General features: G+C 37.0%; 2 protein-coding genes across 2 annotated transcripts; one reads left to right on the top strand and one right to left on the bottom strand.

Annotated features, from left to right (window-relative positions):
- Positions 1-13,528: 13,528 nt before the first annotated feature.
- On the top strand, positions 13,529-14,112 carry LOC109172154 (vegetative cell wall protein gp1-like). The gene is made up of 2 exons (XM_019321304.1): positions 13,529-13,845; positions 13,968-14,112. The coding sequence occupies exons 1-2, from the start codon at positions 13,529-13,531 to the stop codon at positions 14,110-14,112; spliced, it is 462 nt and encodes a 153-aa protein (XP_019176849.1).
- Positions 14,113-21,582: 7,470 nt separating this feature from the next.
- On the bottom strand, positions 21,583-23,815 carry LOC109172235 (transcription factor TCP12-like). The gene is made up of 2 exons (XM_019321384.1): positions 22,724-23,815; positions 21,583-21,753 (listed from the first exon to the last, which is right to left on the bottom strand). Exons 1-2 carry the CDS (start codon positions 23,568-23,570, stop codon positions 21,719-21,721), a joined length of 882 nt encoding a protein of 293 aa, XP_019176929.1. The 5' UTR covers positions 23,571-23,815; the 3' UTR covers positions 21,583-21,718.
- Positions 23,816-65,157: the final 41,342 nt, after the last annotated feature.

Here is a 65,157-nt window from a genome sequence, read left to right on the forward strand (position 1 = left end):
TTTGAGAAGTCTTACCTCCAATGAATCTGATCACCGAAATGATAGGAGATTTCAATGTGATAAATAGCACTTACTCCAAACTCAAGGAGGAGAACTCTCGGCTCATGCTTAGCTATAATGAACTAAAGCAAGTTCGTATTGAGAAAAATGTGCTAGTCATTGCTAAGGAGCAGCTTGAGAAAGATGTTCTCGCTCTAAAGGAGCTGTGCACAGCAAAAGAGAAGAGAGAGCAAGAATTGCTTGAAGTTTTGGATAAATTCAATAATTCATCCAACCTAATGGATAGAATGATGAATGAATCCAGACTGCCCGGGGAAAGAACTGGAATTGGTTTTAATCCCAGCTCCTCTTCACAAGTCGAATTGAACAAACCCACGAATGCATATTCACACGAAAGCTTCGAGGCCGCATTTGTTCAAGGACCCACCCAGATGTCTGAGCCTATGATGGTAGTTAACAATGTCGAAACACCACAATCAACAAGCCAACCGAAAGGTATGGCACAACGAATTGTGGAATCTGGAAAGAAGAAATCTAGTAATGGCAATCCTAGACAAATCTATGTCAAAAGGAATGGACCAAATGGCAATAAACAGAATTACGCCATAAAAGGGTCAGCCTAACTGGAACACTCAATCCAATAAAAAGACGAATGTTAACCAGAGGCAATATCGTCCGAAATTCACACGAAAGAATCCTGCACAAGGAATCTCAAGAAGTGGACAAATCAGACAACCCGAAAGATCCTTCAAAAGATCTGGGTATGGCAATGGATGGACTGGGCCATCAGAAGAAGATTGGTTTGATTACCAGAACCTCTCCAAGAGCAGTATTTGAAATGATTCATCTGCGTAAACAAACCAATCATCTCAAGCATTATGAAAATCCTCCTCAGGAAGATCAACGTAAGAAATATAATGCTAAAGTCTTTGCCAGCATCCATTATGATTATCGCACTTCAAATGGATATAAAGGACCGAGGATGAGTCGTGGATACTCTAGGTTAATATGGGTTCCAAAGTTAACTGCTAAACCCCAAGGACCCGAAACTAAATGGGTACCTAAAAACACATAATCTTTGATGCAGGAAAAACAGGTCATATGTATATTGACAGTGGATGCTCAAGACATATGACTGGTGACAAAACAATGTTGAGCAACTTTAAGGAATTTGATGACCCAAAGTTATCTTTGGAGGTGAAAATAGCGGCAAAACTCGTGGAAAAGGGGACATCATCAACAAGGGAATAACAATTCAAGATGTCTCTTATGTTGAAGGACTGAAGTTCAATCTTCTAAGCACAAGTCAATTTTGTGACAAAGGATACAAAGTAGAATTTCTCAAAGACGAATGCAAAATCGTGAACACGAAAGATAACAAGACAGCTTTAACGGGCCAACGAAAGAAGAATATGTATGTATTATCTTTAAATTCTTCTAATGCTAACGTTTGCCTTGTAGCCAAAAGTAAAGCAGATCTCAATCAAGAATGGCACAACAAACTAAGTCATCTGAACTTGAAGACGATAAGCAAGCTTGCCAAGAGAAATCTCGTAAGAGGGCTACCCGAAGTATCTTACAAGAAAGATAAAATATGTGAGCATGTCAAAAAGGAAAACAATTCAAGTCTTCCTTCAAGTCAAAAGATGTAGATAAAAAGTCTCGATCTCTAAGCCTCCTACATATGGACCTCTTTGGACCAGTTGATCCAGCAAGTTTGAGTGGAAGAAAGTATACTCTTGTTATAGTAGATGACTACACAAGATATACATGGGTGCTTTTCTTGAAAAAGAAGAATGAAACAGAAACAGCTCTTCCAAATCTTTTGAGACACCTTCAAACAGAAAAGGAGCTCAAAATAATACGAATAAGATCAGATCAGGGAACGGAATTTGTCAACAAAGTCATAAAGGAATTTTGTGCGCAAAATGGAATTTTCCACCAACTTTCGGCAGCACGAACTCCTCAGCAAAACGGAGTAGCCGAAAGAAGAAACAGAACCTTGAAAGAAGCTGCACGAACGATGATCTCTCACTCAGGACTACCTAAGAGATTTTGGGCTGAAGCCATAAACACGGCATGCTATACACAAAATAGATCCTTGATCAACAAATCTCACAACAAGACACCATATGAGTTATGGAAAGGTAAAACACCTAGTATCGGCTATTTTCATGTCTTTGGTTGTAGGTGCTTCATACATAACAACGGAAAGAATCATTCTAAGAGCGTTTGACGAAAGAGCTGATGAAGGGTTATTCATGGGATACTCCTCTGTAAGCAAAGCATTCAGAGTTCTAAACAAACGAACAATGGTAATTGAGGAATCCATTCATGTCAAGTTGATGAACAATCTGAGATGAACCCATTAGGATCAAATCAAAATCCTCAGCAACCTGTTGATGAAAATACCTCAGATGAAGAAGACATACTCTCGTCCTACACGAAATATCAACTAAAGGTTCATGAACCAGAACCTGTGTCTCAAGAAAAGGTTGGAATTCAACAGAATGATCCTTCATCTATCACAACATCTGAACCAATGATTTACATTGATCTACCTTATATTCCTGAAATGGACGCTCAAAATCAACAAGATGCTTTTGAACCAGACCTTCGATGGTTAAAAGATCATCCATCAGATCAGGTTATTGGAAATATTCAAGAAGGTGTAAGAACAAGAGCCTCTTTGCACGAAAGTATGATGGCATGTTTTCTGTCACAAATGGAACCAAAAACCATAGAAGAAGCTCTAAAAGACCCAGATTGGGTAATGACTATGCAAGAAGAACTCCATCAATTTGAACGAAATAAAGTGTGGGAACTTGTCCCGAGACCATCTCATCAGAATGTCATTGGAACTAAATGGGTGTTTAGAAACAAAATGAGTGAAGATGGGCTCATTGTTAGGAACAAAGCTCGTCTTGTTGCTAAGGGGTATTGCCAAGAAGAAGGTATTGATTTTGATGAAACCTTCGCTCCTGTAGCTAGATTGGAAGCCATTCACATATTTCTAGCTTTTGCAGCATATAAGAACTTCAAAGTCTATCAAATGGATGTCAAGAGCGCTTTCCTAAATGGACTTCTTGAAGAAGAGGTGTATGTTGAACAACCACCTGGCTTTGTAATCAATAATGAGCTTGAAAAGGTATATCATCTCAAAAAGGCTCTTTATGGCTTAAAGCAAGCTCCACGAGCCTGGTATGATACTCTCTCATACTTTCTTATCAATTGTGGCTTCGCGAAAGGAGTGGTTGATAAAACACTCTTTCGTATAAAAGACAATGATCATATTCTTTTGGTACAAATCTACGTTGATGACATTATCTTCGGAAGCACGAATCCAACTTTGTGTGAAAAGTTCTCCAATCTTATGAAAGGCAAATTTGAGATGAGTATGATGGGTGAACTGAACTACTTTCTGGGTTTGCAAGTCAAACAATGCCTAGATGGAATATTCATAAATCAAGCCAAATATACCAAGGATTTAATCCGAAAATTTGGCATTGATGGAAAAAGTTCAGTTAAAATTCCAATGAGCACATCCCTCAGAATGGACATTGATAATGAATGAAAGGATGTTGATCAAACAAACTTTCGAGGTATTATTGGTTCTCTCCTATACCTGACAGCAAGCAGACCTGACATTTCGTTTGCTGTTGGTGTATGTGCACGATTTCAAGCTAAGCCGAAAGAAAGTCACCTAAGCGCAACCAAAAAGATATTAAGATATCTTAAGGGAACGCAAAGTGTCGGTCTCTGGTATCCAAAAGATGGATCATTTGATTTAGTGGGATACTCAGACGCTGATTTCGCTGGATGTCGGATTGATCGAAAAAGTACCTCAGGAACCTGTCAGTTCCTAGGAGGACGAATTGTGTCTTGGTTTAGTAAAAAGCAAAACTCTATTGCCACAAGTACGGCTGAAGCCGAATACATAGCAGCTAGAAGCTGCTGTGCTAAAATTCTATGGATGAGACACCAATTGAGAGATTATGACATAAATGCACGAGAAGTGAGCATAAAATGCGATAACACGAGTGCTATCGCCATTACGAATAATCCCGTGCTGCACTCTCGGACCAAGCATATTGACATCAAGTATCACTTCATTCGTGATCATGTCGAGAAAAAGGACATATCTCTTGAGTATGTTAATACTGATGATCAACTTGCAGATATACTCACGAAACCCTTAAGTGAAGCAAGATTCTCTTCTTTAAGGCATGAACTCGGAATGATTGAAATGACATAAAGCTAAGAGAATCAGATCTGTAAAGATTCTTGCTCTCGAAAATCAAAAGATTTGATTCATCCTCACACGCAAGGATCTTTATAAATGAAGTACATTATGAGAATAAATTTCTCATCTAACAAAGATTCTAGTGTTTGTTTTTGCATGTGCAGGAATGAGTACGGGAAGCGAAAGAACCATTACGAAGGCACGAGAAGGAAAGAGTGAAGTTCTCAGTGAGCCACTAGTAACTGAGCAACAGCTTAATCAGTTCCTTGAACACGCTCAACACATACGAAACCTTCTCCGTGACACGTCCGATAATGAGTCACGAGAATCCTTCCACTCTGTTGGCAACCCCATTGGATATATCAAAGAAAACAGTGTGCTGGAACTAAGCGATAGTTTTGACTACTCACCCTCAGGCACCCCCACCAAGATAGCATCTCCTCTCAAGTCCACCGCAAGCAGCAAGAAAAAGAAAGCTTGAATAATCTTGTTAGGCCACGGTGACAAATTGTGATGTTATCTTGTTCATGATCTTTTTAGTTTATGACTCTATCATGCAAATATGATGTCAGTATCTAAAAGATTTTGTTAAGATTCGCACGTTATCTTTTGCCTATATATTATTCTTCTATTTTATGAGCTTTACTCATTCACGAGATCTTAGAGAAGGATAAAGATTGCAGGAATGGATAAGGGGAAGGAAAAGAGCAACGAAGTGGAAAAAAGGGCCAAACGTCTAAAACATCATATGCTAGAAGCCAACAAGCTTCCGAATGATACCATCTTAAGGCTTGAAGAAGATGTGGAAAGAGTCATCGTAACCTACTCCATGCCCAACACAGCACCAAAGGACAAGGAAACTCATGACAAATTGGTCAGCGAGTCCAGGGCTAAGAAGGCTTACTGCATGGAACAAGCCACTCGGCTTGCTAAAGAGAGAATTCTGATGATGAAAAATTCTAATGAGCAAACGTCTTATGAAGTTCCTCAACCTAGTGAACAATCTTCTGAAGATGTCACTATGGTTCACTCTCGGTCCTTAAATCAGTCACCCGAACCCACTCTCTCACTTGAGGAGTTGGATGAATACGCAAAGGTGGCAAATCTGACTGATGTGACCGAAGAGATGACTCGTCTGGAACTTCACGTGCCTTATCGTTTTCTCTAAGCCTTTGTATGATGTACTCTCGTGACCTGGAATCCTCGTGATCTAATAAAAATGCTATCCTTTCATACTTAGAATGAATGCTTATCTTATCTATGCCTAACTTTATATGTTACTTGTCCATATTACAGGAAAGCTCATCACTCATACGTTTTCCAATCAAAAGTGCCATAATTTTATGTGTTACATTTTTTTTTTAAAAAAAGAGGGATCTTTGAAGTTGGAGTTTCATAAAGAAACAATTTAACAGTCAAAGTCTTGCTTGGAATTAATGACTCCTTGACTACAGTTATGAGCATTAATTGTAACGTTGAAATTAATGTGTAACAGACACATGAGCTATGTGGATTTCTTGCTATAAAAAGGAGGTGAATTCTTCACATTACACTCATCCTTCTTTTCTTTACCATGGCTCCAAAGAAACCCTTCACCAGAGGTGATTCCCATAAGCTGAAAGAAAGTGCCAGACGTCTCAGGGAGGAACAGGGTGACCTCTACCCTGGTAACAGTCCACAAGCACCGGTGGAAATTCCTTCTGACTCCGACTCGTCTCTTAAGTATGATGATATGGCGGGTTTCATTGTTGAAAGTGAAGAGAAGACTTCGAAAGATCTTACCAAGATTCCAGATCCAGACTATATGGCCTTTCTTGCACAAGAAGACTTAATGGAGAAATATGATCAGGAGGAAGAACCTGAATCCTCTTCTGGCTCAAACTACCCACGAATCGGGAAATGGTTCAAGCAAATGCTGGGAGATTTGAAAAAGGGCAAAGGTGAACCATCTGGAGTCAAGAAGAACGAGAGGAAGAAAATTTGATCTTTTGTCTGTTGTATCTTATCCTATGTACTTTCTTCTCTCGGGTCTATGATGAATAAAACCTAACTAGCTCTGGTTTCCTTTGATCGAGACGTTATATGTCTAATATATCATCTATCTAATAATCTCGAATCAAGGACAAAATTCTTGAAAAAGAATATATTCCCTAAACAGTGTCTTGGTTAAGACAGTTGGATACACCTTTTGAGAGGTTCGGTCTATCTATTTAATGGACTCTCTCAATCTACTATGAACTCACTCATCTCTTTCTTCAACTCATGGATAAAGGGAAAGAAAAGACACTCTCATCCAAGAGCTTATCTGAGACTGGAAAAATGTCTCACCGCAATCTCGGGAACTCGGTTGAGAAAGGTTCATCATCTGAGAAAGAACCTGAAATTTCAGAGTTCTACACTCTTATTGAACTTACCCCTCTTCTAAAGCACGAAGAGAAGTATCGTGCACTGTACTCTTTTGCTAAGGCCAAGGTAATGGCTGAACTAAATGACATGGAGAGACGAGGTCTCTCTAGAGAAACCTTGGGAACAGATCATGAGACTCTCATTGCTGAAATCCTTGCTCATGAGATCCGAAAGAGGGAATACCTTGAGTACGAACGAAAGAAGAAGGGTTGCAATGTGTAGAAGGGAAGTCTGCTTTCAAATGCACGAGAGATTGTAATTGTTTATGTTGCGTATTGTTCTGTGTAATAATTCTCTCGGGAGAGGCATTTCTGTTGTTGTAAAAAAAGGACATGTTTGACTTTATTTGTCTCACAAGTCCGATGTTTTGAAAATTTTATCTTCTTTCGGGTTTGGAATCATGACTAAACATGCTTAATGCTTTTAGCTTTTATTTCCAACCGTTCAGATGAATCCTAGTGGGATCATGTGGCCGAAAAAAGTGGTCCACTCCCCCACTCTGTCTGATACATGATGTGACGTGCATTTAATGCACCAATAGGCACTCGAGTGTTTTTCTCTCACCTCATTAAATGAGGGAATGATCGTTTTTTGATCTGCACACGATCTTATCACTCCCCCATGATGATCAGTTACCTTTTGGAGAAGAAAAACCGGGAGTGTTTTGAATTTTAAACCTTTCACCTCTAAAATGGATCATCCATACCCGGATACCCGGAGTTCTATAAAACCCTCTTAAACCTTTTGATCCATTTACCCTACCTTTCTCTCCTTCATTCTCTCTAACCCTCTGTCTCTCTCGAATCCTCAACTATGGCAGAACATCCACAAGCATCACCATCTAATCCCAAACCAGAAACTCCTTCCAACTTGGAAGTCCCAAGCTTTCCCACTGAGGACCTGAGATTCATTGAATCGAGAGTACCCTTCATCGTAGGGGGAAATATGTGGGACGCACATGGATTCCTTGAGTACATCCTAGATAGAAAATTTGGTGAAAACATCATACATCTCCTCACAGAAACAGGACTATATAGCTTCATCACACACCTCTATACTGTTTGGCACCCGATTGATGTAACCCAGTTTTATATGAATGTTTCAATATCTTCTGATTATTTGACTATCACTTCCAGAGTCAATAATCATCATGTGGTCCTTACCTCGGAGGACATTCGATCAACATACGGGTTTCCACACAGAGATGAGTCTTACAAGACAGATATTATCTATTATCATCTCGACCCGGAGGATTTCTACGAATCCATCAAGAACAATCATGCACCATCCAAGGCAGAAATCACTTGGCCGTTGAAGAAGAAATGGTTCCGGCTGGATTATGAGTTCACTGTTGATATCTTCAATAAACTTGTCGATCACAAGACCTCAGGCACTGATGATGTGACGAAGGAGAAGTTGAAAATGCTGCATGCTTTCTTGAATGGTTTTAAAGTCGATTGGTCGAAGATCATATTCAACAATATTGTTCACACCATCACCTTTCATCGAAAAAGTCCAGGAGACATTGCGAAGAATTTAGGATATGGTTTTGTGATAAGCCATCTTCTGGCAACGAAAGGAGTCGTTCTGCGCCCAGGAATTCGGCCTGGACTGAAAGCATGTCACATGAAACAAAAACCGTCAGGGTATGACAAGCAAAAGACGTTGGAGTTGAGAATCCCTATTGAGCAAGTCAAAGCCAAGAGGAAATCAAGAACACCTAGGGTTTCAGAAGATGATCAACCCAAGCCGAAACGACAAAAACGAGAAAAGCACTCCTCTCGGAGTAAGGCGAAAAAGGCAGAAGAAACTTCAACTGTTCCAATCCCTTCAAAATCTCCACAAGAGAAGAAAGATCCTATTCCATCCTCCCCTCTACCAGAAGCAATCGTTGTCAAAGACTCATCCGAAGACGAAGATAATTTGATTCTCTCCAGAATTATCAAAAGGAGTCACTTTCGGTCTCCCGTCAAGGCGAAATCTTTCCCGAAGGAATCTTCTACACCGAAAGAAGAAGACACGAAAGGTGCATCCCCACAGGGGGAAATAATCATAAATGAAGCACTTTCTGAGGGGGAAGCTCAACCGAAAGATGTTCTTCCTGAAGAAATTCCTGATGATCAAGAACCCAAGTCTGTTCTCGGTTCTACTCAAGACCACCATCCACAAGAACCTACTTTGGCAGATCAACTTCTTCGAGAGCTGACACAAGAACCTGCTAATGTAGACATGGAGGCCAGTCGCTTAAGTCTTCCACAAGAACCTGGGTCACCAGAAAAGACGAAAGAGGCGACTGATGCTCTAATATCTGTGCCTTGTTTGCCACAAGAACCTACCAATACAGAGCAGGTAGTTCTGACACAAGAACCTCTGTTGGTAGATGAGGCAGCCGTTGTGCAAGTAGCTTCTCCGAATATATCAAAACCTTCAGCTCCAGCTCCTGAAGTAAAGGTTTCTCGCCGTTCACTAGATCAGTCGCTTAGAGAATCCATTGAAAGGGATTACACACGAGTTCTGCAGTGGCAAAAGTGGCGCACTGCTCCTCTACGGACCTTTCTTGAAACTTTTGAAGCAATGCAGGATGAAGAAGACTTTGCACTTGCATGGATTGGCACTGAGGATGTTTCAAAAGCTCTTCGGATTGAAGAAATCAATCGCGTTCTCTCTTACAAAATGACAAATCGCACTCTCGGGAGAGATAAAGCTCCAGTCTGCATCGAGCTCAATAAGCCACCCTTGGATCCAGTTTATGAAGAAGAAATGAAGCAACTTCGATATGTCATGTTGCTATCAAAGATCAAGACCTCCTTAGAGAAGGAACACCAAAATGATCCAAATTGTAATGTCAGTGGCACAAAAGATGAGCTTGGACGAGAGATTGAAGAAGACGAGAGTAATGAAGATGAAGATGATAATGATGATGATGTTGACGATGCCGATGATGAGAATGATGATGATGATGATGATGATGATGACAATGATGATCAGTTGGGCAATGAAGGTGCTCAAGAAACCAACCCCGAAGATAGTCATACAATCTTGATCAGTCCTGATTATGACACCTACCCTCAAAGATCTCCCTTAAGAAAACTACCATCTGACAGTGATGACTCGGAAGAAGCTTCAACTTCTCATCCCGAAGATCTATCTCGCGCTATTGTTCCGCATATCCAACCCATAGACGAGACTCCAATCAAGCACGGAAACGAAAGTATGCGTGAAGGCAAACTGGAAGCTTCACCAATTCTTCTTAGCTCTGCTAGTGGTGGAAAACGGGAAGCACTACCTCAAGATGATCACATGGACACATCACCAACAAACATTGAGGAAGAATCCCCTGCAGAGTCCCCACGGACTATCATGAACCTCATGAGAGGAACTGTTCATTCAGCCGAGACCATCCATAGGCAATATCTTGCTTTACGAGAAAAGGACACGAAAGTTATGGATGATCTATGCAAGAAGGTCGATTTTCTGATAGCAGCACAATCTAAACCTCGATCTCCACCTCCAGCACAGCCTCAACCGCAGCAACAAAGCCAATCAGATCACAAGCTCCTTGAGCGAATGACAAAGAAACTTTATGATCTCGAAGCTTCTCTGAACAAAGTTGCCCGACAACAGCACGAAATCAAACACTCTCATTTTGGACTCAAAGAGCGTATGGATTTGGCCTGTACAAAGATTGACACATATCAGGACAATTCGTACCAACTGGACGAATATGCACTTCAAATTCTCGGGTATGCTCAGGATATCCTGCTTGCAATCAACAAGGTCTCCTCCATTCCTTCTACCACCTGTGCTGATGATGCCAAAAAGGGGGAAAAGAGAAATGATGACAGAGATAAGGATGATGACCAGCCGAGAGATAGCACGAAAGCTCAAGCTCGTGAAGCACGACACTCTCCCTCTCGGACACCAAGAGACTATGACCAAAGGAATACGAATCCATCTCATCCACCTTCCAAATCTCGTGGTTACCACTCTTCAAAGTCAAGATATCATGGTCGATACCAATCCTCCAAACAAATCAAGCCTCGACAATCATTTGGTTCTGAAGCCAAATACATCTTCACAGGACTGTCAAAGAGAGAACAGACGAATTTAAGGCAGAAACTTATGAGGGACAACAAAGTAACTATGGATAGCATAGGAAACTTTGTGGACTTTGTCCCATATGAAGAAGGCAGTGGCAAACGATTCGAGGGTTGCAATAATCCCATTTGGTTGAAAACAAAAGACAATTATACAAGACAAAATCACATGAGCACTCAAAATGAGAGAATCAAAAGAGCAAACAAAGAACTGTGGAGGAAGCACGATGAAGAAAGAAAGAGAAGAGAAGATGAAGCAATGGAAAGAGAAAGGATCAGGAACCTCATTGAAGACCTTTCTAATGTAACCAAAAACTCCCCACAAAATGTCATGCATAATGCAGCTTTCAAAGTGCACAAGGAATCAGGAAAAAGCTACCAAGAAGGCATGAATTCGTTTGAATTGATCTCGTGGTGGAAGTATGGTATTGTTGAAGGAAGCAACATTCGGGAAGCCTACAACAACTACACTGGTCTGAACATCAAAGGAGAACATGAAGAGCTTGTCAGGACTAATCCTATTAAAGTTTTCAGAGCAAAAATCAATGAGAAAATTGACTTCAATAGGATGCTAAAGCAACAAAAGGAAAGGAATGACCAAGAACTCAAGGAAGCTGAACAACAGAAATCAAAGCTTTTAGAAATGTAAGTTAACTTTCGTTATGTTTCTCTTTATAAAGTTTTTGTAATGATTACATCTTATTATATGAAACTCTCATTGTCACACATCTCGTGTCACTTATTTGAGTCACCTGTCCTTGTCTCGCTTATTATCGCTTTAATCTAGAAAAAGACCTGTAAACTCTCAAGTATGGCTGTTTTTATAATAAAAAAATTCTTTTTGGAACTTTTATCAGCCTTATAAGAAGAGTATAGGTTTTGGCATCATCAAAAAGGGGGAAATTGTTAGGAACATTGTATTAGGATTTTGATGATACCAATGTAATGTAGAAAAGTAAACCCCTAACCATTAGCTTTTTTAATCGCTGCTTTCGTCCTAGACGAAAGTTGCCATAACTCCTCTGTAATTCGTGTTAAGCTAGACAAACACACGAAAATGAGTTATGACTAGATGTTAGGGTCTCCAAGGCGAAAGAAGACACGAGACATGAAGAACAGCAACGAAAGTCAAACAGGAGTTGTCAACAAGCACGAAAGGACAGTGTTGGTGAAAGACAATCTTTATCAAGCATTACTTCTCTTCAACAACGAGAAGAATGTTTCACCAATCTGATTTGACAACATCCTAGGACAATAAGGACTTCATCTTATGGGACACACTTTTCAAGAAGCATTAAATGAAGATGTACCATCTCTTGGAGCTAAAGGACAAAACCCCAGTGCTTTCCATACCCTCAACGGCTACATGGTACAACCTCATTAATGGAGCATTTAATGCATGAAGCTCCCCGGTCCTTGTCCACTGGTTAAAAGGTTCAAAAATTTCATCTTCCTCCAACGGATGGATTTTCATCACCTATATAAACTCACCTTCATCAACTAAGAAGGTGCTGGTCTCATTATCACTCAACCTACTCACTTACAAAAGCTCTTAAAAAGTCTACAATTTACTAAAAGCTTTTGTGAACCAGCTTTGAGGTGCTAAGTTACTTGAAGAATCTTTGTCTTACACCTCAAGGAAGTCTTGACATTTGTTCGAAGCAATCATATCTCAGAGTCAAGACCTCATTGTTGGATAATTCAAGAAATCATTTTCTACCAACCTCAACTCAGGAGAAGAAGTTGATAGAGGCGGAGTAAACTCGAGGAGTTGAAAAACCTACGAAGGCTGTCCGGCTTAGTGATCAAGGAAGTCTTTGTGTATTTGTACTAAGAGTGATAGTGCAATCCTTCCAACAGTTGTGGAAGAAGAGTGGAGTAGGCAACATTGGCTGAACCACTATAAAATCTCGTGTCCTCTCTATCTCTTTACTTACGCTTTTCTTTTTGCTCTCATATCTTTCCATTATTATCGTTCCCGAAAGTTTGTCTAATTACGCAAACTCGTGCAAAATATATAAATCAAATCTATCTTATCCGCTGTGCCAAGACACCGAAAGGTGACGTTTAGGGCCTCTAACGAAAAGAGTCTATTCACCCCCCCTCTAGACTCTCATCTCATTCTATCGGGACCAACAGATATAATTAATATAACTAAAACTATATATGAACCAAGAATTAAGCTTTCTTTCTCAAAAAAAAAAAAAAAAAAAAAACTATATGAACCAATAACATTTTGTGTTAACATCAAATTTAGAAATTAGTTCAATTTTCAAGCTTTAATTTGGATATTATGGCTAATGTCTAATCCTATGTGAATGTAAGTCAGTTATATTGAGAAACGTATGTTGAGAATAGAGAAGATTAGAAAATATGTTAATAAATGTAAGAACAAATTGCACTTTTGGTCCTGTGAGTATTAGGGTATTGACAATTTGAGTACGTGACTTTCAAAACTCCCAATTTAAACCTTTAACTATGCAATTTTTGGCACTTTTGGTCCTCCGGGCCAAATTGCCAGCCAATTTTGGCCGGAAAAACATCAATTGGTTCGAATTGTTTTTTGACGAGGGTAAAATTGTCATTTCACTCCCTTCTTCTTCTTCTTCATTCTCCCTTTCTTCTTCGTTCTTCTTCTTCTTCGCTCAGCATAGGAGTCATCCGATAGCAGTCCAATCTAGATAGCAGGCCAAGCACTGTGCATCCTGATCCTTATGGTCATTCGATTCGGCCCCCACCTAGTGGTTTCCCTCCATTTGAGATGCTTCCTCATCCTGAGATTATGGAGCAGAAGCTTGCCACACAACATGCAGAGATGCAAAAACTTGCAAAAGAAAACCATAGGCTTGCTACCACCCCTGCACCGAGTTTCACCGCCGCTCCATCGCCGTATTCCGCAGCGGAGCCACCGACCCCAGTTCCCGCTCCTCTCGTTGCGACTCCATCGCCATCGCCTTCCTCCGCCGCAGAAGCTGAGTCGTCCCCTGTTTCCGTCGCTTCTCCGGTGTCCAGTGCCGCCGCCGCTCCCTCGCCTTCAATCGCCATGCCTCCGCCGTCTCCGTCGTCCACTACCGCCACTGCTATCCTTAACTTCGTTTGGTCTATAATGGTCGACATTATCGTAATCCACATTCAAACCTCCTATGCTAACTTATTAACATACTACCGTAATCCATATCACATCAATAATCAATAATCAATAATTAACAAACTCGGTGCAGGGGATTGAGTAAGAATGTGACTTTGAAGCATTTTCCAGAATCGCCACATTCAAACCTCCACGCCAATGGACACGCGCCGCCTCTCGCCGCCGGAAATCCCCCGGATCCTGTCCGTGTTTTTGGTGAGTGGAGATTGAGTAGCTGATGCCCAGTGCAAGGATGAAGAAGAAGAAGAACGAAGAAGAACGAAGAAGAAGAAGAAAGAAGAAGGGGTGAATGAAGAAGCAGAGTGTGAAATGACAATTTTACCCTCGTCAAAAAACAATTTGAACCAATTTATATTTTTCCGGCCAAAATTGACCGGCAATTTGGCCCGGAGGACCAAAAGTGCCAAAAATTGCATAGTTAAAGGTTTAAATTGGGAGTTTTAAAAGTCACGTACTCAAATTGTCAGTACCCTAATACTCATAGGACCTAAAGTGCAATTTGTTCTAAATGTAATCACAATGATAGATAGATATGTAAGTAAATTAAATAAATTGTAAGAGGTAGGTAGGTGATGGTAATAGTAGATAGATATGCAGATAGGTGATAGGGGGTGGTAGGGAAGATAGATAAGTGAAGTATAAGTTAAGTCTTTAGGTATTGATACTAATGATTATAGGTTAAATTATGTGTGTTTGTATTTGAAAAATTTGAAAACAAGAAAAAAAAATAATTTTCTAATTCTTTTATTAAGTTGGAAAAATGAAAAAATTGTTTTTCAAATGGAGAGTGGACTACTACAGCGTAGATGCTCCTGCTTCCTGCTTTTTCAATTCACTCTTGGTTGCCGATAATCATGGTTTATGTAGCAGCGTGAACCATGGTGTAAAATGACGTTGCTTCATTTTAATTACACTTAAATTTCATTTGAAAATATACATTATTGTATGAGTACTACTTTTTAGTTTTATTTTTCAAACACTAGTTTCATTATAGTAACTCTGAATTATTATTTTAATTACACTTTGTGTTCATTTAACAATATACATTATTGCATGAATTTTTTTTTTCACACACACTAGTTTCATCATAGTAACGCTGGAGTATCATTTCAATTACGTTTTAGGTTCATTTGACAATACATGTTATTGTATGAGCTATGTTTTTTAGTTTCATTTTCCACACACGCTAATTTCATTATAGTAACGTTGAAGTATTATTTTAATTACACTCCAGCCTTCAGGTTCATTTGATAATACATGTTATTGTATGGGCTATGGTTTTTAGTTTTATTTTCGGCATGCGCTACTTTCATTATAGTAACGTTGATCTATCATTTTAATTAGTATACTTCTTCATGTTCTATTGAAGAATACGCAGAATCTAAATGAAGAGCAGCATGATCAAGCCAAAACGTAACCAAGGACTCTTAGGTCTTTATGCTTTCTGTTCTCTTGAATCAGTTGTAACGGCCTAACGGCCTTTGCCGCCCAATTCCCTTTGTATATATACTTGTCTCTTCATTCCAGTACAGCTAATGAAACAGATTCTCCCTTTCTACTCTTGTGTAACTTCTCTACATCCATCGTTTGTTTTTCCGTTATGGTATCAGAGCCACGGCCAGGCAGTTACGCTGCCGCGGTCATTGGCTCCGGTGAGCCTAGTCAAGGAGTCCGGCCGGCAATGTCGAACAACCAGTCTCCAGAGCAAACACCATTCGTAGCCAATCCAGTTCCGCAGAGGAACACCAGTGTTGAAGATATCGAAAATCCACTCTACCTCAATATACACGAGAATCCGAGTGCGATTTTGGTGAATCCGCCTCTATCCGGTAGTGCGAATTACGCATCATGGAGCATCTCCATGCAGGTGGCCCTTGAAGTTAAGAACAAATGGAGCATAGTCGATGGAAGCGTGACGGCGCCGGAGAGAACGCATGTCCAGTACGCCCCGTGGCGGAGATGCAATTTGATCGTTTGTTCGTGGATTCTCAGGTCCATCATCCCGTCAATCGCACAAAGTGTGATGCATATGGACAAAGCCAAAGACATCTGGAACGATCTGCGAAGGCGATTCTCCCAGCGCGACGCACATCGCATTTCTTTTCTGCAAAATGATATCAATAATCTAAAGCAGGGAACTATGTCTGTTAATGATTACTATACTAAGTGCAGGACACTCTGGGAGGAAATGAATTCTCTGAGGCCCCTTCCAGTTTGTAAATGTGAGCCGAAATGCTCCTGTGATTTGCTTGATGAGATCAGAAAAGATCGAGAGATTGACCAGATAATCCGATTCCTCCAAGGACTAAGCGACGACTACAATTCATTGAAGTCTGGAGTTTTCGTGCTCGATCCGCTACCTGAGATGCATAAGGTGTTCGTGATGGCTGAAAAGTTAGAGAGACAGCTAGCCATCACAAATCTGAGCCTCGGCAACTTAGAGGTAACTCATGCTAATTCTGTTCAAGTCGGACAGAGTGACAGAGAGGAAGTTGTTGCTGCCTTCAACTACTCTAATGGAAAGAGGGTGATGAACACGACTGGAAACAACAAAAGCACTGCTAAGTGCACCTTTTGTGGCATGACGGGGCACACTGTCGAGAAGTGTTACAAGAAACATGGCTACCCACCGGGGTGGGTGCCAGGCTTCAAGTCCAAAAACAAACAACAATTTGCAGCAACCACAAGCTCTGAGAACAACCTGACTCCTGAGCAGATTCGAGGCCTTCTGTCTCTTCTCCACAATCAAACGGGGCAGAACCATCCATCCACTACAGCTGCAGCTTCTCTAGTTCCAAGATTCAACCAAGGAAGTTCTGGTAATGAAGGCAAGTATACCACCCTCATGAATGCCAATTCCATTACCTTAACTGCATCTACTTGGATTGTAGATTCTGGCGCGACTGATCATATCGTGTGTTCTCTTGAATTTTTTGATGAGAATCACACCATGAAAGGGGTATTGGTAAATTTGCCTAATGGAGAATGTGCCACTGTTGAACACATTGGCACCATACGGCTCAACGATGATCTTTACTTGAAGGATGCTCTACATATACCTTCATTTAAATTCAACATAATATCTGTCAATAAGTTTCTCCAAAATTCTTCTCACTCTTTGGTTTTTACCTATGGTCAGTGTCTTCTTCGGGAGGACCATGGGAGGACGATTGGCTTTGCTAAAGAAGCAAAGGGGCTGTACCTGCTGAATGATCCTCCAAGAATCAAGACTAATGTTTGTAGTCAATTTGCTTTGCAGTGTAGTGATGTTGAATTGTGGCATAACCGTTTGGGACATTTTCCCGTGAATAAAATGCACTTTCTTGATGGTATTTCAATTCCTAATGCAAAGAATTTAATATGTCATACATGCCATCTTGCCAAACACAGACGATCCCCCTTCCCCTTAAGCAAGACTCTCTCAGCTGCCTGCTTCGATTTAATCCATGTCGATATATGGGGCCCTTTCCAAGTGAGATCAGTGGGAGGGGAAAGATTCTTCTTGACCATTGTTGATGACAGGTCAAGATATACCTGGATTCGGTTGATGAAGAGCAAAGCAGAAACCAGGGAATTAATAAGAAGGTTTCACAGAATGGTGCTCACTCAGTTTGGGGTGAGTATCAAGATCTTACGCAGCGACAACGGTTCAGAGTTCAAGATGGAAGACTTCTTTGATGAGAATGGTATAATTCACCAACGCTCGTGTGTCAATACCCCCCAGCAGAACGCTATTGTAGAACGCAAGCACCAGCATGTGTTGGCTGTTGCTCGGGCTCTCCGTTTTCAAGCTGGTCTCCCTCTCCAGTTTTGGGGGCAGTGCGTGATTCATGCCGTTTATCTAATCAATCGGCTACCATCGGCTGTTCTTAACTGGTCAAGCCCTCACCACAAACTATATGGAAACAGCCCGGATCTCAGAAGTTTAAAGACTTTTGGATGCCTATGCTATGCTGCCACATTATCATCCGCAAGGCATAAGTTGGCACCAAGGAGTAGAAGATGTATATTTGTGGGAATCCCAGCAGGCGTGAAAGGCTATATATTGTATGACCTTCTTGATCAAGCCATCTTCATATCTCGTGATGTTGTTTTCTACGAAAATCAGTTTCCTTTGGCGCAATCTGTGGACTCTGAATCGCAAGTTATGATTCCCTCCTTGCCTAATATTCCTATAACGACAATCGAAGAATTCAACCCTCAAATGGATATTGACATTCGGCTCCAAAGCAATGAAGGGTCATCAGATGATCTCCCCTTACACAATGAAATTGAGGATGAAGTGCAACCTCTGGATTCTGCCCACATTGGCAGTCACTATGATGATAATGAAAACCTGCCAGCAACAGACCCCATCCCTAGTAACACTCCTGAAGATGGTATTGGCAGTTTCAATCCTCCTGATCATGCACAACAGTCTCTAGACTCCACATTGCAGCATAATGTCTCACAACACCCTCGGAGATCCAGTAGACATCGTCAACCCTCTAGCAGACTCCAAGGATATTATTGTGATAATGTGGTCAAAAACAGAACGTCCCCTCACCACTTATCAAAGGTGGTGACTTATGATAACCTTGGACCTTCACATAAAATGCTCTCCGTTGCTGTGACCTCCATCACTGAGCCAAAGAGCTACAAACAGGCTGTGTAACAAGACTGCTGGAAACAAGCTATGAATGCAGAAATTAGTGCTCTTCAAGAGAACCATACTTGGGAACTCACTGAATTGCCACCAGGGAAAGTACCGATTGGGTGTAAGTGGGTATATAAAGTTAAACTTAGAGCGGATGACACGCTTGAAAGATGCAAGGCGATGCTAGTTGCAAAAGGATATACGCAACAACTTGGAATAGACTATCTTGAAACTTTTTCCCCAGTTGCAAGGCTGACCACAATACGATTGTTCATGAGCATTGCTGTTTCCAGATCATGGCACATTCACCAAATGGATATCAACAATGCGTTCTTACACGAGGACCTTAATGAGGAAGTATACATGACCATGCCACCTGGTTTTGAGAGTGAGAAACCCAATCAAGTTTGCAAACTTCTAAGGTCCTTGTACGGGTTAAAACAGGCAAGCCGGCAATGGAACGCCAAACTTAGCACTGCTTTGGTTCATGAGGGATTCAAACAGTCCACCTCCGATCCATCTTTATTCACCAAGGGTGATAGTAAGGATAACTTCATTGCTCTCCTTGTTTACGTTGACGATATCCTTGTTGCAAGTGCAAACATGGAGCTCATTCACAGTCTCAAAAGGTTTCTGGACACTGTTTTTAAAATAAAAGATTTGGGACCATTGGGCTATTTTTTGGGAATAGAGGCTCACAGGAACTCTGATGGTTTAAGCCTAAATCAACGAAAGTATGCCCTCGAAATTTTAGATGAAGCCGGATTCCTGGACAGCAAGCCAACAAATACACCAATGGTTCAAGGATTGAAATTGGTTCATAATGAGGGTGTGCCTATCACTGATGCTAGCATGTACAGGAGGTTAGTTGGGAGATTACTATATCTCACCGCAACTAGACCCGACATCACCTTCGCTGTCCAACAATTGAGCCAACATGTGGATGCTCCTACGAACACACATCTATCTGCTGCCTATAGAGTGCTCCGATACATCAAGAACTCACCAGGGCAGGGGCTGTTCTATCCTACAAAATCTGACTTACAGCTCAAAGCATTTTCGGATTCCGATTGGGCTGCATGCACTGAAACACATAGATCCATTACTGGATACTGCATATTTTTTGGTGATTCTCTCATTTCATGGCGTTCGAAGAAGCAACCGACTGTCTCCCGGTCTAGTTCTGAAGCGGAATATCGAGCTCCGGCAGCCACTGTCTGCGAAATTCAATGGTTGACATACCTGCTTCATGATCTGAAGGTCCCCACAACCAAGCCAGCAACCATCTTCTGCGATAACAAATCGGCGGTGGCCATTGCAGAAAACCATGTATTCCACGAACGCACAAAACATATCGACATTGATTGTCATGTCGTTAGAGAAAAATTCACCCAAGGCTTAATAAAGCTCCTGTTTGTCACCTCTGAAAATCAGCTTGCCGACGGATTCACAAAACCCCTTCCTGCTTCACTGTTCAATCGTTTCAAATCTAAGCTGGGTACACATGACTCATATGCCCCAGCTTATGGGGGGGGGGGGGGGGGTATTGAAGAATACGCAGAATCTAAATGAAGAGCAGCATGATCAAGCCAAAACGTAACCAAGGACTCTTAGGTCTTTATGCTTTCTGTTCTCTTGAATCAGTTGTAACGGCCTAACGGCCTTTGCCGCCCAATTCCCTTTGTATATATACTTGTCTCTTCATTCCAGTACAGCTAATGAAACAGATTCTCCCTTTCTACTCTTGTGTAACTTCTCTACATCCATCGTTTGTTTTTCCGTTATGTTCATTTGACAATATACATTATTGCATGAACTTTTTTTTTTTTTTTTTAATTTCATTTTTCACATACATTAGTTTCATCGTAGTAACGCTGAAGTATCATTTTAATTACGTAAATATATATTGTTAGTATTGTTTCAATAAGTATATATTTGATTTGATGGTACCATATTTAACTAAGGAAATTATGAATAAGGTTTGCATTTATTGGAAAGAGTTTGGCTTACGATGACTAATGCAACTTAATTAATTAAGTTTAGAGTTCTTTAAAAGTAAAATGAACGTGTTAGGTATTATGTCTCTTCTCTATTTATAATGTATTATTATTGTATATATATGTGCCCTTGATTATTACATCACCAATGGTAGGAATTTAGCGAGGCAACTTTTAGCGACGAACTTAACCCGTCGCTATACGATTTAGCGATGAAAAATTGTGTCGCTATTTTCGCGTCTTTTTTTTTTTTTTAGTGTGTTTTTCATTTACCTCCTATGACCATCGTATCCTTACGAATGTTAGTGGGTGACTTTTATATGAGAAGAAATTGGTTGACCTTGAGATTGACTTTTTAGAAGAGTCTTTTTTTTTTCTGAAAATCTTTTTAGAAGAGTCTAATTATATTAATTTGTAGAATAATGTCACTATTGAAAGAGATATACATGTGTGTTTTGCAATCTCTAATTTTGTAAAGACTAATTAGTTAAGATTTCAATATCACTTTAGTGTATTCTTGATATATTAATTCACCAGGTCTTGCAAAATCTTATCATTTTTAATGTCAATTCTCCCCCCCCCCCCTCCCCCTCCCCCTAGAAATTTGCTCATTCAGAACCATAATAATAATAATAATAATAATAATAATAATAATAATAATAATAATAATAATAATAATAATAATAATAATAATGTTGTTTTCATTTTTCATTTTTCATTAAAAACAAAGATAGTGGGAAAATATATTATTTGAAATTGTAGAATAAAGTAGAAAGATATGAACAATCTATGGTAATCATTGTAAATGCCTTTGTTTTTTTTTTTGTTTTTGTTTTGTTTAGTTTTTTCTTTTCTTTTAAATTTGCACCATTGATAGTATTATGTTGGGCAAGATTTGAGAATAAGAATAGTAGACTGAAGCAGATATGTCTTTAATGTGGTTATCATCAATTCAACAATTAATAGATATATAACTTATTAAAAGGAAAAAAAAGGAGGAGAAGAAACTGAATTTGTGACCTTTCATTTAGGAGAACCATTTTGTGTCACTAGACGGTCATTGGCAAGACTGAATTAAATTAAAATACAAAGAAAAAAATCCCAAACTAAAAAAATTCACTTACATTATTAGTTAATTACCATCCTCTAACCACGTAGCCTTCTTCTAGAAATTGAAGAAAGGGGTTGCCCTCATAGATCTCCCTTGTTGCAGGCTTCCCAAAGTTCTGCACAAAATTGAAAGTCACCAAATTGTTTCTGCTAATTCTTTTTATTTATTTATTTATTTTTATAAAAAAAAACCCTTAAAATTGATCGTATAATTCATAAAATGACATAAAATATACTCCATAATAATGTTGTAGATCAATTAAAAAGCAATAAAAATGATAGCTATAAATTTTCCAATGTTGAAAATGGCTTAAAAGTGTAATATATAAATCTCTAATTGTGAGAAATTTATTAAAAATATCTATAATTTTTTTTTCTTTGATTGAGTTATATTGTAGGGTAATGCTACACCCAAACTAAATTTATATTATCTTTTATATCAAAATTCACACGACTTCATATGTTTTTATTGAATTAAATGGATTTGGTTGATTTAGGGTAATCCATTTATTTGAAATATAATGACACATATCACAATTTCTATCAAATGAATACTGTTTAATTTAGACATACCATTTTTTTTTTTTTGAAATTCTATTGTGGCATGTTATTATTAATTGATTTTAAAATAATTCTTTCTAAATAGATTAATAACAATAGGTCTTGTCCAAATGAGAGGTCACAAGTTTGAATTAGGGCCATTGACTCTTTCTGCTTCAGTAGATTGGGAAACTATATATGAATAGATACTACATTATAATAGAGACAATAGTACTCACAAAAAAAAATATTTGATGCATAATGTTGTATAGATGCTAAAAACGTATGGTGCATCAACGAGTACCTTGTGATTTGATGACATCAGTATTATCATTTCACTTGAAAAGTCATAGGTTTGAGTCCCAACCCAGTTTGAAACAGATACTATAGATAGGTATATTAATTGTTTTTTTTTTATATATAAGTTTGGAACAATTACTATAGATAGGTATATTAATTGATATTTTTTTTTTCTATATAACAAGAGTTTTTTTTTTTTGAAACAAAAAAAAAAAAAAAAAGAGTTAGAATTAATATAATTATTACCTGGTGGGAAATCCCTGAAAGGAGAAAGCTGGTTATTAACATGAATATGAAAGTGAGAGGAGAGCAGTTCCACCTCCAGGTCGTCGTCTTGTAGTTCTTGCGAAAAGATTCCGCCATTATTTTGCTGGTAGGTCCCTGAAAGCTGCTTATTTACACGACTACCCATCTGGGACTGGGAGGAGAGTTCTTGTTGTTCTTCTTCTTCTTCCAATTTCTTCTTCATCATCGTTCTCTCTCTAGCTCTCTCTCTTGCCTTTTTCCTGGACTCCTTGGTGAGGGCCAGGAATGCGGCTCGGATACGAGGCGCCCTCGCCCTCTTCTTCTTCTCCTTCTTTTCATCACAATGCGCTTCGCATTCAGAAGAAGGGCTGAGGCCGAGGCTAGCGGCGAGGTCTCTAATGGCGGAACTGGACTTGGTTAGGAGCCAATCCACCGTCTTGCTCGCCTTGTCGAACCCCAAAGTGTCTTGGAGATCGAAGAACTCGCGAGCCACGTCCAGGGATAGCCGCATCCGGCGGTCTCGAGGGCCGTGCGCGGTGGTGATCTTGCTGTGCCGGTCTTTCTTGCTGCAGCTGGGAGCCCTCTTCTTGTTGGGGCCTCCATTTTCGTCGTTTTTGTAGGGGGGGTCTGCGTTAATGGTGATCTGGGCTTTCTTGCTCTCCTCATCCTCCTCCATAATCAACGGCTGTGATTGCTGCTGTTGGAGGATGAGGGCTTGCAGGAGGAGCAGTTCGTCTTCATAGTGGATAGGGGAAGAGGGAATGTGGTATAGAGAAGATGAGGATGGGGATAATATGGGGCTGTTGTAATAATTATTGAAGGAATTGTTGCTTGAGGGGTGCTGCATTTTAATTTGTAGTAAATAATTTATGCTCTAATATATATATATATACAGATACATACAGAGGGAGAAAGAGAGAGAGTTAAGTGTTAGATCAGATCAGACCCTTCTTCATCTTCTTTGGAATAATCATCTTGAGTTCATGGCTAGCTGCACCAAGAGATCAGCCATGGTGCTCTTGAGTTTCTCTAATTTTCTTTGAAAGAAAGTATTGGGGTACCTGGTGGGTGGGTGAGGGTGGGGTGGGGTGGAATTTGGGAGGGGAGCAATGGGTGACCTATCGGAAAATAAGGACTAAATTTAAGAGTATGCTCGGGATAAGGATTTGAGCAGTCCACTACTCCAATCATGTACTATACACAAAATGGGGGATAACCCCAACCAAGATACAAACTTGTAACTATAAGATCACGAATTCAAATTCTAACCTTCTTGGTTTGAGTCAACTAGTTATACACAATCTAGACTGATTTACTTTCTTGTGGTTTTTTACGGATTAGGTCACAATGCGGGATTTACCAGTGCAGAGTTCACACCTTCGATCGTATAGTGATTGCGTGTTCCCTCGTGACCAAAAAAAGGTGTTTAAATGAATTGGTGTTGGATGTTGTTAATACACTTATAAGATTAGAAAATTGATATATTTAATCTCTTTATTTCTTTAAAATAAAAATAGAAAGAAAGAGACATGAATCCTTTCCCTTTATTAGTTCAAGCTTTACTTGGATGAGTTACTGCTTTACTACTTATAAAGCAAAAGTTAGGGCTATATGTAGCTTCTCTCTATCAAGGGTTTTGTGTGGAGCCTTTGGTGACAGAAAGGAAAACCTAAAAGAAAGCAAATTAAGTGAGGAAAAAAGGAAGCCATCCATCTATTCACCTACTATTATCTTAACCTAGCTCAACTAGTCTAGGTTCCAAAGATGATGAGGTTCAGTCTACGGTTGAGCCGAGAGCGACACATCTTATCTTATCTTAATTTAAATTGTACTGTGAAGAATACATTACATCGCACTTTGCACAAAATTGTTATGAACTATTCTGTAATTTTATTGACCTATATCAATAGAATTATATTATTAATGCCAATGTTTGAAAATTAATATTGTATATTATATTACAAATTACAAAAAAAAAAATTACTTCAAAATTAAAATCTAATAAATTTTTAAAAAGAGTGGTGTTAAAATGTTAAACAAAACGATTTTAATTAATTCTATATATGAAAGTAATTTGATAATTAGAATGGACAATAGAATAGTAGAAATAATGGATAAAACTATAGGGAGCTGAAGAGGCAGCAAATATAGAGTGTCGTTTTCACTCAAAAGAGAAAACACTTTACAAAAACGTGACCATAACCTAATTAATTGCTCTCTATATGCTTCCATGTCTCATGATATTGGTGAGGATGTGTTCACTTTCTTTTGGGGGCCCTAAAACAACTTTAAAGCTATAATTAAATTGATTTTATTTATAAAACAAGTTATATAGTGGCGGACAAATTGTTCGACGAAATAGTCTCATAAGGGATTATGGCTCTTGATACCATGTGAGGAAAGAAACTGTACCTTTATTGATGTAAAGTATGAGCTATATATAGTACATAGAGGAGAGTAAAGAGAAGGAAGTTGCAACAACTACTCTATTCTACAGAACATAAATATAACAAATAATAACTGAATTAAATACTAGCCACACATAGGCTTAACACTCATCATGGTAAATTTTATAATGATGTGTATTATAAGAGCAACTATAGAATATATTATTTTTTTTATTTTTTATTTTTTGTGGATTTTCTCAGTTTTTTAGAATAGGTGGAGGACTGAGATGAGAGGAAATAGAAGAAAAAAATTACTGCAAATGAGAGTTTTTTGTGAGACTCACTCTCTAGGAAAAAAGCTGTGTGCATTGCTTGCATCAGGCACACCTGGAGCGTCTAGTAGGCCTGCACACTACACGTGCCTGTTGAGCTCGTAAAATTTCAATTTTTTTGTTTTGTTTTGTTTTGTTTTGTTTTTTTTTTGTTTTGTTTTTTTTTTTTTTTGTTTTTTGAAACATGTACCATTCACCAGTTTATCACCAATATCGTTTGAGAAATTGATTCTTTCCCCTAACAGATCGTTCTATTTCCATTCCAAACGATAGCGGCAACCGAACTGCTAGGCACTAGCCATGTATTTTCAAGATTTTTTTTTATTTGTTTGGACTTTGGGGATAGTAAGTTAGTAGGACTCTTATGGTTTGGTATGGTTTTAAAGTTTGCGCTTATACTTTTGGTAGAGGGTCATTTATTTACAAGAAGGGGGCCACAAATCGATCCTGGTGCACTCTCACAAATAATAACCACGAATTTTCCTCGTAACCCTAAAAAAAGTCATATAATGCTTTGTACATTATATATATATATATATATATATATATATATATATATATATATATATATATATATATATATATATATATATATATATATACACACAGACTTCTGCTCAAATGTGGCTGCGCCTTAACGTAAGATCGGTGCGGCCGCTTAAAAATGCACCGATAGTGTTAGGAAAATGCACAACAATGAAATGCACAAATACATCACAAAACGTACAACACACCAAAAAAATGCACCATACCTCCCCACACCTAATTGTGCATTTCCGAACACTGTGTGGTGCTTTTATGCATACCTAATGGTGCGTTTTTTGGTGATGCATACCTAATGGTGCATTTTTTGTTGTTGTGAATTTCTTAACACTGTTGGTGCATATTTGCATAACTATTAATGCGGCCCACTGATCGCACGTTAAGGCGCGGCCGCACCTGAACTAAGGTCTATCTACATATTATATATAGATAGACATTAGTTGGCTCAAGATACCGGAATGAGAGAAGTGGATATTGAAACCGATTCACAATTAGTTTATTTTGCTTTACGTTCGAATTCTTTTACATATGCTTTTGGTTTTATTATTGATGACATTAACGAAGTTGCATCCATGATTAATTAAGGATATGATATAGACTTCTGTTTTGTTAAGCGATCTGCGAACCACGCCGCCCACATTGTTGCTCGGGAGGCTGTTTCTTTGTCAGGTTGCGTGGAGTGGTTTGATGATCCTCCTCATTTCCTTGTTGATTGCCTTTTATGTGATATAATGAATTAAGTTCTTCTTCTCAAAAAACACACACACACACTTTAAATTATTTTATCAAATTAATTATGTTTTAAATATTTTGTTATGAATATTTTTATAAAATTTTGATGCGTTTTATTTTTCACCCCTATCCAACAATATTTATACCTATATTTCTTGGGTATTTTTTTTCTTCAAATTATCTATTTTGTTTTCATGTTTCGCCCCCACTTGAAAAAATTTATAGACCCGTCCCTGCTTCTTCGCCCCCGCTCAGCAGAATTCCTGGCTCCGTCCCTGCTTGTCATTATTTTACTGGACATTAAATTTAACTAATTACTTAATAAATCCATCAAAATAAATAATTTTAATTTATTTTTAAATCTAGAATGGCTAATATGAAATGATAACTGTAAGAGTAATAAGCAATTTCTGGCGATAAAAAGATGAAATCACCCATCCCAAGCGTCCCACATCATGCCCTGACCGTTTGTACTTAAGAGGGAGAGTAATAGGCAATTTCCTTTCAATATATACATAATAAAATTTACCTATTACTAAGTAAATGGATTAATCAACCAGGTAAATGAAATCTAAATCATGAATTTTGAATTTGTTAATTTAAGAGTTAATTTCATTTTTTGATCATAGATTTATATGTGACAATCTACTTATAGTTTTTTTTTTTTTTTTTTTTTTTTTTTTTTTTTTAATCAGAACATCCTTATTTGATCCTAGTATTATTTTGACATGACCATTTTTGGTCCTTTGTCAACAAAATTGTTGAAATATCGTTAAATACAAAGACATTTAAATATTTTTTTTAATATAAAGTAGGTTGCCCCACTATGTTTTTTATATTTATTTTTTTGAAAAAATTCATAATTGAAGACTAAAATGCCCTTGTATTTAACGACATTTCAACTGTTTTATTAATAGAGGACCAAAAATGGTCATGTCATAATAATACTAGGACCAAAAGTGGATGTTCTGATAACAAAAACACTAAAAATGGACTGTCACCTATAAATTTAAGACAAAAATAGAATTAACTCTTAATTTAATTTCTATTATATTAGATGTTGATGAGAATATACCTCTCTTGAGAAGATGGGACACACTCAATTTACAGGTGTTGGCTCATAAATATCAACCTAGTATGTATGTATATATGGTAGCTTCTTATCTTATTATATGTGTGAAGAAATTGCATGCATGTCCTCCTATTGTAAAGTTTGTGGCAGGTAAAATAAACTGCCTCAAGCTATCTAAGCAGACTGATAAGCTAGAAAATTTCTTAAGGTTTGCCCCTATCTCTCTCCAGGGGCAATATGTCTTATTTGAAATCATTAAGCATTTAGTCAAGAAAGGATTCCAATGTGGGTACTGTACTTGTAGCATGAGTGTTCACAGGACATCCCTAGATAGCTAGCACCCTCAAACCCTAACCAATGGCCCTCTCTTGCCATAGTACCATAGCTACTATTGCATGTACTCACTTAACCCCGCCCAATTTTGTGTTGGATTTGGTTCAGGAGACTTGAGTGAAGTTATTTATAATTTAATTTTTTTATAATATTAAGTTTAGAATTGGTATGTGAATTTTATATATTTAAAAACTACATTAAAAGTATTATTAGATACAATTGTTTTAAAGAAAACAAACAAAGAAGAAAGAGATGGTTTGACCAATGAGTAATAAATACCACAAATAAAATGGGACATATAGGGTAATTGCTAGCTATTATTATTATTATTATTATTATTATTATTATTATTATTATTATTATTATTATTATTACTACTTTGATACACCAGGTTTCTCGCTTAAACTAGACTCATCTTGAGTTCCTAGAACTTCTGCCTAAAAATCACTAGAGGATTGGAGGTAAGTCACGAATGGCACAAACAGTCTCCCCGTTAATCCTTATCTATCCATCTCTACATGCACTTTCGATAATGCCCAATCTCCAATCTTGGAAATGCAAGCATCCAAACTCTAGCTTGGAGAGCACTAAATTGCTAGCCATATTATTATTAGTATTATTTTAATTTTTTTCATTACCGAATTGCTAGCTAGTAGCTATTATTACTACTTTAGTTGGGGGCTCAGAGTGCACACCCTCTTGAAAATTGGCAAATGGTCCTTGTTTCCCACTATTTTTCAAAGGATATTTTCCCATCTCTTTCTCTCTCTCTGTCTCTATCACTCTCAATGCCATTTTTTTTTTCTTTTCCATATATGCATGCCGCCTATACATATAGAGCTGTATACAGCAGGATGACCACCCCCCACCCCACCCCCACCCCCGACACCATTCTAAAAGTCCAGTGCATTGGGAGGGAAGGGAAGGGCCTGTCCTAGTTCAAATATAGACTGCGACTGACTGCCATTTTCACGAGGACCACTTGAATTGGTAAGGTGAGCTGGAGCTTCTTCAGTCGTTACTTTCCCAAGGATATTCACCCTCAATTCTACTCTTCTCCACAAATCTCATGCATTCACCAACCATGCTCATTTCGCGGATTCTTTTTAAATGACTTCCACTAATATATATATATATATATATATATATATATATATATATATATATATATATATATATATATATATATATATATATATATATATATATATATATAGGTTCATGTGAGAACAGGTCTTCCCGTGCGGTCAGTGCGGCATACACCATTAGCTATGCATAAATGCACTTCGAGAAAACACCAGAATGAAATGCCAAAAAATGCACTACACAAAAAAAATACACCATACATAATGGTGTACTTTCGAACACTAATGCATTTATGCATACTTAATGGTGTATGCCGTACTGACCACACGAGAAGACATGTTCTCATAAGAACCTGACCATATATATATATATATATATATATATATATATATATATATATATATATATATATATATATATATTCAAATACAAACCGCCCTTAAAATAAGGTCGTTAGATTTTGGAATTGGATGGCTATATATATACGGCCAAGTTCCAGAGTGGTCATGTCTTAACGTGCTCTCAAGCCACACCATTAGATATGCAAACACGTACCAATAGTATTAGAAAACGCACAACAAAAAATGTACTAATTCACCAAAAAGCGCACCATTAGGTACCCATCAACACAAAATGCACTATTAGGTATTCATAAGTGCACCACCCAGTGTTCGGAAATGCACAATTTGGTGTGGGAAGATAATTTTTTTTTTTTTTTTTTTTTTGGGTATGTGGTGTGTTTTGTGGTGCATGGGTGTATTTCATTGTTGTACATTTCTAATACTATTGGTGCGTTTTTACATACCTAATGGTGCGGCCGCACCGACGACACGTTAAGGCATGACCACATTTAATTTAAACTGATATATATATATATATATATATATATATATATATATATATATATATATATATATATATATATATATATATATATATATATATATACTAATAAGAGCCCAAGAGAGTTAGGCCTATAATGGGTAGAAAAAATGGCGGTCAATTTTGTTAATTAAATGAATGGTTCAGATTGATCAGATTTTAATTTTTTCTTGAGATTTCCTAATTTATCCTTAATGAATATGATTATCCGTTAACTTTTCTGTTAAATATTATCTTTTTCGTTAGTTTCTGTTAGTTCACCGTTAACTTACTCATTGATTTCAATAAGAAGAAAGGTCTTAAGTTCGAATCTCATCTCAATCAAAGTTGGCATAATTAGTACTCTATTTAGAATTATGTGTTTACAATGCCTTTATTCAAAAAAAAATTATTCATTATCAATAAATTAAATAAGAGTTATTTAATTGAGATGTCTTTATTAAGAGTTATTCAAAAAAAATTTCATTAGTTATATTGTCTTTATTTTTTTTTCAGTGGTTTGGAACAAATTGTTGCTTCAAACTGTTGAATAACCAAAACACTTTCTTTAGCATTTTGATCTTTGGGTTACATCATATTTTTCAATCGTCCAATATCTTTGGGTTACATTATAATTAAAAATTTTAAATTTTTACTACATCTAAATTCCTTAAATTAGGAATTTCTTTATCCATAATAATTTATTCAACAATAATGGTTGAACTAAATGAACACTGAGCAAAACACCTAAAGGACTGGTACCGTTGATTTATTCATTGATCTTGTATATACGTGCATTCATTAAATATATTAGAACCCTTTGCAACAAAAATACTTGGTTACTATTTAAAATTTTTTTAGTAACAATTATAATGAATCTCCTATATTACATTGTATTCATATACTATGAATTACATATTTAAATAAACAAATTAAACATTAAATTACTTATGTTGAACTTCTCATATATAATCTTGCATTGATATACTCTCAAATATTTATTTAATTATAAACATTGGGTAGAAAAAATGACCGTCAAATTATTAAATCAAATGAATAGTTCAGATTTTAATTTTTCTTTGAGATTTCCTAATTTATCCTTAATTATATGATTATCCGATCCGTTAACTTTTCCATTAAGTATCGTTAATTCACCGTTAGTCTGATTTTAATATTAAAGTCTAATATAGAATTATAACTACAACATTAATCTAATTCTAATATTAAAGTCTTAATAGAACTGTAACCACAAATCCTACTGCCGGAATCTCCTCAAACAATATTAGTATATATTTAATATTTTATGCTTTAATTTTTATTTGTTCTCCCTTATGTCCCGTATTTGATTTCAACCATACCCATACAATTATTTTATTGACAATTATAATCAATCTTGACTATATTATCTTGCATTTGTAAACTTAGAATTACCAATTTGAATATGCAAATTCAACATTCAATTATTTATACATGAACAAGTCCAATATAATCTTGCCTTGATATACTTTAAAATACTTATTTAAGAAAAACATTGGGCATTATCCAATCGCACAATGCGCGTAAAAAACTAGTATGTATATATATATATATATATATATATATATATATATATATATATATATATATAATAATTGTGTTTAAATGAGAACTATGCTTAAAGTGAGGCGACCTTGAGAACTACATGAGTGCACACAATCAGCTCTATGAATATACACTAACTACTCAAGTTCGGTATCTACCATCATTCAAGCATGCTTGAGAATAGTTAGTGTGCATTATTCATGTAATAAAATGTGTGCAATCTTGCAGTTGCTTGCACAGTCTCATGCTAAGTATCCTCCTTGTTTAACGTGTTAATGTTCATAATTTGCTAAGTAAATACCTCGTATACTACTTGGTAGAAAATGTCTTGATACCTTCTTAAAATAAAACCTTTTTGGTTAATATCTTTCTCTACTTTATAAGCTTTACAACTTATCAATTCAACCTCTACTGCTAGGAAATCCATACTACTTGGTTGAACTTCCCATGTTTATAGCCCTATGATGTTTGGTCTTTTGATGTTTACAAACTTTTGACTTTACAATTTTACAAATGAAATTTTGAGAGACTTTATATTCTAACCTTAATTATATATTTAAAAATTATAAGAAAATGCTAATAGAAATAAGCAAAGCAGAAAGAGTTGGTGTGACTAATGAATAATAAATAGGATAGATAAAATGAGACAATGTAATATATATAAACAACTATAAACATTCATGGGTTATACAAAATACAACCTAATTTACAAATAGTTTACTATGCACCAAAACAACAAATGAGTTATGATAAAATACAACCTAATTCTAAATTTATCATTTTGTTGTGATGGAGCAATGTGTTATTTGTACTGAGTAAGTTCTTTATAACACAGAATTTTGGGATAACTTGGGTTCGATTCTCATAAGCGATGATTCTTTCCAGACCAGCTTACAGCCTCTAAGAGCCACCACTTCGTGATTTACACCTAAGAAATAACCCATGTTTTTTATTTTTGTTGTGATGGAGCAGTGTGTTACTGCTCTATTGAAGAATGATGCACGAAATATTTTGGAAGTATTTGAGGATATAGCGGCACAGTACAATAAAATCTATGTGACAGATTTTGTTCATATTCTTCAACAATGCGTTCAAGTATTCTCAACTCGCGAAGTATCTTGTATTCAGATGATATGTAGTGACTCTCTTATATAGGAGATCATGAGATTGAGCCTTAGTGGAGGCGTTGTTGACTCTTTGTGTTTTAATAGGTTAAGAAAATATGTTTGAACAGATATTACAATACAATAGAGTTAGTAGCATTCAAAAAAAAAAGTTTTCTCAACTCTGATTAGAATGATGTTCGAACCTAAGACATTTATGGAATAGTTACCAAAGTAGAAAAATCATTAAAAAAAATACAAAAGTCAAAATAATATGAACCATTCATTTCAAAAAATAATTACATAAACATTTTTTTGTTCCGGTTAAAGCCTAATTTTCACTGCCGAAAATAATGGAATTTCCGACTACCTGAAAGTGATATTAAATCAAGTCAAAAGTCTTGTTCCGACCACTTTTGGTATCCGAAAAAACTTTTGTTGCTATTTCCGGCCACTTTTTGCTTTCGACTTGATTTAAGATCACTTTTCACTGCCGAAAATAATGGAATTTCCGACTACCTGAAAGTGATCTTAAATCAAGTCAAAAGTCTTGTTCCGACCACTTTTGGTATCCGGAAAAACTTTTGTTGCTATTTCCGGCCACTTTTTGCTTTCGACTTGATTTAAGATCACTTTCAGGTGGTCGAAAATTCCAGAATTTTCAGCAGTAATTAATTGACTCTTATTAAATTTGTATACGTAGATAGATACGTTTAGGAAAAGAAAAGGTTGATTCAAAGATCTATAATAATAATAATAATAATAATAATAATAATAATAATAATAATAATAATAATAATAATAATATTATTATTATTATTATTATTATTATTATTATTATTATTATTATTATTATTATAAACTAGCTCTAGAGTTTTAACAATGATCCAATAATGTTATGCGGACTGCGGAACATTTGGAGCACTTTACAAACATAAATACAGTATCAAAAGATTCTATTTTTCATCCATCATTTAAGCGCATATAATATAAAACTAATAAGCACAGAAAATTATGATTGGAGGATTTGCATCTGATTCAAATGATTGCTTGGTCTAAAATGCAGTGCTGTTCAACAAAAAGCAATATATATATATATATAGCAGAGTTAAGGAAAATAATTATTTTTTTTTTCAAAAAAAATAAATGAAATGAAAGATTGATTGACCTATAAAAATTAAACAACAAGGGTACTAAAGTGGGGAACAAGAAACAACTACAGTACTACACCACCCTCATCGATAAGCCCAACTCATATTTTTCAACCTATCGTTATTATCTAATATAATTTTTCAAAAATAAATTTTTATCATTAAAGTCTCTATTGATGTTTTAGATTTTCTGTAGTTTCAAATTTTTCCAAAGTTTTTCACTAAGGATTGAACTTAAGAGTTTTTAGTAAAAAAGTTGAAAGGTTTCGAAAAAAATGTTGTCCGTTATCTTCTAAAATATTTGTTTATGACAAAAATAAAAAAGTTGTTTTTCTTGAAAGTTTTGGAGATACATAATAAAAAATTCAAAACTAGTACATACCTTGCCAATCCAAACCCCAACGTCTTTGTAGATAAATTCTTCTGCGAGACTGTCTTAAGGGTTTTAATTCGTGAGAAGGGACGAGTCATAAGAATTTGTATAATAGTTTTGGTATAAAGTATTACATTTATGCTATCAAGTATTATATATAAGACTTAAAGTATTAATTATATATGAAATTCTACTATATAATGACAATTTATTTCTTGCAAATTGTCTATTATATTTTTTCTATGATGAAATACTATAATTATGTTATAAAGTATTACGTAGTATATATAAGGCTTAAAGTATTGATGATATCTGCAATTCTGTGATATTATTACTTTTGTTATAAATTATTATATATAATGCTTAAAGTATTGATTAAATATTTACTTTTGTTAGGTTATTACTTTATGTTGCAAATTGTCTATTACAATTTTCGCTGTAAAGTACTATATTTATTTATTATATAAAAAGTATTATATATAAGCTTAAAGTATTGATAATATATGCAATTCTGTTATGTTATTACTTTGACCCTGTTTGGTAAAATAGTTAGTCTATAGGTCAATTTTGACTTATTTGACCATTATTAGTTGTTTGACTTAGTTTAAAAATCAATATAATATGTTTGGTAAATTAGTTTTTTGTACTCCGGTCCAAAATGCTAAATTTCAAAAAGCTACTCCGCAACTTTTTCAATTAGCTTTTTTTTAAAAAAAAAAAAAAAAGAAATTATACCAAACAGCTATCAACTAACAACTAATTTATCAAACACCTTTCTACAATAAGCTAATTTTATCAACTAGTTATACCTTTTAATTAACTCAATCAACTAACAGCTATTTACCAAAACATGACCTTTATCTTTTTGCAAATTGTCTATTCCTAGTTTGCTATGAAATACTACATTTATGATATGAAGTATATATTATATATAAGACTTAAATTATTGATTATGTCTGCATTTCTGTTATGATTCATTTTTATTAGATTCACCTTGTCTCACATATTGAGACTCATTAAACGGGCCAACCCTTTACAAATGGAGCTTGAGTGGTGGTTGGTTGAATCCCCAACCCCAACGGCCCCACTTTGGTCTGACAGCACATTTGAAAGGATGTAAATCACGATGATTTATGACTCAGTAGATAGGGTCAAATGCCAAAAAATTTATTCACTTTAAACATAATTCCCACAATATACCATTGCCAAGGTTCGAATCATCGTATCTTCTTCCCAAATACTGCGTACAAATATTTCTTATTCAACTGATAGCAGAGATGAGGATATGGTGCTACGCAAACACATGACTTAACTTCAATTCTATGGTGGCTGTCAATTATAATGATCTATTTTGGTTAATTTATGATTTTACTTCAATTCATAAATTAATTTAGCACGCCATATCTAATCACGTATGCAACATTTACTTTTCAATAGATTTGACATCACTGGTACTGTTGGAAATAATTCTCGCAATTATGAGTTGGATTCTTATTAATATTTTTTAAGTTGAGGTCGTCACACAATGTCTTTCTAGTATAATTTATCTGTCTTAAGTAGTTTGTAGCCTATTACATATGAATAGAATTTGCACATATTCAAATAGTGGATGCGAATTTTCCATATCATTATATATATATATATATATATATATATATATATATATATATATATATATATATATATATATATATATATATTTATTTATTTATTTATTTATTTATTTATTTATTTATCTCATAATTTGATCCACTCTCGTGGTTAGGAAAAGGACTCATTTGCAAACATGTCTAGTGTATGTATTGGGCGTCGGCTTGATTACTATACAAATATAAAGAAATAAAGTTACACATTCGCTATAAATTATAATTTTTTGCATAATAATAATCATTTAATCTTGACAATATGACCAAGTTCCCTTCACATAAAAATACATATATTCTAATAAATTTTATTCTTTGAAATTCCAAACCGCCTCAATATTTATTCTCTTAATTACACTATGGACGATGAAAATTTGTTTCCATTCTTTAGTTTGATCACATATTTTAAAAATCAGTCAATTAAAATCACAACACACTAAAACTAGTTATATTTATATCGGTAAATACAAAGACCATACAAATATACAACAAGACTAGTTATGTAATTATGTTTGTAACGAATATAATTTCTAGGGCTGAACATCCTTCCCTAATGGTTTCTCCTCTTCTTCTCAAAGATCATTCCTTAATCCTTTCTAATTTAGTTTTTATTTTAAATCTTTTTCTCAAAATTCAGCTGTGCTAAACACAATAACGCAACTTATGTAGTAAAAATAAATTTTTTTTTTTAAACAAAACAAAAAAAATCCTTACCAGACACCTAAAATGTACTAATAAACCAAGATAAGGAAAATGGTGGAATCTAGGTACTAACGAGGACTTGCGATTTTTCTCTTTCAGCAACTCTTGAACATGGATTCTAAGGGTTCAGAATTATATTACTTTGGAGGAAGTTGAGAAACGATTGGAATATGGAATTTTTAATTTTGTCCAACGATGGTCGGAATTTCTAACCAACACACGTACAGTTGGGTGGAAATTCCTATGTTTTAAGAATGGTGGTTACCCTCTGAAAATTTCAGTCCAATTGTTGTTCGTTGGATGTTATTTTTGACAAAAAATTATAATTGGACGAAATTTTCGACGGAAGTTTTTCTGAATCTTCTATTTGGTCGGGTATGTTAGTCGAAAACCTCTTTTTTGATCGAAATATTTTGTTTTCCGTCCACCATTCGTTGAACCGGAAACAACATTCGTTGCAAGATAAGGGGCACATATTTTTTAGTTATTAATTAAGGGGAAACAATAACTCTACATACAGACAATAGAAAGCTAGGGATCATGCATGCCAAGGTCCATAGTTAAATGTTGCAGATTTTTCTTTTCTTTTTATTTAGTCCACTAATTTCAATTGTTGTCAGACTACAAAGGCACGCGAAATTGGCACATCGTCCATTTCTGTGCAGACAAATAAAACTGGATCAATCTAAAGACACGCACACCACATTTTTCCTTAACCTTTTTCCTTAAAGCAGTGTTTGTCAAACTCCAATTATAGTGCACCATTTTTTATATTTTTTTTTATTTTTTTGGGTTCAATATTAGTGGTAGGGATGCTGGGGAAAATAAAACTTAGAAGTGACGTGATCTTATCCTGTTGCGATGGATTCGTGTTGGATATTTTTTTGCAAAAGAAAGAAAAGAAAAAAAAAGAGAGATTGTGAAATTAAAAGAAATGCTACAATTTCTTTGTTTCATTTTTCAACGTGGAATAAATTGTCTCTGCAACATTTGCATCTATTACAAATGGCCTAACTTGAATTGCCAACACATTAATTGCGGGCGCGCATGCTTGTGTATACAAGAAAGGAAATGAGCCGCACGAGCTTAGTTCACTAATTTAGTAGCTAGTATTTGAGAGAAGAGATCAATATTTGAATCTCGACAGCGGCAATATGGAGATTATGTTCAAAGTGAGCAGATCCCTTGTGCGCGGGGATTATGCCTAAAGTGGACAGATCCTTCGTGCGCATCGGCATTTGGCCATGTCTGTTGAGCCATTGAGTCGCTATGATTTACATCCTCCCATATGTTCTGTAAGGTCGGAATGTGGGACCCTTGAAGTTGGGGATTCAACTTTTTGGGAGAAGGAAATGAAATGAGGAATAGTTTGATACCTCGTAGTATTTAAAAAATAAATAAATAAGAGAGCAATTTTGAAAGAAATTACATTTTTTTCATCATTTTGCCCTATTTTTTTCACTAATAGTTATATATATGTTATTTTACAAAGATGACACCCTTTCTCCCTTCCACCCTTCCTCTTTAAAACTTTAATTGTTTTTTTTTTTTTTCTTACATCCCTCACATTGAAAAATCTCAATTATTTCTGTACTTGTATTTCATCATCACATAGTTATCTCATATTAATAGTAATTTATGTATAAAATAGTCTCAGTGATATTCAAATGAATAGTATATATTATACTTAAAAAAAAAAAAAACCTAACCTACAAATGGGTATATGGCTATATGCTTCATGTAACTGTAATAAATGTTAGTGGTGTTGGGAGTTAAGTCCAGAATTCTACTATCAAATCATGACTCAATTGCTAAGCAAGTTATAAGTTTTGGCATATATATAGTGGTAAACACTTGTTCGTGAGAATTGATATCAAAGCATTCTACTACACAAGTATAAGGAAATAAAATTACATTTTGACTGCTAGTTATAATTTTTAGCATCGTGGTAAACGCTTAATACTTATTTTTCCTTTTTCTTGTTCTTATATTTATCAACGTATCGAATAACAATTAATTGTATTTTATAGCTACACAAATTCCATTACACTGTAACATGGGATCAAAATTGAAAATTTAGGGAAACTTTACAGTACACCTGCTATGGATTTAATTATTATCTTTTACTTGAATTTGTGGTGGAGTTCAAAGGATTTTCTGCATAACATCTATCAAGAACAGCAAGGCAAAAGAGAGAATGTATTCTGTGTACATAAGTAGCATAAGGGCCACTTACCATTCTCCATCAAATCAATAAAGAAAAAAAATTAAAGATTCCTCTTTTAAATGCTAAGTGGTAGTCACATAGATTAGGGTTTTTGACCTCTTCTCCCAGCTATGGCTTCCACCTTAGGTTCCTGTTCACACACGTGTATTCTGTCCCTGTGAAAGCAGAAGGGTTTTGCCTTTAGGTTCTTGGGGCCCTTTGGAGGGGGATGGGGGGGGGGGGGGGGGGGGGAGGTGGTAAATGGTAATAGCAACCTTAGCTTCAGAAGATGATCAGTGTTTTTTCTTCTTGAAATTTTCCTTAAAAACTACCTTAATTTAAGGTAAAATTTTCCAGTTTCTCTTCTGTTTTGCCCAGAGAGTACAACCTTATCCATTAGGCTGAGAATGCTTCAGATCCATTTCAAGAAGTATCTGAAATATTACTCAAAATATATAATAACATTTGCCTATGTATATTACAGACTTGTTTTGTTTATAACTTTTAGATCAAAGTTATCAATACTTCCATTTTACCAGATTACCAAGCCTGAGAGAAAGGGGGAGGAAGGGGGGGTGGGGGGGGGGGGGGGTAGAAGTAGATTTGTGGGCAGTTGTTTAATGTAACTGTAAAATTTCCCAACAGGCAGAAAAGGAGGAGTCAAAAACCCTATTATCACAAGGATATGGACAGAGAGAAGGACATCTATAAAGCACCAAAAAATTTTGAATTTTATCAGTTGTACTGTTTAACTTTAGGTATATATATATACTATACTTTATTGCGACAAGAATTGACAACAAATACAAAATTTTGGACAAATATTAAAAACTTTTGTAGAGTAGTTAATTGAAGTAATTTGGACTAGCGCAGCATAGATTAAATGTTTGGTTTAGGATGTAATATTTCGTTGTAAATATGATTCCTCGTAATAAAGGCCAACATTAAGCAATTCTTTTAGCAGATTGTTGTGCAGAAGAACCTATGATGTTGTCTGGCAGATCTTTTGAATGAACTTAATAAGCAAATCCTAACTTTGCTATCAATGATGGACCATTATATTGTCATTCACGAGTTGGTCTTTTGATAAATGTTTTGTTATCTAATAACACCTAGAACTTGAACTATCTTAGTTTTGGTACGGTAGATCCACTTAGGGCAACAAACTCAAAATCTATCGATTGTAGTATGGTCAATAGTTGTTTGTCGTCCCTTGTGAAAAGAGTTGTTGGACACATCTTTCAAGAGATCTTAACACAAAGATATATTTAGAAAAACGGCAGACCTACTTTTGAGACAAAATCATTCATTTTACCTAAATATGCATTTTGAGAAGTCCAAAGGTCAATTGCGTGTAGTAAAAAATGTGGAGATTGTAGCTTTTGGACACATATACTATCTCAGAGAGAGCGCCAACAGGCAAATTCAAGGACCTTGAATTGAAATTTTGGCTCCAAGGGCTCTATAAATAGGGCTCAACTTGAAGTAATGGGAGAAATTTTTTGACCTAATTTTGTTAATAAATACTTGCGAACAAAAGGTCATTCAAGATCTCCAAAGCTTCAAAACTTATCTAGATTCTACCTGTCAGCAAACTTCAATAGACATTCACCAATCCTTCTTTGCAAAGGTTGAGATCTTCTCTCAAGGCGACTCGGCAAACGAGAATAGGTAATATAATGAAGAACATGTTGTTTAGTGTCGAAAACCATTTAAAGGATATCAAAAGGGATGGATTTAGCAAGTACCTAGTTGGCTTGGTTTATAGGTAAGCTAAAAGGCTAATTAACTTTCACTTGTATTTTTATCAATAATAGTGATACCTCATTCGGTTAATTAAAGAAAATAGTGGATCGAGTAGGAAATTCTCAAACAACTATAAAAACTCTAACACAATCTTTCTAAGTACTCAGCTCATAAATGCTAGAATCAAATTTGGCAAGCTAAAGCCTTATAGTATGCATAAAACTAGTATTAAACTATTACTGCCAATTTAATTTTTACCTGTTAACAGCCTAGCTAAAGGATCCAATTGCACTTTTTTTTTTTTTTTTTTTGTCCATTTGTAGAGTCTGAATGAAGCTTTTTATTATTATTATTATTTTTTTTTTTATTTAAGGTGTTAATTGCACTATTCTGACTACTACAAAGGCTTATTTGACACTTATCCCTAGCTATTTTATGTATAATATGAAGTACTATAACAAAATATAGAATTATTCAAAATGTACATGTGCAAACATACATACTAGGAATTGCCCTGCCGAGGTACTCCAAATAGTCGATTAATCAACATTTAATCTTTCTTATAGCGCAATTGGGTTGGAGTTAGAATTCCATCAGGAACCGATTAGTACGTCATTGAGGACTTTTACCAATCAGTGGTGATAAAGACTTCTTTTTTTTTTTTTTTTTTTTTTTTTTTTTTTTTTGCATTGAAGTGTACATGCGGGCATGTGGCAAGGAACCAGTAAACTAGGGGTTAGGGGTGAGTTTATGGAGATCCACGATATAATCTAGCGAAATCGAAAATTCTGCGTTATTAAAAAACATATACTAGGAGTTTACATACTCGTAATAAAAACTAAAATACAAACTCAAGTTTAAAATACAATATTGAAGTATCAAAAAGCATCAGTACACAGTTCACCAAAATATTTGTCATCAGTTACGGAGTACTTTAATTTTAGCATCAGTTCTCACCAATTGCCTCCTCAAATTCTAACATTCCATAATTTGTTCAACAAAATATTGTAGTCATCGTCATGAGCAGGAAGATAAAGCAATCTTCTTTAATTTATCAAAGAGAATAAAGCAACGTTACAATCGAATACATCCCATTTTCAACTTTCAATTATAAATCATGAATTTTTCAGGAGTATACGGTAGTTCTACTATATGCACCTTTAAAGGTATATTATATAGTTACATTGTCTTGTTTTCTTCTTCTTCTTCTTCTTCTTCTTCTTCTTCTTCTTCTTCTTCTTCTTTTTTTTTTTTTTCAAGCTGGGTATAGAGTATTACTGGCAAATTCTGCTGTAGACCACAGATAAATATTCATTTCTATAATACAATAAAAAGAATTTTTAATATATTAAACATGAACATTTAATACAGTGGTTTACTAATATTTAGGAATAAGGGTCAAATATGCCACTGAACTGCACACAAAAATGCAATTAGGCCACTGAACCTAAAAAACCTACAATTGAGTCCCTTTTTTTTTTTTTGAAATATGGCGTACCAGTATATTAATTCAAGAATTGAATGATAGAGTCAGGAGGGATTAAATCCCAGTACATAGAATGATCCTGATCTTGGGCTAATCTAGCAAGAGTATGCGCATGTAAATTTAAAGTTCTCGGAATAAAACTAATCGAACAATAAACAAAACTACTAATAGCTGTCCTGCACTGCTCAATCACAATTCCAACATAAGATAAGTTCGGTGTAGTTACTGCATGAACCGCATTCCTTAAAACAAGACAATCCGTAAGAATATCCACCTCGTTCTCGTTCCGGTCTTTAAGCCAAGACAAGGCTTCCTTGCATGCCAGCGCTTCTGCCATAATAGGAGTTAAACACCCCGGGAGTTTTCCGTTCGCCGCTGCTTTGAACAAACCATTTGGACCGAGTAAAACCGCCCCATAAGTTGCATTTCCCGTGCCCGGATCGTATCCGGCATCGACATGGCACGTCGTCCGACCGGCTGCCACTGTCACCACCCCGCCAGCCGGTGCCGTCACTGGCCGAGAATGCAGTGCCGTGTAGCTCGCCTCCCCCGCAGCTGCACGGTGCCACACCACCTCCGGCCTCCGTACCGCATGTTCCCAGACCGCCTCGTTTCTGGCCATCCATAAAAAATAGAGGACCCCAACAACGCGTCTGACCTGTTCGCCTGTGAGCATATCCATAACAGTCATAAGCCAGTTCGGGAAAGACGTTGAAAAAATATTCATAATAGGCAATCCCGAAATATTCCACACAGCTCTAGAATAATCACATAAAACTAATGAGTGCATAACATTCTCATTTGTAAGACCACACAACATGCATGTTGGGTTCACATCTACCCTCTTCATGATCAAATTTGTTGTGGTTGAGAGTATATCACACACCGCTCTCCATAAAAAAGTTTTCCACTTGGGGGGGACTTTCAACTTCCACAATGTAATCCATCTATCAAATTCTCCCAAACTGTGATTAAATTCTCCCATTAGACGCATATAAGCATCCTTTACTGTGTAGCAACCATTCACATCATTATGCCAATATCATGTGTCTTTATAGTCTGGGCTCACAGGTATTTTCAAAATACGATCCACATCCTCAGGTTCAAATAAATCTGTTAAAATATGGGGGTCCCATGTTTTCGTCTGCTGATCTATCAAGCCTGCAACAACTGCATCCCTTAATGGTTCAGGCATTACTGTTTGTACCATAGGACTAGGATTATCCTGCAACCACGGATGACCCCATATCAAAGTTTCCTGGCCATTTCCAATTCTCCTGCGGACATGGGCAATAACAAAATCATGAGCAGCCATAATACTTCGCCAACAAAAACTGGGATTATTTCCTACCACTGCATCAACAAAAGAAGTTTTAGGGAAATATCTTGCTTTATATATTCGTGCTGCCAGTGATCCTGGATTTGTTAAGAAACGCCATGCCTGTTTACCCAACATTGCCAAATTAAAATTCCTCAGATCTTTAAACCCCAATCCACCAAACTTCTTAGGGATACACAATTTATCCCATGCTTTCCAGTGGATTCCTCTGTCTGGCCCTTTCCCCCACCAATATCTATTCATGGCCCTTTATATCGACTCGCAAACTGATTCAGGGAGCAAAAAAACACTCATTGAAAATGTGGGCATAGACTGAGCCACACTTTTCAAAAGTACCTCTTTACCAGCCTGTGATAACAATTTCTTGTTCCACGAGAAAACTCTTTGTCTGATTTTATCTTCTATATAAGAGAAAACAACCCTTTTATTTCTCCCTATAAAAGAGGGTAGCCCCAGATATTTTCCAAAGTTTCTTGCCCGTTCCACGCCCAGGCATTCTGCCACTTCCTCTCTCATTTGTTCCCCAGTATTCTTACTATAGCATATATTGGATTTATGATAGTTGACCAACTGACCAGATAACTCCCCATACCTTTCCAAACACTGCTTAACCACCGTAGCTTCCTGGACATTTGCTTTAAAGAACAACAAACTATCATCCGCAAAAAAACAGGTGTGATATTGGGGGGGCTCCCCTAGCCACTCTACAACCATGAATAGACCCTACTGCCTGCTCTTTCTGCAAAAGCATGGATAAGCCTTCAGCACAAATAATAAATAAGAAAGGTGAAAGTGGATCCCCCTGTCTGAGACCCCTTGTTGGCTGCACCTGGCCTCCACTCACGCCATTGACCATCACACTGTATGATACAGTGGTAACACATGTCATTATCAGCTTAATCCACCTTTCATCAAAACCCATTACTTCCAGCATCTTTTCTAAGAATGGCCACTCCATTCTATCATAGGCTTTCGCCATATCCAGTTTTAGCGCTCCCCACCCAGCCATTCCACACTGTTTACGATTCAAAAAGTGGCCCACCTCTGCCGCCACAAGTATATTATCCGTTATAAGCCTACCTGGGATGAAGGCACTCTGAGATTCTGAAATCAGGTCCCCCAGCATAGGTTTCAACCTGTTGGCAATCATTTTTGCCATAATCCTGTACAGTACATTACTCAGGGCAATAGGCCTTAAATCCGCCATAGTTGTAGAATTACTCTTTTTCGGGATCAAAACAATATTGGTTTCATTCAAATCTCTGGGGATTTCACCTGAATTCAAGCAATTAACAGCAAAAGTAGACACATCCTCTCCAACTATATCCCAAAACCGCTGATAAAATCCGGGATTCATCCCATCCGGTTCCGGTGCCTTGTCAGGATACATGGTAAATAAAGCAGTTTTAACCTCGGCCACATCATAGGGACACAACAATGCGTCATTTTGGTCAGTTGTCACACGGGGCCCAAACTCATCAAATAAAGGGTCCTCACACACAGGACTACTAGTAGCAAAAATTGTATTGAAATAGTTGATTACTACATTATTCATATCCTGTCCCTCCACCCATACCCCATTTTCATTCAACAACTTAGAAACAGAATTCTTTTTCTTTCTAGCAGAAGCATACCTGTGATAATATTTCGTATTCGCATCTGCGCCACGAAGCCAATGCTGCTTCGCTCTCTGCCTCCAAAGGACATCTTCCTGGGCTTCTAACTGGGAGATCTGGTTATTCAACAGTTGGAACTGAGCCAAAGATGCCGGATCCCTCCTACCACGGATCCACCCCTGCTCCCTGCGGAGTCGCCGGATATGTTCTCCGAACTTATGAAAGTGGTCACCGCCCCAGCGCATCAGTCTATCCCCACATTGTTGCTGACAATTCAACAACCCCTCTGTCCTCCCCCCTTGCCAGGCATTTTCCACCACATCCCTACACCCCTCATCCAGCAGCCATGCCATCTCAAACCTGAACCTCCTCGGAACCCTTCCTCCTCCCCTTTTTCGTGCATTCATATCAAGAAACAGAGCTGAATGATCCGAGTTATTAGTAATTATGTTCTCCACACCCGCCCCATCATGCACATCACACCAGTCCATCGTTGCCAATACCTTGTCCAGTCTCTCCTCCAGCCATTTATCCGTCCCACTATACTTTTCCCATGTGAACTGATACCCCCTCATAGGTAACTGGCGCAACCCACACTCATCCACAGCTTCACTGAAACCCCGGAGAAAACTATCTAGATGCGGATTGGTTCCCCTTTTCTCATGCTGGAATAAGAGATCATTAAAATCTCCTATTACAACCCACGGAAGCGGAGACTTCCCCGCCAAAGATTTAAGCAACTCCCATGATTCTCGCCTTTGACTACTCTTAGGAAAGCCATAGAAATACGTCATACGCCATGTCTCTCCCGATGACATTCGGACCTCAATATCCACATAGTTTTTCGAATAGCCCAAAAGTGTAGCTGTATTATTCCTCCTCCATAACAAGGCCAGTCCCCCACCATTCCTCACACCATCCACATAGAACAAACCTTCAAAACCTATTTTCACACGCAATCTCTCCGCATGGTCTCGCTTTACCATTGTTTCCATTAGAAATACAAAGTCAGGCTTCTTACCAGACACAAGGTCCACAATCTCTCGAACTGTACGTGGATTGCCCAAGCCACGACAGTTCCAACTTATCGTACTCATGATGATGGGCGGGGCTGGACACCAGCTCCCGCCATGGACAAGTTTTTTGAAACCTCAGTGATTGGTACCTCACCGTTCCCCCCATCCTCTCCAGTCTCTATCCCATTCCTACAACGCTTTGCCGTAGCCACCACCACCTCATCCTCAGACATGCTCGTGGGTGTAACACCCCCACTTCCCTGGCCCCTATCTACCACACGCAGTTTGCATCCCAGTGGTCGTGGTTTCCCGCCAACCGGAACAAGCCAGCTATCCCCAACCGCTCTAGGAGCGCTCCGGGATCCACCAGCTCGCATATCCGAGCCGTACATGTACCTTTCGACCGGAATTCCAGCCTCCCTAGCGTGTATACAGAAAGTATGCAAGTGACCCATATAACCACAAAAATAGCAAAACTTATGCAGCCGTTCATATCTAAAATTTACCCATGCTGTAGTCCCATCTCTCTTCATCAACCTCATCCTTCTTCTAAGCGGTCTATCAATCGAGATTGACACCCGAATACGGTGAAACGTTAGCCATGGCGCCCCTTCAAATCGGTCATCATGTTTAACAAAAGAGCCCAAAAAATTCCCTGCCTGTTCCAGAATTGCATGCGACGTGTATCCCTTTGGCAAATCATGCAACTGTACCCACATGTCAATCATATCCAGCTCTACATCCACAGGATTCACCCCATCTAACACCTCCCGACACACCAGAGCATTATTCTCAAAGGCCCAGGGTCCCCCATTCAGCACATATTCCATATCAGTCTTATGGAAAAAAACAAAGAACAAACCCCTTTGAATCTCCGTTACCTGTACTCCACGTACCGGTTGCCAAACAGATGCCAGAACCTGCCTCATAAAGTCCAGCTTTATCATTTTTTGCGTCAAAAACCGCCCGACAATCCTCCAAGTCTCCTCCTCCTCCCCATCACCTTCTTCCACCGCCTCTCCATCTTTCGGCATAAAAACCACTCCCTCCTCCTCCATCAAAGCCATCTCCGCCCACCTATCCGTTAACTCCGCCACACCCACCCCCCCTCGGCCGGCCTGGTACCGACCCTTCTCCCCCACCCTGCCCCCTCCCGTTACCAACCCTCACCCTCAACCCGCCTACCCCCTCCGGCCTCCCTAATTGCCTTGGAAACCCACTGTCCTCACCACGCCTAACTTCCCCATCCCTATGCATGCCCTCATACAAACCAGTATGGTTTTCTCCCTCCACCCCCCTCACAATTCGGCGCTGACCTGCCACTGCCTTCTCACCACATCCACGTCCCACTCCTTCATGCATCACGCGTGGCCCATGCATCATTCCCCCCTCATGCAATCTAGCAAACACATCTCCCTCCACTCCCCTTAAATTCCGGCGTTCGTCTGCCCCAACTCCCTCATCGCTTCCTCGTCCAATCCCCTCCTCCCCCACCGTTTGGCGCTGACTCCCCATCGTAGCTTGATCAATTTCCATTGCTTCCGCACCGGTAATCAACCGGATAAAATCGAAGATCACCGATGAAAACCTAGGCGAAACCCTAGTAGGAACGCAAAAACCCTAGAGAGAATTTCCTAGAGAGAGAATTTTAGTATTATCATACTGCTCGTTTTTACAATTGAGTCCCTAAACTAACCAATTTCATTCAATTTGTCCATTTTTCAAGTTTCTCAAGTTGCTAACAGGTTACCCCTCCACTTAGGATGTATATGTGGCATTTTTATAAAAATAATTTATTTTTAAATTAGTTTTTTAATGTTTAATAAATAAAAACTAAAATAATTTTTTTTTTGAAAATAAAATAATTATTAAGACGTCGTACAAGGCTTGGATTTTATTTTCAAAAAAAAATAATTATAATTTTTATTTATTAAACATTAAAAAAATTCATTTAAAAAAATTATTTTAGTTTTTATTTATTAAACATTAAAAAAAAAGCTAATTTAAAATTTTTATTTTTTTTAAAAAAATGTCACATATGCATCCTAGGTGGATGGGTAACCTGTTAGAAACTTGAGAAACCTGGAAAATGAACAAATTGAATGAAATTGGTTAGTTTAGGACCTAATTATAGGTTTTTAAAGTTCGGTGGCCTAATTGCATTCTCATGTACAGTTCAGTGGCCTATTTGACCCTTATTCCTATAATAATTAAAGTATTATTATTCCCTCTACTGAAGCAAGATCCAAACTATTTCGACTGGGCCTAAGAGCCCAAATATAACTCTTGAATTATCCCAAATGGGCAAATTATACCATGGACCAGGGTCCAATTTACATTGTGAACCCAAATGGCCAATTGTTATATCGTGCACCAGGGTATACAATGTATTGTGCGCTTTAAAAATCCTCTGTGTCGTATGTACATAATTGTATAGTAGAATACACATAAATTTTTAACATAATACACATAATCTAACATAATACGTAATACACATAAACTTTTAACATAATACACATGAACTCTTAACGTAATACACATAAACTCTTAACATAATATACATAAACTCTTAAGAAAATACACATAAACTCTTAACATAATACACATACACTTTTAGGGCACATAATGCAATGTGCACCCTGGTGCATGCTATAATTTGCCCAAAATGACATTCAAATTATTTGTTAATTTGTAATTAACATATTATGTGAGTGCAGTTAACATATTATGTGAGTGACCGAAGTCCAAACACAGTAAGAAAATATGGTGCTACAAGTAGAAGGAGGTTGAGCAAATGAAAAGAGATTGTCCAACATTAATAAAATAGTAGGAGTCTATAGATGTGGTGCATGGAGAAGTGTCCAAGTACAGTGAAGGTGATGTGCTAACAGTTTCATCGATCTAGTTTGTTGCCGAATGCTTAGATTCTTGACTCAAATTGCTCCTACCACATAACGCTTTACAAGGAGTGGTTTGCCACCTATAAGTTGGTACTTTTGACTCTTTTTTCCTGAGTGATGATACATGTAATAATATTATATATGGGCATTGGTGGTATCAAAGGTCATATACTCATATGTATATATGATGGTACTATTAGGACATTGCATGATATGATGTTAAGCATATACCAATGTTAACAAATAACCTAACCTCACTTCGCACTTTACATGAAAATGGTTGCATTCATATGTACGACATTTAAAGTTTGAGATATTTATAAAATGTCATCCCATTTTTTAATAGATGCATTCTGTAGCTTTACTAGGTTACATTCTATAGCATTATTAGTTGTACTTCAAAATTTGAGTTATTTACAAATTAAAAATATCAATGTATTTTTTTTTTTTTTCTCTAGCTAGTTGTTTCAAATCTGCTAAATCTTTTCAAATGTTTTTAGTGTAAACCACGAGGTGGTCCGAGTCCACTCAAGTAATCGGTGTTCGCTCCGGGAGGCACGGGAGCTGGCTGAAAAGAAATCATCACTTGCAGGCGTCAAACTCAGGTATCCTGAAATTCTCCACACAAAGAGAGCTTATTTGCCACTTGAGCTACCTGTTATATATACTCCGTATATAGTTTAATTCTTAATTTTCTTATCGAGAGTGATTTTTACGAAAATACCCTTACCAATTTGTAAATAAGATAAAAGGATGATGTGCGCATGTGATTACAGCTAGGAATTTGGGCGGGGCAGAAGGGTTTGTATTTGGTGTGAATATATATGAATACAATCGCCGTCATTTACAGGAGCTACACTGTATACACGAAGCTTACATGCGATACAACACTACTACAACTGGAAAGCAGAAAAGGGTTGTTGTGATGATATATAGTGATGTGAGACTTTACTAGGTATATATTGTAGTTTTCACAAATACCAACAAATTAATTATTTAATCGACAACAATCTTAATTAATAGTTCCACAGACAAACATTATCAAACTGAGCAATCCTATGATTCGCCTTGTTTTTCGATCGATTATATTGGTTTACAGATGTTAACGCTATCGCTTGCTTACCGACATGGTTGTGCCTGTTGAGCATACATATATATAACCCGCACGGGTTTAGCTCAATAGTTCAGTATTTAGAAGAAGAGATTAAGTTTCGAACTTTGATGGCGGTAGTGTGAGGATGATGTTCAAAGTGGACAAATTCTTGTGCACACCGGCATTTGGCACTGTCTGCTCAGTCAATGAGTCAACGTGATTTACACCCTCCCAAATACTCTGTTGCATGTCAGACTGGAGTGTGAAGGCCCTTGATTAATTATACCAAAATTACCTGTTTTCTAGGTTGATGGTAAATTATGCCGTGAAAATGTGTCCACCATGCATGGTGGACACGGTCCCAAAACGGCGTTGTTTTCGGCAAAAGCCAAAAGCGATGCCGTTCTAATCTATATATCTATATATATATATAAGTAAAATCCTCCTTCCCAAATTTTCCCCCCAAAACTTTTGTAGTAAAACTTATTTGGTAAGTAAATGTAAAATGGAAACCCTAATTTTAATTGGTAATATAATAAAAACCATAACTGTTACCCTTAATCATATCTAAACACCTATATATACATCACATTTCTCTTCAATACAAACAGTACCAAGTTACAAAGAATGAAATGAAATATTCTCTGCAACTGCATATCAATGGTGTAGAGAATAGGGAGCTTCGAGAAGAGGACGAACAAGACCCATATTCTCTGCGTGAGGTGTGGCCGCCAAAGCTTCCATATCCAGAAGAGCCGTTGCACCACACTTACACATAGACTAAATTAGCGGACTAAACGTGCTTAAATTCAGGCACTACCGCGACTAAAGTTTATGCATAAGTCCAACTTAAATAGGAACTAATATAATTCAACCTAACCTCGTATGATAGCGGAAGCGTAGCCGTGTTGATCTCCAGCCATAGTTGATGTTCCTGTTGTGTTGCCTCTTAATAGTTGATGTTCCTGTTGTGTTGCCTCTTAACGGTAGACCATTAGCCATGTTTTGCCTCAGACCTGACTCAAAACCCTAGATGGTGTATTGGAATCTATGTACATTTTTTCAAATTTTTTTTTTTTTGCTTTTTTTTGATAAAGAATCGAAAATCTTACCATTGGTGAAATTTAAAATCTATCTACATATATTTTTTCAAAAAAAAAAAAAATCTATCTACATATATTATATAAACTATGAATATATATTGATCATATATATAAGCCAGTTCGTTAATCATCAATATTGAGTTTAATATTGTTTCTTTCAATTTTTCGTATTTAAATTTTGTATATATACAACTTCAACTTCAATAGGTTTTATTCAGAATGGTTAGTATCTAAATTTCGTAGATTTATCCCAGAATCCTCTTAACATTTTAATTCTATTCTTTTTAGTTATGTGCAATGTTATAAAAATATTTTTATTTTTATTTGCTATTATTTGACCCTTTACTCTTTTTAATTGTAACTCTAACAATATTGCCGAGGAAGAAAGTTGGAGACACCGAGGGAGGAGAAGCGGAGACGCCGATGCTACGAGATAGAGAGAGATCATGAGAGAAGTTAGAGGCTAAGAGAGTGCAATGAGTGAGGACTGCAGAGAAGATGGGCAGGATTAGGTTTTGTCTCTGTGTATAAACATTTGTCTTTAAAAAAATAGGATAACTGTTATTATTTTACATTTAATTTAGATTAATAATTATTTATTTATGATAAATATACCTTTAATATCTATGGAGTATATTATTAATTATTCTTATCAAATCAACATAATTATTAAATTACAAAATTATATATATGAATAAATAAAGCTCATATCACATTTTTATATATAAAATTTAATAACATTAATAGTTTTTAATAACATTGTATAATTTAATATTTTAAATTTTTAGTATGTACGTCACATAAGTTATAATTTAACATTGTCATACTATTAATTTATTAATTAATTTATTGATAAAATAATTAATAAAGTATAATTGGTAAGAAACTAATGTTATTGCTACTTAGTGTTAATCAAGAAAATAATATCCTATCAGCACAAATATGTACTATATCCCATCTGTCTTAACATTAATTAAGGAAATAATATATCGTTATTATGTTATTACTTAATTTATAAGTAAATAATGAATTAATAATTATTCTATTATTTTATAAGAAAATAATCAATAATACTAATATACTAATATTAAATATTTAAGCAAGGAATTGATATATATGTACTTGATATTCATGGAAATCAAAAAGTCATTAATAAGCAAGCACACACACACACACACACACACACACACACACACACACACACACACACACACACATATATATATATATATATATATATATATATATATATATATATATATATGTTATATATATATGTTATTACATTCATGGCCGTTACCCAAAATCCCCTAGCATATAACATTTTTTTATTGAAAGGACGGGTAGACCCCGGGAAGACACCCCTAGCATATAATATAAGCAATTGATAAAGTAATTAATAAAACATAATTGGTAAGAAAGTAACGTAATTTATAAGAAAATATTCTTTGGTAAGAAATTAAGTAAAATCCTTACTCCGTATATATAATATAATAACGTAATAACCTACATTTATAAGGAAATAATTTACCTGAGTCAAAACATCCACATTGATTTAATAATTTATAAGCAGATAATTTACTTATCAAAAAATATTTACATTTTTTAATTGCTATATATATCTTGTTGTGTATATTATATAACGTTATTACTTAATTTATAAGTAATAATTATTCTATTCTTTTATAAAGAAATATATACTTCTATACTTACCATTAATAAAAGTAAAATCTATCTTCTTCAATTTTCCTACTCAAACTTTTGTTAATATTAATTTATTTATTGATAAAAGAATTAATAAAGCACAATTGGTAAGAAAATAACGTTATTTATAACCAAATATTCTATGGTAAGTAAATAACGTAATTAAAGATGGAAATAATTTTGCAATATGTATATATAAAGATGTGTAATTACTAATTGACAGAAAATAAAAGTATTCTAATAATTCACTGGGAATGGCCTACTGCTTCTTAAAAACTTTTACAATTTCAGAAACTATTGTATTGGGGTTGCCTTTTTTATTGGTGTATATGTAATAAAAAAATGTAATATAGAAATGGTTAATTAATAAATATCTAAATAATTTATAGTATTCAATTTTTGGTACTAAACAAAAAATTTTTTTTATTGTCATTATTAGTTATTCCTTCACAATAATTTAAACTTTGTCATTTCATTTTTTTAGAAAACGAGCCGTTGTGTAATCATAATAATACACAAGCATCGTTGTTGCGATCAAATATATCGGTCGATAATGCTCAACCATCATTACAATCAACTATTGGTGCACCATCAGTTATACCAGTCACCCCAACAATGATTGGTAAATATAATTTTGTATCACAATCATTTGTAAGTACTTTACTGTATCATTTTTAAATTTCTTAACTTCATATAAATAATTGCAGTGACATGTAATGAACCGTTGTATGGTGGATTTATGTGTTGGTCCCGATAGATTGTATGGTGAGTCTAGAGGGGGGGGGGGGTGAATAGACTCTCGTTTTTCTTTAATTTCTTTAACAGAAAAACCCTGAAACACTTTTGAATAGGATAAGCACAACGGAAAGGTTATTAAGAGAGGGTTGCACGAGTTTGATGAAAAGATGATACGAGTGATGAAAAGGATGATATGCAAGCAGTAAACTAAAGCAGTAAGTAAAGAGAAGAGCGAAACGAGATTTTATAGTGGTTCGGCCATACTTTGCCTACTTCCACTCTTCTTCCACAACTGCTGGAAGGATTGCACTAACACTTTTTAGTACAATTACACAAAGACTTCCTTGATCACTAAGCCGGACAGCCTTTGAAGGTTTTTCAACTCCGATAGTTTACTCCGCCTCTATCAACTTCTTCTTCTAAGTTGAGGTTGGTGAGAAAGTATTTCTTGATTCCTCCAACTGTGAAGTCTTGTAGGTGTTGGATGATTGATTCAAGAGTTCAAGACTTCTTACAAGATGTAGGGCAGTGATGGATGATCTACTTCAAATGCCTTAACACCTTAACTAGCTGGTTCGCAAAAAGCTTTGAGATTTGTTCACTTTTTAAGAGCTTTTGCAAGAGAGAGAGTAGAGTGATAAAATGAACCAGCACCTTCTTAGTTGATGAAGGTTGGTTTATATAGGTGATGAAAATTCATCCGTTGGAGGGAAATGAATTTTTAAACCTTTTATCTGTTGGACAAGGACCATGGAGCCTCATGCATTTAATGCTCCATTAATGGATTTGTACTATGTAGCCGTTGAAGGTATGGAGGATCTGATGACTTTTGTCTTTTAGCTCCAGAGATAGTACGACTTCATTAAATGCTCTTTGGATAGCGTGTCCCATGAGTTGAGGTCCTTATTGTCCTAGGATGTTGTCACATCAGACAGGTAGAACATTCTTCTAGTCGATGAGAAGAAGAATACTTGTTGAAAAGAACTGTCTTCTTAATGACAACTCCTTCTTTCGTTGCTGTGGAGTCTTCTTTCGTCTTGATCAGCCTATCTTCTATTCATAACTCTTTTCGTGTGTTTGTTCTAGCTTAACACGAATTACATATGAGTTATGGCATCTTTCGTCTAGAACGAAAGTAGCGATACAAGAAAAACGTAAGAGTTAGGGGTCTACTTTCTATATTACATTGGTATCATCAAAATCCTAATACAAGGTTCCTAACAATTTCCCCCTTTTTGATGATGCCAAAACCTATACTCTTCTTATAAGGCTGAGAAGGTGCTCCTTAAGGATAATTCTATTAATAACACAGCCATTATCGAGAGTTTACAAGTATTTTCTACGAAGAAGCAGCAGAAATAAAGACAAGGACTTTTTAACTCAGACAAGTGACACGAGATGTGTGACAATGAGAGTTTCATAGACATTCAGATAAAGTCATTACAAAAACTCTGTCAAAAGAAACCAAAATAAAGGATAACTTACATTTCTAAAAGATTCAACTTTTGCTGAGCTTCCTTCTTTCTTTCTTGATTGTCCTTCTCTTCCTGTCTTCTTTGTGTTCTCTCGTAGTCTATCTTCTCATTGATTCTTGCTCTGAAAGTCCTGATTGAATTGTTTCTGACGAGCTCTTCATATCCTCCTTTGATGTTTAGACTCGTGTAATTGTTGTAGGCTTCTCGAATGTTGTTGCCTTCCACTACTCCAGACTTCCACCAGGAGATCAGTTCAAACGAATTCATTCCTTCTTGATAGCTCTTGCCTGACTCTTTATGCACTTTGAAAGCTGCATTGTACGTGACATTATCAGGAGAGTCTTTGGTCACATTTGATAGATCTTTGATGAGATTTTTAATCCTTTCTCTTTCTCTAGCTACATCATCTCTTCTCCTGATCTCTTCATCGTGTTTTTCCCACAACTCCTTGTTTTGTCTTTTAATCCTTTCGTTCTGAGTGCTCATGTAGTTTTGCCTTGTGTGGTTGTCTTTCTTCTTCAACCAGATGGGATTGTTGCAACCTTCAAACCTCTTACCGCTTCCTTCTTCGTATGGGACATAGTCCACGAAGTTTCCAATGCCATCCATGGTAACTGAGGTATTTTTCATGAGCCTTTGTCTTAGACTTGCTTGATCTCTTCTTGATAGTCCTGTGAAGAGATATTTGGCTTCAGAGCCGAAAGATTGTCGAGCTTTGTGAGGTCTGTCTTGAGTGCGACCATAGCGTCTTTGATCATGAGACTGTCCACGAGACTTAGGTTGATGAGAGTGACCCGAGACTTTGTGAGGAGAGACTCGCTTTTCTGAAGATCTTTCTTTCGTGTTATCCCTTCTTGGTTGGTTGTCATCATCCTTATCTCTGTTATTATCTTTATTTTCCCCCTTTTTGGCATCATCAGCGCAGGCAGAAGGAGGTACAGAAGGGATTTGTCTGATTGCAAGCAGGATGTCTTGAGCATATCCTAGAATCTGAAGAGCATATTCACCAAGTTGATAGGAATTGTCTTGATAAGTGTCAATCTTGGTACAAGCTAGGTCAACACGTTCCTTGAGGCCGTAATGAGAATGCTTAATTTCGTGTTGCTGCCTAGCGACTTTGTTTGAACTTTCTTCAAGATCAGAAACTCTTTTTACCAATTGCTTAAGAGTTTTGTCGTGAGAAGGATTCGGTTGCTGTTGTTGAGATTGTACATCAAGGAGTAGATTGACTTTTTGACACAGGTCATTCAACACTCTCGTGTCCTTCTCCCTTAGGGCGAGATATTGCTTGTGAATCAATTCAGCTGAATGAACAGTTTCTCGCATGAGGTTCATAATGGTCCGTGGGGACTCAGCGATAGAATCGTCCTCAATGTGTGTTGGAGAAGAGTTCCTGTGTTCGTCATGATGTGGTGCTTCCGGATTTCCACCATGCATCGAGTGGCCAGGTTCAGGTGAGGCTTCCTTTTTGTCCTCATGAACTGGAAGATTATGATGTAGTTGAATAGCACGAGATGAGTGAACTGGATTTTTACTGGATGCTTCATCCGAGTCTTCGTCTTCAGATGGTATTTTCAAGAGAGGTGGTCTTTGTGGGCAGTTAGCATAGTCCGTTTCGACCAAAATAGTGTGGCTATCTTCTGGTTCTTCTTCTTCAGCACCTTCTCCTCCTTGTTGATTATTGTCGTCATCATTATCATCATCAGTACCACTGTGGTCGTCTTCTGTTTCATCATCATTGTCATCATCTTCATTCTCTTCTTCATTGCTCTCGTCTTCACTTTCTTCTTCATCCTCTTCTTCGATTTCGTTGCCATGAACATCTTTCGTTCCACTAGCACTTCCTTTGGGATCTCGAGGATGATCTTCTGTCATTTGGGCTTTAATTTTGGATAGCAACATGATGTAGCGAAGTTGTTTCAATTCGGCTTCAGTTGCTGGATCCATCGGAGGTTTATGAAGAGGTACTACCAAAGGAGCTTTTTCCTTCCCGAGAGATCGATGAGTTATTCTATAAGAGTACACTCGGTGGATCTCCTCAATTCGCACAGCCTTAGTGACGTCCTGAGTTTCAAGCCATTGAAGTGCGAATTCTTCTTCGTCGATCATGGCTTCAAAAGTTTCGAGAAAGATTCTGAGAGGTGCCGTGCGCCACTTGTGCCATTGTAGAACTCGATTGTAATCTCTTTCAATCGATTCTCTGAGAGATTTATCAAGGGTGTTCCGGTCTGGAGAAGATTGACGAGCAGATGATTTCGGGATAAAAGATGTTTGAGCAGCTGTTATCTCGTCTACTAGTGCAGGTTCTTGTGTCAGAATTACCTGCTCTGCAATAGTAGGTTCTTGTGGGAGAGAATGAGCATCAGTTGTAGCATCTGAGGCTGCTTTCGGGATGTTTTCTGGAGAGCCCGGCTCTTGTGGAAAACTTTGACATCTTCCCTCCATTTCTACAGTAGCAGGGTCTTGAGTCAACTCTCGTAGGAGTTGCTCTGCTAGGGTAGATTCTTGTGGATGAGGAACAGGAGATGCCTTCGGATTGATGGATTTGTGAGCAACGGGACTTCTTCCGGGCAGAGAGGTTTTCAGTTCCCCCTCAGCGGTAGCTGCTTTCGGGATATCTTCCCCCTGTGATGTTTCTTCTTTTGACAAGGGTTCCTGATTTTGAACAGGTCTCATTCGACTTCGTTTGCTTAGGCGAATGAGAGGTTGATCATCATCATCTTCAGAGGAGTTCTGCACTATCAAGGTTTCAAGAGAAGGATCATCTTTCGTCTTTGATTGGGTGGTGTCCGTCTTTTGAGTCTTAACCCGAGAAGAGGGTTTTTCTTGTTTCTGCCGTTTTGGTTTTGGTTGAGCTTCTTCATCTGCTTTGGGGGTTTTTAACTTTCGTTTGGACTTCCCTTTGGGTAGATTGGGTTCAAGAGGAATGCCCAATTCCAATGCCTTCTGTTTGTCATATCCAGATGGCTTGTGTTTCATGTGACAGACCTTTTGACCAGGTGGAGCACCAGCACGAAGAATCACTCCTTTTGTGGCAAGAAGATGGCTTATAATGAAACCGAAACCCATCCTTTTTGCAATGTCTCCAGGATTCCTGCGATTGTATGTGATGGTGTGAGCGATGTTGTGGAAAATGATTTTGGACCAATCAACCTTATGCTCATGAAGAAAAGCATGTAGCATTTTCAGCTTTTCTCTTGTGACATCATCTGTGCCAGAAGTCTTGTGGTCCACAATCTTGTTGAAGATGTCTACTGCAAACTCATAATCCAACCGGAACCATTTTTTCTTGAGGGGCCAGAAGATTTTATCTTTGGAAGGTGCCTCCTTGTGTCGTAAGGATTCATAGAAGTCCTCCGGATCCAGATGATAATATATCAGATTGGATTTGTAGGACTCATCTCGTCTGGGAAATCCAAAAGTTGATCGAATATCCTCAGCAGTAAACACAATGTGATGGTTATTAACTCTTGAAGATATGCTTGAGAAATCAGAAGTTACATAAGCATTCAAATAAAACTGAGTAACATCAAGAGGGTACCATTCATCATAGCGGTGAGTTACCAAACCAAATAAACCTGTTTCAAGTAAAAGAGCGATTATCCGATCTCCAAAGGCTTTATCCAAGACATACTTACGAAACCCTTCTTCGTCCCACATACTTCCTCCGACGATAAATGGAATTCTGGACTTGATAAACTTTATGTCTTCCGTGGGAAAGCTTGGTATTTATGGAGTGGATGATGGTTCAGGGTTCTCTGGGTTCTTTTCGGAAGGAGCCGCCATTGATGATAGAAAGCTTGACTATAGAGATTTTTGAGAGGAAGGGATGAAAAGTTGAGAGATGTAAAAAAGACGGAATGAAGGTTTGAGCAGGATTTATAAAGCTCCGGGTTGGTGCCCTTAAATCAGCCCATTAAGAAAACTTATTCGAGAAAAAAAAAATTTTAAAAAAATTCAGCGGTTCTTCTTCCTCAAAAGGTAACTGATCATCATGGTTACGTGATAAGAACGTGTACAGATCTGAAACGATCATTCCCTCATTTAATGAGGAGAGAGAAAAAGCACTCAAGTGCTGAGAGGTGCATTAAATGCACGTCTTTGTCCTGTCAGACTAGTGGGATAGAGGCGATTTTCTCGGCCATTTGATCCCAATGAAACTTTATGAACGGTTCAGATTCAAGAAGAAGTAGCGTCTTAAGTACGATTCAAAAAACCGAAAGATGTTCAGAATTTCACAAGACGCACATAAAGTTGCCCGAGAGATTCATGCTGAACAATCAACATTGTTACCCGAAAGATTCGAGTAAGATTCGATCAGAACAAACTTCTAAGACTGTCAGCAAGGTTACACAGATAAGACATTACATCTTATTAGCATATAGATAGGCAAGCTTTTATTCAACAAACGAGAAGAGAAGATACATAAACATAGATGATGATTTTCAGAAAATCACTTCTTCTTCCTCTCAACCTTCTTGGATGAAGAACATTCAGGCTTATCTTTCTTCACCCTTCCAAACACTTCCCTATACCATCTTTTATAGCGTGGAAAGTTGGAACCAGTAGAGGACTCAGCCTCATCATCTTTGTCATACTTTTCTTCCAAATTTTCTTGTGCCAGAAAGGCCATGTAGTCCTTGTCAATCCATTCTTTTGGGATCTTTTCTTCATTCTCTGATTCAACGATGAATCCAGCCATATCATCGTATTGAAACGATGAGTCTGAATCAGAGACGAGATTGATAGGAACATTAGGACTGTTGCCTGGATATAAGTCACCTTGCTCCTCCCTGAGGCGCCTAGAGGCCTCTTGGAGCTTGCGAGAGTCATTTCTTGTGAACCTTTTCTTAGGTGCCATTGAGAGAGAGAGAGAGGATGGTGAGAATTGTGTGAAATTCTCTCTCTTTTTATAGCCAAGGATTAAGGGGCTTATCCGTAAATCCGTCAATATTGCAATCAATGCTCATTACCGTGTTCAAGATAAGGCTGATTTCAGTTTAGACTGAAATTTTGATTCCCTGTACGGCCTGAGTTCCAACGTGCTTAGCATTCAATAAATTCATAATAAATTTTTTTTGAACTCTTTTTGACCAGAAATAACTTGCAATAAATGCACATAACAGTAAGCCTTTCTGTGATCCGAAATCATAAGAACTTATGCAAAGCATTTATTTGGATAACACAGCCATCAGAACATACAGGATAGAGAGAGAGAGAGACTTAAACATAAAAAGCTCAACCTACTTCGGTTCAAAGAAAACGATAGGGTACGTGAAGTTCCAATCGGGTCATCTCATCAGTCACATCAGCCAGATTTGTTGTTTTGGCGTATTCATCCAACTCTTCTAGAGAGAGAGTGGGTTCGGGTGGCTGATATGTGACCCGAGAGTGGACCCTTGAGAAATCCTCATAGGATTGAGCATTGGGTGGAGGAACTTCAGGAAAGGGATACCATCGAGAGATTGGTGTTGATGAAGAGTCTTTGTTGGAGCTCTTCATCATCATGATTCTCTCATAGGCCTCCTGACTGGCTAGTTCCAGACGATACCTCCTTTTGGCCCTAGATTCGTTGACAAGAGTGTCAAGAGTCTCTTTTTCGGGGTTAGGCATTGAGTAGGTTACATTGATCATCTCTCCTTCTTCTTTCAAGCTTATGATGGTGGCATTAGGGAGCTTGCTTGCTTCCTGTAAGTGATGCTTCAGACGGGTAGCCCTCTTTTCTGCTTCGTCCATTTTTCCTTTCTCTTTGTTCATACCTGCAATTCTTTTACTTAGAAAGAAGTGAGTGTGTCTTATGTATGGCAAAACTATTTTATAGGCAAATAAGTGTCGTGGAGATCTATACAAAATCTTTTGGATACTGACACTTTCTTGCGTGAGAGACACGAAAACAAAGGTACACGACAAGATACGGTGATTTATTATGAAGCATAGTGAGGTAACATCACATATTTAGGTCATTTCAATCATTCCGATCTCATGCCTTAATAGAGAGAATCTTGTCTCACTCAAAGGTTTAGTGAGTAAATCTGCCAATTGATCATCGGTATTAACATATTCGAGAGCAATATCTTTCTTTTCAACATGATCACGAATAAAATGATACTTGATATCAATGTGCTTGGTCCGAGAGTGTAGAACTGGATTGTGTGTGATTGCTATAGCACTTGTATTATCACACTTAATGCTCACTTCTTGGGCATTTATCCCATAGTCTCTTAATTGATGTCTCATCCATAAGATTTGAGCACAACAACTTCCAGCTGCTATGTATTCGGCCTCAGCCGTACTAGTAGCAATGGAATGTTGTTTCTTGCTAAACCAAGACACAAGTCTTCCTCCTAGGAACTGACATGTTCCCGAGGTACTTTTTCGATCAATTCTACAACCTGCGAAGTCTGCATCTGAGTATCCTATTAGATCAAATGATCCTTCTTTCGGATACCAAAGGCCAACATTTTTTGTGCCTTTAAGATATCGCAATATCCTTTTAGTTGCACTCAGGTGACTTTCTTTCGGTTTAGCCTGAAAGCGAGCGCATACACCAACAGCAAACGAGATGTCGGGTCTGCTTGCTGTTAGGTATAGAAGAGAGCCAATAATACCACGAAAATTTTTCTGATCAACTTCCTTTCCTTCATTGTCAATGTCCATCCTAAGGGATGTACTCATAGGTATTTTGACGGAACTTTTTCCATCAATGCCAAATTTTCGGATCAGATCTTTTGTATATTTGGCTTGGTTTATAAATATCCCATCAGGACATTGTTTAACTTGTAAGCCCAGAAAATAATTCAGTTCTCCCATCATACTCATTTCAAATTTTCCTTTCATGAGATTGGAGAATTTTTCACATAGATCTGGATTCGTGCTTCCGAAGATAATGTCGTCAACATATATTTGTACCAGTAGGATATGATCATTATCCTTTATACGAAAGAGTGTTTTGTCAACCACTCCTTTCGTGAAGCCACGATTGATTAGGAAACATGACAGTGTATCATACCAAGCTCGTGGAGCTTGTTTCAAACCGTAGAGAGCTTTCTTAAGGTGGTACACCTTTTCGAGGTCATTATTGATAGCAAAACCAGGAGGTTGTTCAACATATACTTCTTCTTCAAGAAGTCCATTCAGGAAGGCGCTTTTGACATCCATTTGATAGACTTTGAAATTTTTGTAAGCTGCAAAAGCTAAGAATATTCGTATTGCTTCCAATCTGGCCACGGGGGCGAAGGTCTCATCAAAATCAATACCTTCCTCTTGACAATATCCTTTAGCCACAAGGCGAGCTTTGTTCCTAACAATGAGTCCATCTTCACTCATTTTGTTTCTAAAAACCCATTTAGTTCCAATGACATTTTGATGTGATGGTCTGGGTACTAGTTCCCATACTTCATTTCGCTCAAATTGATGAAGTTCTTCTTGCATAGCTATTACCCAGTCAGGATCACATAAAGCTTCATCTACAGATTTCGGCTCTATTTGGGATAAGAAGCATGCCATCATACTTTCGTGTAAAGACGCTCTTGTTCTCACACCTTCTTGAACATCTCCAATAACTTGATCTGGTGGATGATCTTTCAACCATCTAAGATCTGGCTCAAAGACATCTTGAAAAGGCTGAGTATCCATCTCTGGGATATAGGGGAGGTCTATGTAGATCATTGGTTCAGATGGTGCGTTGCTAGAAGGATTGATAGGTTGATTTCCATTTGCTTGTTCAGATGACATTTCGGGTTCTGGTACTTTCGGCTGATACTTCATGTAAGACGAAAGTAAGTCTTCTTCGTCTGAGGTGTCTTCATCTACGGATTTCTGGGTATTTTGAGCTGGGATAGCAGGTATCTTGTATCCAGAAGGATTTTTCTCAGATTGTTCATCAAATTTGACGTGTATAGATTCTTCGATAATCATTGTTCGCTTGTTCAGAACTCTGAATGCTTTGCTTATGGATGAATATCCCATGAATAATCCTTCGTCAGCTCTTTCGTCAAATGCTTTAAGATAGCTTTTGCCATTGTTGTGAATAAAGCACCTGCAACCAAAAACATGAAAATATCCAATATTTGGAGTCTTACCTTTCCATAGCTCATATGGTGTTTTGTTGTGAGACTTGTTGATTAAGGATCTGTTCTGTGTATAGCATGCGGTGTTTATGGCTTCAGCCCAAAATCTCTTTGGTAGACCTGAGTGTGAGATCATTGTTCGTGCTGCTTCTTTTAGAGTTCTATTTCTCCTTTCGGCTACTCCGTTTTGCTGAGGAGTTCGTGCTGCCGAGAGTTGATGAAATATTCCATTTTGAGCACAGAAATCCTTTAACACTTTGTTGACAAATTCGGTTCCTTGATCCGATCTGATTCTTGTTATTTTGACTTCCTTTTCTGTTTGAAGTTGCTTCAAAAGATTTGGCAGAGCCGTTTCTGTTTCATTCTTCTTTTTCAAGAAAAGAACCCATGTATATCTTGAAAAGTCATCTACTACCACCAGGGTGTACTTTCTTCCGCTTATACTTGCTGGATCTATTGGTCCAAAAAGATCCATGTGTAGAAGGCTTAGAGATCGAGAACTTGTGTCTACATCTTTTGACTTGAAGGACGATTTCAGCTGTTTTCCCTTTTGGCAGGCATCACATAACCTATCTTTCGTGTAAGATGTTTCGGGTAAGCCTCTTACAAGATTCCTTTTTGCAAGCTTATTTATTGTCTTCATGTTCAAGTGGCTTAGCTTGTTGTGCCATTCTTGATTGAGATCTGCATTGCTCTTAGCTACAAGACAAATGTTAGTGTTAGAAGAATTTAATGAAATTACATACATGTTCTTCTTTCGTTTGCCTGCAAGTGCTGTCCTGCCATCCTTCGTGTTTATGATTCTGCACTCTTCTTTAAGGAATTCTACTTTGTATCCTTTGTCGCAGAATTGACTTGTGCTTAGAAGGTTGAATTTAAGTCCTTCTACATAAGAGACATCTTGTATGATTATTCCTTTCTTGATGATATCTCCTTTTCCTCGAGTTTGGCCACTTGTTTCTCCTCCAAAGATGACTTTGGGTCCATTTATTTCTTTGAAGTTGCTCAAAATTGTTTTGTCACCAGTCATATGTCTTGAGCATCCACTGTCTACATACCATATGACCTGTTTCTCCTGCATCAAAGATTATGTATTTTTAGGTACCCACTTAGTTTCGGGTCCTTGGGGGTTAGTAGTTAATTTTGGAACCCATATTAACCTAGAGTGCACATGACTCATCCTTGGTCCTCTGTATCCGTTGGAGGTGCGATAATCGAAATAAACACTGGCAAAGATTTTGTCCTTATATTTCCTTTGTTGCTCTTTTGGTGGAGGATTTTCATAATGCCAACGATAATTGGTTTGTTTACGTCGATGTGTTATCTTAAGAGCTTTTCTCGAGAGGAGTTCCGGGTAAACAAACCAATCTTCTTCTGAAGGCCCAGTCCTTCCATTCCCATACCCAGATCTTCTGAGGATCCTTTCAGGTTGTCCGTTCTTTGAGATTTCCTGAGCAGAACTCTTTGGACGATATTGCCTCTGGTTAACATTTGTCTTTTTATAGGATCGAGAATTCCAGTTAGGCTGACTCAATTTTTGGTGTGGACTTTTTCCACTGCCATTTGGTCCATTCCTTTTGACACATATTTGTCTAGGATTGCCTTTACTAGGTTTTCTCTTTCCTGTTTCCACAATTCGTTGTACAGCCTTTCCTTTCGGTTGGCTTGTTGATTGTGGTGCTGTGACATTGTTATGTACCATCATAGGCTCGGCAGCTGGGTTGGTCCTTGAACAAATATGGTTGCAAGACTCTCATGTGAGTATGCATTCGTGGATTTGTTCGTTTCTACTTGTGAAGAGGAGCTGGAGTTAAAACCAATTCCGGTTTTCTCTCCGGGCAGTCTGGATTCGTTTAACATTCTGTCCATTATGTTGGATGACTTGTTAAACTTGTCCAACACTTCAAGCAATTCTTGCTCTCTCTTTTCTTTTGCTGTGCACTGCTCCTTAAGAGCGAGAACATTTTTCTCGAGCTGCTCCTTAGCAATGATCAGCATTTTGTTCTCAATGCGAACTTGCTCTAATTCATTATGGCTAGTCATG

Source organism: Ipomoea nil, unplaced genomic scaffold (genome assembly GCF_001879475.1).
Source record: "Ipomoea nil cultivar Tokyo-kokei standard unplaced genomic scaffold, Asagao_1.1 scaffold0415, whole genome shotgun sequence".
Taxonomy (NCBI): Eukaryota; Viridiplantae; Streptophyta; class Magnoliopsida; order Solanales; family Convolvulaceae; genus Ipomoea; species Ipomoea nil.

Bases quoted from the DNA above. Each gene is read 5' to 3' on its own strand.
- LOC109172154 (XM_019321304.1), top strand. From the start codon at position 13,529: ATGGAGCAGAAGCTTGCCACACAACATGCAGAGATGCAAAAACTTGCA. The intron at 13,846-13,967 runs GTCTATAATGGT...AACTCGGTGCAG, and splicing joins GCTATCCTTAACTTCGTTTG to GGGATTGAGTAAGAATGTGA.
- LOC109172235 (XM_019321384.1), bottom strand. From the start codon at position 23,570: ATGCAGCACCCCTCAAGCAACAATTCCTTCAATAATTATTACAACAGC. The intron at 21,754-22,723 runs GTAATAATTATA...AATTTTGTGCAG, and splicing joins TTTCAGGGATTTCCCACCAG to AACTTTGGGAAGCCTGCAAC.